The sequence below is a fragment of the Leptopilina heterotoma genome, unplaced genomic scaffold (genome assembly GCF_015476425.1).
Source record: "Leptopilina heterotoma isolate Lh14 unplaced genomic scaffold, ASM1547642v1 Lhet_161, whole genome shotgun sequence".
In the NCBI taxonomy this organism is placed as follows: Eukaryota; Metazoa; Arthropoda; class Insecta; order Hymenoptera; family Figitidae; genus Leptopilina; species Leptopilina heterotoma.
The window spans coordinates 1142534-1214622 of NW_025110876.1; the positions used below are offsets into that span (position 1 = coordinate 1142534).

The 72089-nt window shown below is 32.6% G+C and overlaps 1 protein-coding gene across 1 annotated transcript; it reads right to left on the minus strand.

The window, feature by feature from the left end:
- Positions 1-18063: 18063 nt before the first annotated feature.
- LOC122498931 (connectin-like) lies at positions 18064-29020 on the minus strand. The gene is made up of 4 exons (XM_043606932.1): positions 28991-29020; positions 28599-28853; positions 27282-27390; positions 18064-18173 (listed from the first exon to the last, which is right to left on the minus strand). Exons 1-4 carry the CDS (start codon positions 29018-29020, stop codon positions 18064-18066), a joined length of 504 nt encoding a protein of 167 aa, XP_043462867.1.
- Positions 29021-72089: the final 43069 nt, after the last annotated feature.

Sequence of the window (72089 nt, forward strand, 5' to 3'; positions counted from 1 at the left end):
AGAAAGTTTGCAGCAAAGGAGAGAGAGAGAGGGAGGCAGAGGGTGATGCCGCGGTGGTAAAGGGATAAAAGCTACCACAATTTCGTCTCACAATCAGGTTTCTAAGTTTTTTCCTCTTTCTTTTTTTCTTTCCTGGGTCGAAACTGACCACAGCACTGGACACAGCAATACAGGAGTTCCTGGTTTGGCGTTTTACAGAGCCATTCGAGCAAGATGGTGCATGATAATGGTACCTTATAGAGGAAAAGCAATTTCTACCTCAAACCCCTTGGCTCGTTCGGTTCAGTTCGTGCTTACAGTTCTATATAACATTGCTACTTCGATTCTCGCCTCTTAGCGTAACCTTTAATTTTCCGGTAATCTCCTTTCCTCCCTTCATCCACCTTCTTTACAATTTGTTGCCGCGAAATCGTTCTCATATCTTCGTACAAATCGTTACACATTACGGGTGCACATTGATGAAAGGTCGTAATTTCACTTTAAGTGATTTTCCACCTTATGTAGCAGCATATGTGCGTCTTGTGTATAAATTTCTTTTTTTAAACATGCTTTTGATTCCTTGTGAAATTGTAATGAAAGTTGATTTGACACTTAAGTTTGTAATTTCGATTCTTGACACTAGCAGATTATACAATGTCTCAATCAACATGGGCAGACAGAAATGGATTTTCGTTGTTATAGAAAAACTTCTGTCAATTTTTGCGACGCCCACACTTGACGGTGCGTCGTAAATTTCATCTTTTACTACCTGTGGATAACGTATTTGTCTTTTATCGACATTATAAATATTGCTGGGACTTTGACTACAGTGTTTGCGTCAGCTGAGCCTAAAATAAAATACATCGCACTTTGATGCAACAGCGCAAAATTTCAAAACGAACTCGTAAACATATATCATCGACTTTTATCGTTGTTGGAATGTTTCAGAACTAAAGTATTAATTTTTCTTTTGTGATTCGGATTTTATTCTAAAATTATCAACCTACATAGCAGCATAAATTTGTTGTAAGGTTTCAGAAAGATTCCCGGAAGCTTCCGCTGGAATCTCACTGATTGCCCAAGAGAGCTTTCTGATAGCTTCCTGAAAGATGAATTAAAGAGTTATTAGAAAACAAATAATTGGAATGGCGATAGATAAAATTGTGATCCAATTGGGAGGAGGGTAAAAATAGGAAGTGAGAAGATGAAAAAGGATAGAATGATGGGTATTGGTGTCATCGTTCGGGGGAAAGGTGCGTGACCACTACTTCATATCCCGATTGCATATAAAGCCTTTGCCCATAACCGGAATATATAACCTTAACGTAAATGTGAGCGTAAGGGTCTCCTCCATTTCAGATATAAATTTCCTGATATTCGACCGTTCGTGTCGTTTCAAATGGGGCAGTTTTCTCCGAACCTAATGGTTATTGCCTTTCTCGGCGGACATATTGCGTTCCATACAGTGCAATGTGTGCTGCCGATATATCAGGGCTCTTCGCTCGCCGTGTTCGAGACCCCTTACTCGCTTTTTCCGTGAAGCACTCATCCCCCTCCTCCCATTGGGGGTGGTTTCGACATGGTGTGCAGAAAACGGTAAAGACTGAAGGTAATACCGGAAATCCCTCTCCTCTCTCTCTCTCTTTCTCTCTCTTGGCAAAACGACCATGGCAGAACCTCTCTAGACGGGAAGTGGCCGAGGTGTGGCCGCGGAGAGTTTGAATTATTACAAGCTGCCCACCATTCATACAGGATGTATGTTACTACTCGTGATCATAAATCTTGAACTGAAACGTCAGCCCTCTCAACTTTTGCGCTCGCTGCCGACTGATGTTATTATTGTGGCGTGGCTTAAGTCGCGAATTGAATAACGCGATTCAACGAACTGAAGAGGGGTTAAGTGATTTTCACCCCATTAACGCCGCTTGCCCCAACATGAATACCTTTCATGCGCGCGAGTTGACCTTATGACCTCGCTGCTAACTTCAACATCTCAAATGTTCCGCTTAATCTAACTCAGCACTTAAATCAACAAGATTTATAATACCCGCGGTGATTACAAAGAACTAGCACATAAATTATATCCATTATATCAATATTATTGTTTATATTACACCATTAAGAGCATTTCTCTTTTTTCCAAAACTTTAAATTAGGAACTAAAAATATTTTTTACGGTAATTTTTAATTGGTTGAATTATAGCAAATAATCAGCGGGCAAAAAAAAGAGCGTCAATATATATATATATATATATATATATATATATATATGAATGAAACGGATCGAACACCGTATGTAATGCACTTGTTCAATGCCATATCTGTAACCGACAATTATAGTATGCAGTGCCATTTTTGTAGCCTCGAGAACAATTTTTCTGGTAATGAAAGTACCGGGAATATAACCAATAAGTAGAGTGTACCATTACGGTTTAACCAAAATGATTTTACAGAAAGTTGGCCACTAACGATTTCAATTTCTTCTGTACCTGCTTTTTTTCAAACGAAAACATGAAAACTCGATATTAATAATAACCATCATTACTTTTATTATCATCACTTCTGCTACTATTACTTCCGCAATATCATTATCATCATTATCCTGAATTTAATAATTGTTAAGTGAATTTCTATTTGGTAATTTTGAACATCATCTTTAGCAGCAGCAGCAACATCTTCATCATCATTATAAACCTAATAATTTTCAGATTAATTCGGATTTAGTAATACCGAATATCATTATCAGCATAAAACAAATATTTTATTCTTTAAATTATAATTGTTGGATGAATTTCCAAATAGGTGATATTAAACATGTTTCGATGACCAGTAAAAAAATACGGAAAAGTTTAAACGCAAATCTTTTCAATCTGATAAAAAGTGGAAAAGATCTCTGACATTTTGGGAGGAAGGGAGATGTGATATGGAGGTGTTCAAATTCAAGACACGTATTGACAACATGGTCACTGCGTCCCGTTGGACGATAAACCCCAAAAAGAATAAAGAATAAAAAGGGAAAAGACCATTTGAGTTCAGCCAACTGCCAGGACCCATGGTTTTACAATGGTCAGCGTTCTCTGATGTCGAACAAATCTCGTCGACAACCTTCTTGCATGCAGTCCAATTTAACTAAATCCTTTTCCACTCTTTCTCTGACTCTATTCTCTTCGATGCCTTTTTTCCCCTTCTCATCCTCCTTTTTCTTCTTCTTCTTTCTCTTCTCGATCGCCAAGCAACCCATATGCGAAGATAAGATTGGAAAAGTTGTATGAGAGTCAACTTTAACAACTATATAACCATTACACTGCTGATAAAGTGGAATCTAGTGTCTTAACGACCTGGAACGAAATTCTGGATATAGTGCCATATATTCTTATATGGAGTTAAACACAATTCCATGAACAGAAAAGATCTCCTTGCAACGAGCATAAAAAGAAATACAACTTATTTTATGGTGACCGTGTCCCTGTTACACATACGTATAAGTTAATAATATATGTTTCGTGTCTATAGAATATGAATACCAAATTTGAAAAATAAACATTTAAAATGTGAAGGGATTAAATTAAATGGAAAACGTCCTCTATAAGTACACATATATACAGAAATTTTTTGAAACTATAAGATTTACTACATATGCAAATCGTATACAATTTAAATTTATTTTTGTTTTAAACGGGAAAAAATTTATCACAAATTTAGACAATTATGTTTCTATTTAAAGAAGAATATACCACTTTAGTTAAATATTGAAATAATAATAAAAGAGTTTTGTGTAAATAGCAGTTGATTCGTTTTAGACAAGAATAAATATTTATCTTGTTTTATCGTCTATTTGAAGCTAGAAGAAATATTTGATTTGACTTTATTAATCGATAGCAAAACAAATTCAATATACTAAACGTAATATTTCATTGTTATTGCATCATAAAAAATTGTAAACTATGTAAATACAAAATTGTTTTCAATGTCGAATGAAATTTTTAAGAAAATAATTGTCATTTTAATCTGTAATTAAAAAAATTAGAGAACATCTAATCAATGACTGAATTATTTAAAGTTACGCTTCGGGTAGGTTGGGATCTGTTCGTACATTTAGCCTGATTCATAAAAGTGAAAAGATAACCCCTTTTCTTAAATATTAGAACGAATAGATACTGAAAATGTTTTTTTATTTCAAGAAATCAATAACGCTGCTAAGAGTGTGTAGTACACATTCGTATTTCAGATTGGAGTGTAAGGGTTATAATCGTGCTGCAGGCCATGTTAACCATAACTTACCTATGGAACTGACAGCCTGCATAATATCCGCGAAATTGGTTTTATAAGACGACGCCAAGCACTGCTTCACAACAGTGCCATAAACGTTTCGAATAAATTACGACCCACTGGCGTAAGTACACGGAGAAAGAAAAGCACTTACACCGGAAATTGAAAGCTCTTTTTATCAAAACAGCTACCCAATGTATTTTTTATGAGACATCTTTTGCAGATAATGCACATACAAAAACGAAAAAAGAAACATAAAAAATTCTCTAAAAGAATTGTTTCATAATAAAAATATATTTTCAATATAATCATCATCATCATCATCATCATTGTATATTATCTATATATAATGAAATTTTTCTCAAATAAATACCCTCGCTCAAAAGAGAAAATTTTCTAGATTTATAATATACGTTATTATTTTATTGTGGTACTCATAAACAATTCGCGAACATGAGACCAACCCATACAGCAAGTACGATGCCAGGATGATTTATAATGACTCGTAAATTTTTTATTAAACTTATCGCGGATTAGATAATGCCACCCGAGCGTAAATTTACCAGAACAAAACCGTTTCCATGTTTGAAAGCGCGCCGAAGGGGTCACGATTTCCACGAATAGGAATAACTCACGATCTGTGAGTAACTCACCCGATGGATTTAGTATTTTCAGGTTTAAAGCATTTGTTAGTGAGGCAAGAAGAGGTAGAATAAATGTCCTCCGAATGGATTTAGCCATTAACTTTCTACTTTATAGAGATCTTCTTCGTAAAATCACATTTCCCATCAAAAGGAAAATCTTCTCAATAACATATTCTCTCTAAACAAACATAAATATCAACTTTCGTGTTTATGGTGGTGAGTAACATGTTTTCGAAAATCGGTTGTAAAAGTGATTATAGAGATATAACGGTATACTGAGATTGTGAAAATCAATCAACTATCGAGAAAAGTAGCGAGTATTTTCCTGTTTGTTTGTCTGTAAAGGAGGAAATTATTCAAATCACCAGCAGGCAGTATTATCGTTTAGCGCCATCAACAAGTGCGTTGAAAAAAGTCATCAACAAACTTCCTTCTCAACACAGAGTGTGAACCAAAGTCGATAGGCGCCTATATCGACGTCAATTTCCTGGAACGTGTTTAAGTTGTATAGCATAGCCGACGGTGGCGCCTCAGGTCGATAATATACAGTTCGACCTTACCGGTCAAGCACTGATGCATTTTACGTCGCCTAGGGTATTAAAAAAACAAGAGTCTAACTTAAGAGTTACCTATCATCCACCAACCATAATTTAGTCTTCAAAAGTATTCATTTGTCCGATCGTCTACCATATTATTTAGAAATCTATTTCTGCCGCAAACATGATTCTTTGTAACAGGATGTGGACTCTCGGCAAATAATTGACGTGATGCCATTTACAGCGAGGCAATATAATTTCATAATTGAGTGTTGCCCTGAAAAAAAGAATCGCGACTTTAATCAGTTCACGGTAACGAGCTATTAATTGGGAAATAATCATATAGAGGCGAAGAGTGTTTACTTGTTAATTTGACATAAACATATCTCACTTCCTGTGCAAGACTTCAATCAAAATTATCTCGATAAAAGGATTTCAACTGTCACTATATAAAAACAACTACATTATCAAAATTAATTTAATATAAATTTTTATGTTTGTATAATGCTTCTATGTATATAGTATATTATATAGTTGATGGAAATTTCCTTTGGTTAATATACCATATCACCAATTCGAGAATTTTTCACTGCTAGCAAAATTGAAAATCAATATTTAGAATCATGTCAATAACTCAATTATTAAATTATCAAACGACTTAAATTAGTTACTAAGATTCCTTCGGCAGGAGATGATCTTTCACCTTTAAGGGTGCTTAAAGGTAATTGTCAAAGTATTTGCTTTTCAAAAGATTTTCATACTAGAAGGTGAATAATTAAATATGAGTCCAAGATTATGTAGCACTATGATCAGATAGTAATGGCGAACATTATCTTTAAAACGTATTATATACTCAAAGGACTTGAACTATATGTTCAAGGATCCTATCGGCGTTAAATGAAGTATTTGTGAAGGAAACTTCTAACTTCAAGAGGAATTAAAGATAATTGTCATAGTATTTATTTTAACCGCTTTTTTATACTAAATAAGTCAAAGATTCAGTAGTACTTTTAATCAGAATTTATTAGTGATAAATAATGTACAGAATCCTTAAGAGATTTGAGAATGATAAAACGATTTAAATTTTAGATACTAATATGATTCCTTCGGCAAGACATGATTTACTGAAGTAGATAAATTTCTCACTCAAAGAGAATTCAAGATATTCGTCACAGTATTTACTTTTAAAACGCTTTTCATACTAGAAGATGAATAATTAAATAAGTCCATGATCCAGCGCAGCACTTTTAAGCCGACTAGTTTAATGATTGTACACATAATCTTTAACCACTATCGAATACTCAAACAACTGCTATTTTAGATATTGATGGATCCTTTTCGCAGAACTTGTACTACTTGTTAGGAAACAAAGCCTTCAAAGGGAATTAAAGAAAATTGTCTCTAAAGTTTTCAAGATTTTTCATACTAAATGATTAATAACGATGAGATAACTAAGAAAAAAAGTTCTAATGTGTCAGCACTTTTGATCAATCTAGTTCAGTGATTCTGAATTACCCCAACGGGTAATTCAGATTAATGCGAAATAAATTTGACTTGATCCGGAAGTTAATGACACTCGGGTTGTATGCAAGGTTGTGTTTAAATGATGGCATATGCCTCTAGGCAATAAGCGAACATTGGCAATCTTCGTCAGCGCGGTGATTTTAATGATTCTGAGCCGCCGGTCTGCGTGATTCCTAATAATCAGTCGCTCACACGTTTTCTCCCCTCCCTTGTGACCTGGCAGTAATCCACCAAACTGTGGCATGTCGGCCTCACATCAATCTTGTTAAATTGCCCACCCAGCCAGGAGTCGTTCTCTTTCGCTCTTGTGGATTGATAAATTGCCTGATCCCGTCTCTCACAGACACGTAACGCTCGACGTCGCGTCCTCGAAACAGAAACGCGGCGAAGAAAATCAAATTAACGTTCAGCACACCGTTCACCAATACTATCATCATTGGGGGGCCTTGATATCTTGCATGCCTCAACGAACCGAAGAGAGGAAACGTCAAGAAGCAAGATTCTCTTTCAAATAAACATATTAATCTCGTTTGCGTTTGATCTTCTCTTAAAGGATAGAATTTTCTCCTATATTTCCGTCAATCTGAATTATTTATATATATAGAAGAAAGTAAATGAGATTTTACCTTTTTACGTTTTCTTAGATAAATACATTAGAGGATTACTTTTGGGTTAGCGCAAAAAGCGACGAGTTTGCGTAGAATCTCAGGTTGACTATTAGCTTCGAATAGTGTCGGCTTAAGTTGGCCTTCTTTCTATCTGGTTTCTTGATCCGACTAGGTGGCGATGCCTTCTTTTTACACGTTTGCCGCGAGGTGTAACGAGACGATGGTTATCTTCATTGCGAGACATGAGACGCGATTGCTTGGCGCGATGGCACGGGATAGGGTTTTAAGTTTAAGATGAGACTTTAGCAGTCCAAGGAAATGGAGAATTCATTGCACGCGCTCACATTCATTACAACTACTATAGCCTTCGGGGAATCATCCGTTTTTTTTAAAGTCAAGTCTGATAAATGTCCAGAATCATCAGAAACATCTTTGTATATTTTATGTTCACCACGAAAAATTTCCACACCTTCCAACGAAATAAATATTACACCATTAAATGTTTCAACTTTTTTCAAACTCTGATGAATAAATCAATCAAAAGAAAAAATGTATAACAAAAAAAACTTGAAACTTGATTGCTTGGGTAGTTTTACATAGTTTATATTGAAAAACAAGGTACGATAAACCAGTTAATAAATCAAGAACGATATATGAAATAAGTAGGGTAGATTTTCCAGGCATCAAAGGCCCCTGTATCGTGCTTACAACTTCTCATTATTCAAAACTACGAGTTTTACATCGCGAAATATGTGAGCTGCGTAACGATGGCAGAATGATCCACCGTCATGCATTATTCACTGTTTCATATTGAAAACTGCAATGGAGGGGTTTGCTTTGCCAGCTCGCGGGAAAATGGAATCGCGTTTTATCTTCCGCTTTGGGGACCCACATGTCAAATACGAAAAGAATGAAGAGGCGCGCTGGATGCTTTTCAAACTCTCAAGAACAACTTCCAAATTGGAATCTTATTCACGAGGGCTGAAAAGTAAAATACTAGATAGAAAGAGAGAGAGATTTACTCAATTCTTTTGACAAATATTATCCCTTTATTCAAGAAAATAAAAGTAATCGATAATGCTCATAAATTTTCAACTCGATGTTAGATTGCACATGGAATTGGCATTGGCACCTAAATTATCCCTTACCAAGGCAACGATTTATCATTTTCATTCAATTCCGCCAGGAGAGGAACCGCAATCGTACGCATTTCATTCCATTTTTCAAATGTGTTGGAAATTTTTTCCTGTTTACAAAAAAGGTGAATTCAATCAATTATTGAGTGCATGTTTCAAAGAAGAAACTTTCTGTGTGCAACATTTTCGGTACTTATTCATCATCCAGTTTGAAAATCTTTTAAGAAACTCGATAACTGACACTATAAAAATTTTTAGAACTAGTAGGGTTAATCTTGAGGTTTTAGGAAGGATTTTTCTTTTATCCAGACTGGGGCAATAGATATGTCTTGTAAATCGTATTGAATTATTCTTAGGAACTGGTGACATATGCCTATATTACCTATTACTGTCGCTGCGTGACTCGTGTCCCCATAGACATACCTGTATCGAATAATACATGGCCAACAATGACGTGTGGTGATGTATGTGGGTTATGGGTCGAGCAGCTGTTACCCTCGACAACTGGTTCCTCACACTCCTGTGGGCGCTCACAATGTCACAATGACGTGTGAGCACTTGTGACAGCTTCGTGTGGGTACTTCATGCAATATAGGTACAAGCGCTTGGCTGCACGCAAGGGTGGCATGGCGCGACTCTTGACGCTCATCGAACAATGTAATAACGGCTCGAGGATTTCCGAAGCGGGACACAAAGATACATATATTTTAATGTGTCCACTCTCTAAATCTGAATTAGTAGAAAATTACTAATGAAATGACGAAAAGTCTTCCACCAAATGATTTAGTAATAATTTTACTAACAAATAGTGAAATTTTACTAATTATTAGTAGATTTTACTAATTGCTTAGTAGAATTCTACTAACAATTAGTAGAACTGTTTTATTATTAGTCGATAAAACAATTTCACTAATTCATTTAGTGAAAAAGTGACTTTCAATTAGTGGAATTCTACTAAAACATTAGTAAAATGTTACTAAAAATTAGTAATATTCTACTAATTGAAAAGGGGAAAAGTCTTCCATGAAAACTACTAAAAATTACTAAAATTTTACTATTTCTTAGTAGAATTCTACTAATTAAGATTTAGAGAGCAAGAACATATTTAGTTTTATGAATTAAAATGTGATATATTGTATCATTTAATGACTAAAATTTAATATTAAAAAAAAAATTTAGTTTTTATCTTAATATTGATAATTGACATTAAATTAATGAAAGAATAAATTTCATGTATAAAAAATGCTTTGTTAGTAATATAATAATATTTTATTATTATATTTTGAATGTTTAGATAAAAATTAAGATGTTTACAGTAGATCATTAAAAATTAGATTTTAATGTTTATAATAATATTTAAAATTAATATAATAATATTAATATTATATTATGTTTATGATAATATAATATATTAAAATTATAATATAATAAGTATTATAGTAATAATATTAAATATTTATAATATTGCGATTTTTATATATATTTAAATTATAAATATATAGTAAAACTATATTCTTAGAAAAATTATTTTATGTACAGTAAAATATTTTCATTCCTATAAGCAAGAACCTTAGAAATATTTTCTCGTTCTGAAAAGTTTGACACATCTGGTTTCACTTAGGATGACCAGCCATAAAGGTCTCTCGTCTATTTTGTGCGTTTTTCTGTACAAGTTTTTTCATACATATTTATCACCAAAAAAATTTTCAAACATTCCTATGAAATTAAGAGTCGACTCAGAGTCCGTTAAGACCTGCTTCATGTAGAACCTATAAGAACCTGAAGAGGTTTTACTTACATTGTGATAGAATCGATTTAAGATCTCATAGGGTCTACATAAGACCGTTTTCGCTGTCTATTAGGCGTTAAAGAGGTCTTAATTTAAGACCTCTTTAGAGCATACTAACTACTACTGACTACAGCATTTAGAATTCGCGCATGCGCAAACAAGGAAAAAAGTACTGTTAATATTGAACAAAGCAATCCTATTTGTTTTATTAAATTCTTTGTTTTCTTGATAATTAGAATGTTTTATAAACACAAAATTTTTTGGAATATTAATTGTATAACCAAACTAACTGTCAGAATACCAAAAAAGTAATCATAACAACAAAATATAGGATTATTAATTCAATATAAACAATTCCTTTTCTTTAATTATATGATATGCGGTTAATATAGATTGCTGGTAACATTACCTGATTTTCTTATATATTTATAATTCCACATAATGATAAATTAACTGGATATAGTTGTTTTAATAAAACAATTTTTTCTTTTTTCTTGTATTTTAGCTATATTTAATAACATTTTACAAAAATAAACACAAAATTACATGAACAAATGATTTATTTATAATATAATAACATTAAACTCGGATCAAAAATATAAATTTATTTTGTTATACATATATTTACACACACACATATATATAATTATTAACATTGAACTAATAATTACACTTAAAGTTTTTACTATATATCCAGATTTTTTAAATATATTCAAACTGCACTTTGTAACATCACTTAAAGAACACAAGATAAAAAGAATAATTTTTTCTTTTTAAATAAAACAAAAACACTATTTTTTTAGCACTACAATAAACACAAAGAATATTTATAATGAAAATAGATAAATAATTGTTTATTTATTAAAATATTAAATATTATTGTACAATTGTACACAATCTTAGTAGTCTTATAGCTGTTAAAAAAGAACATGTTTCTTTGGTTATTGATATTTTTAACTCTTATAATCAAAAACTGCAATTTATCGTAGAAAAAGAAAATTCCATTAATTTTCTCGACTTAAAGCTTATTAGAGATAACAATAAAATTATTTTTCAGATCATCCAATTCTGCAAAAAAAGAATATATATTGTATACAATCTTGTTGACAGAACGATTACATTGTCCAACCAAAAATTCCATTTTGATAACTTGAAAAACATAACAATTATTTTCAAAAATAATAACTATCCTTTCCACTTTATTGAAAAACAAATAAAAATTCGTATTAACAAAATAAAATTTTCTGATGTTAATAGTAATAGTAAGAAAATTAATATTTATAGTCAAATTCCAAAAGTTTGTCTACCTTTTAACCACTTGGGCGGCAGTGCGTCAGAATTGGCGTCAGCGTGCAAGTGACAGAAGCGGCAAAAATGCGTAAAAGGCGTCAAAATTTGACTACTATTTTCTCATTCTGTAAGGAGATTTATAATATCACAACAAAGTATTTTTCTTTTTTAAAGTAAATGAGCAGATCTTTAAACAAAAAAATGCTTTTTTAAATATTTCGATTTCGTGAAGAAAAATTGGACTTTTTGTGGTAGAAATTGAAACGCCACTAATATCAAACTATTAAATATTGTTAGCTTTGATCCTTGAAAACTTATTTAAATATTTTAAAAAACATTTTTTTTGCTTACAGGTCTGTTCTTTCACTTTAAGAAAGAAAAATACTTTGTTGTGATATTATAAATCTCCTTACAGAATGAGAAAATAGTAGTCAAATTTTGACGCCTTTTTCGCATTTTTGCCGCTTCTGTCACTTGCACGCTGACGCCAATTCTGACGCCCTGCCGCTCAAGTGGTTAATGAAATAAGTTTTTTCAAGTTGTCAAATTAAAACATGTTTTCATGTTTTAATGAATTAGGTAGGATATTATTAATTGTTATTACTTTGGGGGAAAATAGTGTTTTAAACCTTTATAAATATTTAAGTTTTTTTTCTGTTTTAATAAATTTAGCCTGATGAGGTTGGCAAACTTTACCCAACGAAACGTCGCTTTACTGACGATACACATTATTTATTTAATTTCCCACCTTCCCATGATCATTTATTTAATAATATCGTCTTAAAAAACTATTCGTGGTCAATCAAAATTTAATTTTGTCTCTTGCGACAAAAATTAACATAGAGATTTTATGTTTTCTCTCTAAAAACATTTTTGATATTTATTCATCATCTATAGTTTGAAAATAGTTTAAAAATACATACTTTTAATTAACTTGTTTTTGTTTACCCTCGGTGAACCCTAGGTAAACAAATTGACATTAGTTTCTTTAATTGAAAATAAATTGAAATTGGTGCAATCCAACAAACAATCTAGTTTTGTTAATCCTCCCCTTCCTGGCAGTTTTACTATCCAGTTCGCAAGAGTAGAGAGAGACTATAGACTGTTGAAGGGATTGCATTCGCCAGCATCAACGTAAGTGTCGGATCACGTTACCGCTCTTGACACTGATCGGAGATTAGCTCCCAGATTGCATTCGTATCACGCACAAAAGATTTCAACTTGAGCTTCTCTTTTGGGAACCGCGTCTATCTGACAGCCATATCTAACGGATTTTTAACGACCTTTTGTTAGCCCGAAAAATATATACAAAACCCTCCTCTCTCTCTCTCTCTCTCTCTCTCTCTCTCTCTCTCTCTCTCTCTCTCTCTCTCTCTCTCTCTCTCGCTCTCGCTCTCGCTCTCTCTCGCTCTCTCTCTCTCTCTCTCGATTGAAGAGAAACTTGTTCGGTGAAGAAAGTCTCTCGCAATGTGAGATGGCAAATGATTTTCAATAGATTCACTATATATAAAAAACATGTATGGAGATGAGATCCTGCAACAAGGATTATTTCACCTGAAATCTTAATGTTGTAAAGAAATTTTTTTATCCATCCTGGATTTATTCGTCTATAAGAATAAAATTAACAAAAAAAAGTAAGTTTAAGTATCGAATCAAAATGGCGAATACGGGGGAAATTTTGCGCTAAGAGTCGTTAAAATTTATTTGCCAGCCACGCCTTTAACGGAAAGAGGATCGTGTCCTTTTTGAAGAAACTTTTGACGAAAAGAAGTTTTGGAAGCACTTAAAATGGAACGAGGCGTGTTCGAGAGGATCCGTCAAGAAATTAATCACTCCTTTATCGTCTTCTCCTAACGAGTCCCTTCTTGCAATATTGACTGGCATTTGTCATTGTCACAAGAAAACTCCTTTCGAATGAACCTAATTAACTTTCCAAAAGGTATACATACAAATACTGTAAAATATATTCCAAATACTTTTTCGAAAGAATGAAAAGAAATGAATTTCTGAATAATTTGTTTTAAATATCAATTGTTTTAAATATTGATTGCATTTTGAAATCGTCGTAAATCGAATTGAAGATTTGAAAATCGATTTGCCCTGTCACAATGATAAATGATGAGCGGAGCAAAACTTGACAATCTGATTTTTACGATGCATTCAAAGGCGGGCTAAATTTATGATACCAATAGATGATTTTGTCGATCGGTTCGCATTTTGACGATCGAAAAGTTGCAAAGTGAACGTGATTCGTCACGCGAGAAAAAAAGGCGAGATAAAGAAGAAATTCCATGGTATAAAAAATTGGTCTGCTGGAAAGGTGATTTTAACTATAGGAGGGTTTTAGGTGTGTATATATATATAGGAGTATAGTGCTAGGTCGTCAGAAGCATGATAAAGTGGGCCTATGCGTTCTTCTCATAAATAGTGTGATTGATCGATATTATATTCATAACAGGCAACGACTGTCATCAATCATATCCCGCCGCTCATAACTATGAGGCCTTTATAATATTATACCATACCTACTGGAATAATACATCGCACCCTCACTTCCCATGTTCTACAATGGGTGTGCTCCAGAAATATTTGCATCCCTTCGTTTCAAAATTGAACCCCCCCCTGCCATTTTTTATTTTAATTTTCACATTAATTATATCGAAAAATCTGTTACAATTTGTAAAAATAAATCATCTTGTATTGATATATAATAATTTATTTTAAACTGTGAGAAATTTTTGCCAAGTTTTCTATTATATAATTTCTGAGGTAAATTTATCAATTTTTGAAACTCCAGTAGCACGTATAATGTTCCAGAAACATAGACATCATTGAGGCAATATTGGTAATGTTAAGGCAGAGTTCTCAATATTGCTGTAATATTACGTGTGCTACTGGGGCATATGTAAAAAATAATTTTTTTCAGAATTTTGATAACTTTATGAAAACGTGAACATTATTATATCACAGTAAAGTAAGTGGTAAGAACAGTAATAGTATATTAAGCAACAAGGGTATAAATTTTTGTGACACGAGTGGAGGTCGAGGGCGCCGTATAGGCGCCCCGAGAATCTGAGGTTAGATTTCAAAAATTCAAAATGGCGGATCCAATATGGCGACTACTTTTTCAAAAATTGTTAAAAATTAATTGGATTTATTTAAAACCTGTCATCAGGGGTTTTTGAGAACGCTGACTACGAATCTGAAGTCAAAATTTAAAAGATTCAAAATGGCGGAACTTTTAAATATTAGTTTTCCATTTTGAATCATTTATTTTAAACTTTTTCTTTTATCGAAATTTGGATCCGCTCTTTTATCGTTTTATAAATCTAACATTAAATTTGGGCTTTACTGACCCTGAAAAGTTCCAAGAAACAATTTTCAAGCGAATTTGTTAAATTTTTAAAAGTTTCGATTAAAATTTTGGATCCACAATTTTCAGTTTTTTAAATTTGACATCAAATTCGGATTCAAAGACCCCCAATAACCCCCAAGACACAATTTTCTAGCAAAGCCGTTAAATTTTTTTAAATTTTTATCGCCATTTTGCGTCAGCCATTTTGAATGTTTTTAATTTGAACTTTCTGTAAAGTTCTAGACGAATTACAATTAAAAAAACTGACATCAATGGAACGGAAACATAATCTTTTATAGAAATTTTAAAATACACCTTAATAATCCAATCTAAACATATATGTTTTATATATTTTTTCTCAATTCTACTTTCAAAAATATACATCCCTACTAAATTTATACCCTTTCAGTTAATGGATACTTTACTATCAAATTAGTAATAATCTACTAAAAATTAGTAAAAGCTGATTTAGTAAAAATTAGTAAACAGTAAACTGTTTGATTAGTAAAACGAATCCGAACACTCATTAGCAGAAAACTGTTCTAATTCAGATATGGAATACTCGAAACTTTTTAGTAATTTTTACTTTTAAAAGATTTTTAAGGAAAAATTACCCAAGACATTTTTTTCAATGACATAATTCTCATGAATACAGAAAAGGGATACTTTATACACACCCAAAAGGAAGTGTAGTAAGTGATTCGCCTTCTGGCAGAGGCAGAAATCTGACATTCACAAACTATCGAAGCGAAACGAATTCTAAGCCGATTGCTTCTCATCTTTCAAGAAAAAAAAACTGTCGAAACTATACGTATTCAAAAAGAAAAAAAAATGATTGACAGTCACATAAGAACTCTCCTTAATTTACAAATTAGAAACTGATAATAGTATATTAACGTCTTAAAAAATAAATTCAAAAAAAGTGTATAGGATACAAATATTTCCCGGCGGATGGAATAAATGGTTTTTAATTGAACTTTGAAGTGCGCCTCACGGTGTGCTTTTCTGATGGTTCAGCATGACAATGGGATTCAGGGACTGACACGGAAGCCCCTCTTTCGTAACGTGATACCGGCAGCCTAAATAAACAGGAAAGAATAAATAAAAGTTATTTGAAACATCAGACCAGTGTTTGTCTAGCTGTCAGAATAGTGGATGGCAAGCGGAGAAGAGCTGTTCCGAATGGATATTGAATTGGCTGCTTTCAGCTCACCGCCCACACAGCCACGGGCATTAAAATAATAATGTTTCTATCAGTTGAACGCCAACTAATACAATCGACCTGAAAAACATTCACTATATCAATACTCCACCAGGCACATCGAAAAACATATTGTCTTGATGCCATTCCACTTCATATTTTTCGCAATACTCAATTTATTTTTACTGTATATAAAAAGTTTCAGGGGAGGAGATTTTTCTGTGGGGAAGCTGTTTGAATTTTAATCATCAAAATCAGAAAACGATTTTAGAAAATTTTTAGTACAAGCTTGCTAAAAAATTGCAGGGTGCTTGCAGTCCAAGCTTGATAAAACCTTGCAGAAAACTTGCAGGTTGTTTGCAATCCAAGCTTGGTAAAACCTTGCAGAAAACTTATAGGACGTTTGCAGTCCAAGCGTGGTAAAACATTGCAGAAAACTTACAACTTTCTAAAGGGGTTACGTACAGTTAGAGCTTCAAGAAAAGCTGTTTTTTTAGGAATTTTTTGTGGCCACACTTTAAAATAATTAATAAAAAATCTTTTTCCACATAAAATACATATATATCAAGAAAATTTTCTGAAATTATAGTCCATAAATATAAAGAAATATCCGAATGATAGAACATTTGCGTGAGCTCCTTAAATAAAAATGGTTTCGTGGTGATCACGCTATCTCTTGACTGGATCATCTAAAATCAAATCGCGAAGGAGAAATCGTTAGGTAATGATATAATGCGGTACTTGAACGAAGGGATTTGAAAAATTGTGATTTTTCGCAAAATGGCGGATGTTGAAAGTCAAAAATTGTTTTTTGACAAAAATTTTACTCACATTTTCAGCTATAAAAAAAAATTATTGTAAAAAAAATCCTTCGTTCAAGTACCACCCAATTATATAACAAATAAGTGGTAAAAATTTCAAACCGTTCGGTAAAGCCGTTCTCAAGTTACAGTGATCACCGACTCCCAAAACATGGTTTTGAGAAAAACGAGTTCAAAGTTTTGAATCCCGCCGCCTGGCCATAGTAACGGCTGAGACGGCTCCATTCAAAATTCTATATCTCCATAAATAATAGTCCGATTTGTCTCAAATTTTCAGACAATACTTTTGAAATGGTATACTTTTAGAAAATGCATTTTAAAAAAAATCGATTTTTTGAAAATCCTAAGTGTACGCGTAACCCCTTAAAGGATAAAAAGCTATTTCTGTTTGAAAATAAAAGAGGATATCCATAGTTTAATAGCTGATGGTAATGAAGTTATTATTAAAAATTGTTTAATAATTGAAGTAACGATGTTACGAGCGAATAAAATTGACAGCCGACGTCCGTTCGTCTGCCATTCTTGCAAGCTGTCTATCTATCAGCATGACGTCGAGCGACGCCCTCTTTATTATACATTCAATTATTAGGCGCTGCATATGACAAGAGGTATTGCATATTTATATCTGCGAGCGAAGTCGAGACTCGAAATGAAAGGAAGGGGAGAGAGAAAGAGAGAGAGGGGGAGAGTTTCCTCTGACAACCTGTCAGTAACATACGTGAACGGAGACGACGGTATAATTTCAGTATATGGAAGGAAGCTATCAACCTTTATAAATAACCTGTTTATTACGATAATGTCCTGAAGGAGAGTCCAGAATAGAGTCGACGTCGGTATGAACGCGCTGATACTAACGCGCTCCTCCTATGTATTCCATATGGACGAGCGCGTTACTATCAGCGCGTTCGACTCTATTCTGGACTCTCCTTGACTTTACATTGCGTGTGTTTCCATAATCGTTTAACAAGACGGAGACGTCGAAATGCGTTAACCATGCCCATATCAACAGATAATCTAACACCTGAAATTAATATCAAACAATTAACCTCAAGCATAATACAATAATTGCGGAATACAACTTTTTTCTTAACATAAGATAATTGTATTTTGATTTTCAAACTTCCAAAATGATTGTATTTAGCAAATAAACAAAACGTATTTTTAAAGGAGTTATGACTATTTCTCATTTATGAAACACTTAGCGCGGAAATAAATATTTTCTTTAAAAATATTATTTCAAAATGAAATTATTTCTGCCTTCTATATAATATATGTATAACGTTTTCACTGTGGTCTTCAATGTTGTATTAGCAGAGTAAACATCAATATTTAATTTTGCCACCGCAAATTTTCTGCGGGAATTTAATGCATGTTGCAAATTTGTAATTTTGATGACCACACAATGTATGACATTTAGTGTACAATGGACAACATTTGACCACAAAAAGGAGTTCAACAATGTTTGTGCGGACATAAATCGACCACAGTTATATTCGAGTTGAGAGAGGCGGAGAATATAAATAGTGCCATTTTTATTTCAATACTTTGAGAATATATCTGAAAAAGAGGATTTTATTAAATCCTATCTTGATTTAAAATTCTGTTGCAAATGACTAGTAAACTTACCAGAGGCGTAGCCAAAAATAAGTTTCGGGAGGGGAGGTTTATGTAATTTGATAAGAGGTGTACTCAGAATAAAATTAGAAATTTAGGCTTTAACATATAAATTTTTCCAAAATTTGGGGGGGTTTGAATCCCCAACCCCCCCCCCCTGGCTACGCCCTTGAAACTTACGTCATGCTTGCTGCAAGATTGCAGTAACCTTTCTGCTGTCAATTTTACGTTATGATATTAATACATTTTATTTAATTATAATAAAATTTTTTACTGCAATTTTGCTGCAAGCATGGCGTAAGTTTGCTGCATAAGCTTGCATCAAGCTTTATTTTTGCACATTTTGAGAACATTTTGATACTTACAGCAAACTTCCTGCAAGTTTACAGATTGCTTATAGACTATCTATATATAACAATAAATTGAATCTTAAAAGGAATTAAACTGTACTTTTCGTAAGATTCCTGCGCAAGCGGTAAGGTTGCCGTAAGCTTACAGATGACATGCTACCTTAACTATCGTATAAATCTTCTTACACAAAAATTGACAGACTTTATATTTATAGCTTTTTACATTTGCTTAAAATCAAGATTACATTATACTTATAATTCTCCGCAAATTGTAAAGAAAAAAATACCGTCTTGACCTAAAAAGATAGCAAAATTTGTATTTTTTCTCCAAGAAACGTTTTTTTGATATCTTTTTAGGTTAAATAAATCACCGCCAGCAGAATTTATACAAGATTGCATTTTCTTTAATTTGGTTTCTTGGGGTAATAAAAATTTTTCTTTCAATGGACGTAATTTTCTAGTCATTTCAAGATATTATCATAAGTCGTCTAATCAAACCGTGATTCTGCGGTATATATAGAAAATAAATGTTAGCTAAATGCGACGTAAATGTCAAAAAAGAAATTGAAGGCGTTTACATATATAAATTCAATAGATATAAAATTATCAATCCACAACAATCTTTAAATTAAATCCTATATTTTTAATCAGAACTATACTTTCCACTATAAAGATTATAGTTTTAATTTTCTGGGATGGAAAATTGTATAGGATTGAATTTTGTGTTTGATAATATATTTCTGACAAAAATCTACCTGGAGGGATCGGATTTCGTTTTCTCAAGTTATTTTTCTGAGGTTACCTCTCTCAGACGATGAACACTATCAAGAAGGATTCACCTATATATATATATATATATATATATATATAATAAGTGTTGTATATATGTGTATGTATCTAAACAGTCTCATCGTGATTCTGGCTTCTGGCATCGTTATGGGTAAGGTAAGACGTTGACGGACGGCTCTCTTGCGAACGCTTGACGGGAAACACAAATTGTGGGCGCAGCTGTGTGTGCCGATGGTAATCAAGAAACATGGTAGGTAGCAACCTGAAGTGCTCGGATAATCATTCTCCACGCAATCATGGACAGAAAGACGCGGAAAGTGACAGGATTGCTACTTCATGGGAAAGCCGATACTGATCCGATATGCTTTTCATCCCATCAAGCTGAAGTTCAAGAGGTCTTCTATAAAGCTTTGTATATATGCGATACAGAATAACACTATAATTTCTTTTTGTCAAAACTTCATTTTTAATAAGATGCCAAGTAATGCAAAAAAAAATGAGATTTAAAAATTTTTTTCTTTAATAAAGAAAAAAGTACCTTGAATGGAAGAGAAAAATTTCTTACTTTCATGAATTTGTTAAGGGGACATTCCAGTTCAAAATGTAAAAAAAATCGATTTTTTTTTGTTTTTATTTTCGGATTTCTTATAGTGTCAAGAATACTCTCCTAAAATATTATTGCAAAATTCGAAGTTAAACAAAAGTTATACATCCTTATTCTTCGCCATATGTCAAAGATGTTTTTGTATGCGGATAAGCAATCGAATGATTTAAATGTTTTCTCATTTGCATTTTTTAAAAAAGAAAAACAAAAATGTATTTGGTGTTGCTGATCACAAATTAGATATCAAATTTTCAAAATTCAAAATGGCGGATCCAATATGGCGGAAAAGACAATTTTTTAATTTTAATTTTTTTTTCGTCCACTATATTGCATCCGCCATATTCAATTTTGAAAAAATGATGTCATATTCGTAATCAGCGACCCCAAAAACCCCCCCGTAACGATTTTCAAGCAAATCCAATGATTTTGAAAAAAATGTCCGCCATATTGGATCCGCCATTTTGAATTTTAAAAATCTGCTTCCATATTCGTAATTAGCGACCTCAAAAACCCCCGAGTAAAGATTTTCAAGCAAATCCGATGATTTTTTAAAAAAAATTTATTTCGAAACTTATGAACAAAAACTTTAAATGCGTTTTTCTCAAAATGTCTTTTTTTGATCTGGTAAGAATGATATCTCGAGTTCTTCTGAAGCGATTTTGAAAAATCAAACGGCTTTTGATTCAGCGTCATCATGCCTATAAGAGGAACCTCAAAAACTGGAAAATTTCCAACTCCCCTTCTTTTTATAAGAGAAATTCTGAATAAAAACACCTTTTTTTTGCTTATTTTTGGGAAAAAGTACTCTAAAAAAAGGGGGGGAAGAAAATTCCACTTTTTTGAGGTTCCACACCTAAAGAATTATCTAACGAAGAGAATGTCACTTCCTTTTTGGTTTTATCTGTTTTAGAAAGTTTGGAATTGATCTTACCACCGAAAATGGGCATTTTCGAAAATGGCGTATATCGCCGCCATTTTGAAATAAAAATGAAAAAAAATTTTGTTTACAAATTCTTAAATAAATTAATTAAGGAAGATTTCGACTATATCAGCAATTAGTGACATCTATTAGACGTCAATTGAACTCTTTGGTTTAGAGTCAGGTGTTATTCTTAAGATAATTATTCCGATATGGTTGTCGGTAAATAATTATATTTTTGAATTTTAATTTTTGATCTGAAAAAATAAGCTGCGTGAACGACTACACTGTGCATCTGTGAGGACTCGAACCCCAGTTAATAGCTGCCTTTCGCGGGACTAACGCCTACCAATGCACCATGCCAACACAGCCTGGACGTTCACGTTTCTTATAATCTCAGATCAAGCCCATACACTAGTCGAAGAGCTGTATAGTTAATGTAGGAAATTATTTGCTGATTAAGAATTTTAATTAAGGAAGATTTCGACTATATTACGCAGCTTATTTTTTCAGATCAAAAATTCAAATTCAAAAATATAATTATTTACCGACAACCATATCGGAATAATTATCTTAAGAATAACACCTGACTCTAAACCAAAGAGTTCAATTGACGTCTAATAGATGTCACTAATTGCTGATATAGTCGAAATCTTCCTTAATTAAAATTCTTAATCAGCAAATAATTTCCTACATTAACTATACAGCTCTTCGACTAGTGTATGGGCTTGATCTGAGATTATAAGAAACGTGAACGTCCAGGCTGTGTTGGCATGGTGCATTGGTAGGCGTTAGTCCCGCGAAAGGCAGCTATTAACTGGGGTTCGAGTCCTCACAGATGCACAGTGCAGTCGTTCACGCAGCTTATTTTTTCAGATCAAAAATTAAAATTCAAAAATATAATTATTTACCGACAACCATATCGGAATAATTATCTTAAGAATAACACCTGACTCTAAACCAAAGAGTTCAATTGACGTCTAATAGATGTCACTAATTGCTGATATAGTCGAAATCTTCCTTAATTAAAATTCTTAATCAGCAAATAATTTCCTACATTAATTCTTAAATAAATTATTTATTACATGTAAAAGAAATTTTTTAAATAAATGTCATAGTTATTTTTAAAATATATACTAAAAAAGTCTTCTTTTTGCCTGTTTTGAACTGGGACTGAACAAACAGAGGAAGTAGAATGTGAAGAAATTTGTATTCTACGACAGTTGATTGTTTAGCTTGTTAGTTGAGGCCTTTGCTTAGTGTGCGTTGTAACGATGTTGACGTTTCCTTGCGGATCTTACCCGCGAATCGTTACAAAAATGACAATTTACTGATTTCAATTGCTGAATTATAAATTCCACACTTCTAACTTATAATGCACCATCGATGACCAGTTTTAGGGAACTTCCCCGGCGCCAGGTAGGTAAACTACCCGGGTGTATGGATTATTTCCCATACTCAGTATGGGAATATGCATTTCCATACAATAGTATGGAAAAATTTCAAGACATTATGGAAATATAGTAAAAGTCCAATTTTGAGTATGGAAAAATTACAATTTAAGAAAAATTATGTATGGAAATATTTTTTTCCATACATAAGTATAAAAAAATTACAAAACATTATATAATATTTCCCGTCATGTAACAAAATTATGTTATTGAAAAAGGAATACAAAAGTAAGTATTTTTAAAATTTACATGTAAGAAAATTATGAATAATTCAATTTTTTGCTCTCCATCTTTTAATATGATTGTTATATATTTTTTCAGATTTAAAAATATGAACTGAAGGCATATGAAGAAATCAACGGTTATGAAGTTACTTTTTTATAAGATACACAATATGTTTATTATTAAATTTAACAACATTATATGTTATACCGGAGCCTAAAATTTTCAAATTAATAAAAATATTATTAAGGATTAATTGTTGTTTTAATAAAAAATTAATGTTGAATGTTCCATAATCGGAAAAAGAATATATTAAAATTTGTAAAAGTATTTTTTAAATTGAGGAAAAAGTTTAGTATTTTTTATATCAAAATTTCGCTTTGTGGCACTTTTTTCTCAATTTGTAAAATACTTTTACAAAATATAATATATATTTTCTCTCCGTGCAGTATGAGAGAATTACTATTGAATATAGTGATATTACCATTTTGTATATACAATTTTTTCCATACTAATGAAATGGAAAAATTGTAGTTTATTATACTAAAAATACTATAGGATATACAAATTTTTCCATACAATTGTAAGAAAAAATTACCTATAATAATAACAATGTTTGGTCCTTTTCCCATACAAATGTATGGAAAAATTTCATATAACGATATTAATATTATCATACAGTGTTTGCTTTTTTTCCCATACAAATGTATGGAAAAAATTCAAAACTGGTATAGGTTAATTACGTCCAAAACAAGTATGGGAAATTTACTATAAAAATTTTTTACAGTGAACTTTCCCGGACTAGCTCTTACCGAGTTCAATATTTTATTTACACGAAGTTACGTTTTATATTGAAATAATAGGGCGTGAGTACCGCACACAGAGGAGAGAGACAAGATGAATTTAACACACAAATAAAACAATTGAATAAAGAGAATTATAAGAACACACAAGTATATTATTTTCTTTTAAATCACCCTTCTTTTTATTTTAAACATTAAACTTTGTGAACAGAACTGAGAACTTCCACACGCCGGTAATTTGCGTCGGTCGACAGAAAATGGCGGAATCCTATCGGCTTTCCATGCGGTCTTCCGTCTCGATATTATTTCTCGGTCACACCGTACACCTCGGTGTTATTTCCAAGACAACGAGGAAGGTGGATCCTGGACACTAACCTTTGATTCGGCCCAACAAAGCTTGGTAATCCATTATCACTATCAATTTAATTGGAATGATCAACCGCGGTGATTTTGGACGGTACAATCGGCAGCCAGGCACGAACTGACGAAATTAGGTTAATTGACATCCTGCTTCGGCTCTGTATATATATGTCATGCGCACCTTGGGTTCGCCATAGCAGCATGATAACAGGCCCAACATCTATGACAGGTGGTTGCCAGTTGACAGTAGATTTGTGCCGATTAATATTAATTGTTGACACATTTTCGGTCGGTTGATAATTAAATAACAATAAATAACATTGTGTTTTCTAATCAACCAAAACGTGTGGAATTCTCTTGAGATAAACAATATGATTTTTATACAACTCAACATTTCTGTATTATATTGATTCTATACAATTCAACAGCATAATATTAAAGTAAAATGTTGAGTTCGATTCTGGCTATCGCATTTAATTTATAATAATTAATCAAGAATTAACTGAATAAGTTTCGGCGAAAACTCAATTCGGTTTTTATAACGTGATTATTTAAAATCAACGTTGCAGCGTCCAACCTGGGTTCAAATCCCAGTCCCCTCAGTTTTCAAAATATTTTCCGTAATGTTAGTTTTTCAAGTAAGGAAAAAAGCAGGTAGCAAAAATAAATATAATAGTATAAAATTCAAAAAATAAATCATTTTTTTCCTAAAACTGGAAAATATTTCAGTATGATTGCAAAAAGCTTGTTGCAAAAATCTTACAAATTTTTTGTAAATTTTATTATTAAGTTGGTAGCAATAATTTATTCGAAAAATTCCATGAAAAAACCCCCCAGAAGTTCCATGGAACTTTTCTTTTCTCCAAATTTTTTATTTTAATAATATCTGAACTATTCTATTATGAGTTGAGTCTAATAATATAAGCCGAAGCACTAATGAACTAAGAACTTTTTTAAAATTTATTTCCGATTCAGAAAAAATTTGTATCTTGAAAAATGACGCTCTTGTAAATTTATTATTACAATTTTTGGAGTCTAATATCAAATTTGGACTTTTTTAGAATTTATTTCCGATTCAGAAAATATTTGTGTCTCGAAAAACGACGCTGGTCTTGACAATTTTTTTTTAAAATAATTTTTGGAGTCGATTTTCAAATTTGGGCTTCTTTTATCAGTTTGAAGCTTTTTTTTATTAAAGAAGAGGTTTTTCTGCAACATGAAGGTACACAGAACTTTTCTAAAATTTATTTCCGATTTAGAAAAAATTTGTGTCTTGAAAAACTTCGCGCTGGTTCCCAGTTCGAAAAATTCAATGGAATTTTTCGACGTGGAACTGTAATTAAAAAGAGTGAAATTTATAAATAATTTATAAATAAAAATAATATTAAAAAATTAATAAAAATAATAGGGAATAAATAACTAATTTGAGTAAAAAATAACTGAAAAATTAGTTAAACTTGACTACCCAGGTGCGAATTTGAATTGGCCGCCAAAGTTTGAAGGTTGGTCCAAGGTTGGCCTAACTTTGGCAAGCGAAGTTTTGGTTGCCAGAGATTGCCCAACTTTGGCAAGTACTAGTGCCCACAGTTGGCCCGACTTTGCAAGCCAACCATTACATGCAGAGTTTAACCAACCGTCGGGCCAACTTTGGCGACAAAGGTTGGCACAACTCATCCAAACGTAGTTTAAAAGACTTTCAGTTTCGGTTGGCCCAACGGTTGGCAAAACTCTAGAAACGCAGTTTCATTGACTTAAACTTTCTTGGTCGGTCGAACTCTGGGCCACGGTTGGCCCGACGGTTGGCAAAACTTTGTGAAACGCAGTTTAATTGACTAACATTATTTTGGTCGGCCGAACTCTGGGCCACGGTTGGCCCAACGGTTGGCAAAACTTTGTCAAATGCAGTTTAAATGATTTAAACTTTCTTGGTTGGCCGAACTCTGGGCCACGGTTGGCCCGACGGTTGCCAAAACTTTGTGAAACGCAGTTTAATTGACTTACATTATTTTGGTCGGCCGAACTCTGAGCCACGTTTGGTCCATCGGTTGGCAAAACTTTGTCAAATGCAGTTTAAATGACTTAAACTTTCTTGGTTGGCCGAACTCTGGGCCAAGGTTGGCCCGACGGTTGCCAAAACTCTGTGAAATGCAGTTTAATTGACTTAAATTATTTTGGTTGGCCGAACTCTGGGCCACAGTTGGCCCGACGGTTGGCAAAACTTTGAGGAACGCAGTTTAATGGACTTACATTATTTTGGTCGGCGGAACTCTGGGCCACGTTTGGCCCAACGGTTGGCAAAACTTTGTCAAATGCAGTTTAAATGACTTAAACTTTCTTGGTTGGCCGAACTCTGGGCCACGGTTGGCCCGACTGTTGCAGCTTTAATATACATTTTACGTTATGCACTCCCATTTAAGCGTAGCGTAGTGGTCAGTGTATAAGTCTTCGGTGCGTTAGGTTAGGGGTTCGATCCCAGCGAGCGTTAGATATTTTCGAAAATGTATGTATGAGATTGTTTTTAATAATAATAGGTAAAGGTTATATCTGATGTTCCCGCTAATAATAACGTGTTAATTGTTTAAATAATTTAGTTTTTTAATAATTTTTTACCTTTGGCTGTTGAAGTTGGCCAAACTTTGAAAATTGTGGTTGGCCCAACTTACGCATCTAAAGTTCGGCCAACTTTGGCGTCAGTCTTTGGACCAACCATAGAAAGTGTACAGTTGGCACAACATATGCATTTTAAGTTGGGCCAACTTCTTTATGAGTTGTCGGGCCAACCATCGTCGTCATTAGACGACGAACCGTTATCATCTGTATGGTTAGCCCAACCTTTCTTAGTTTTTCTACGGATATCAAATTGAGACAAAAAACGAATCAAAACGTTGCTTCGCAACACTTTTGATTCGTTTTTTGTCTCAATTTGATATCCGTAGAAAAACTGTGTTGGCACGAGAAGTTGGACCGACTTTGTAAAAGTTGTTTTAAACTTGTTAAATTCTGAAATAAAGTTTTACAGTTTTCTTCTATCTGATTGTAATTTAGATGCAAGTGTTTGAGAAAACATACATTTTGAAAAAGTCTCTCATCCAAAGTTGTCAATTTATTGTGACTGAGATCTCCCAGGTGCGATTTTTTGGTCGGCCCATAGTTGGGCCAACTTTTACAAAGTCGGTCCAACTTCTCGTGCCAGAGGTTGGGCCAACCATACAGATGATAACGGCGACCGTCTAATGGCGACGATAGTTGGCCCGACAACTCATAAGGAAGTTGGCCCAACTTACAATGCATATGTTGTGCCAACTATACATTTCAATGGTTGGTCCAAAGACTGACGCCAAAGTTGGCACAACTTTAGATGCGTAAGTTGGGCCAACCACAATTTTCAAAGTTTGGCCAACTTCAACAGCCAAGGGTAAAAAATTATTAAAAAACTACATTATTTAAACAATTAACACGTTATTATTAGCGGGAACATCAGATATAACCTTTACCTATTATTATTAAACACAATCTCATACATACATTTTCGAAAATATCTATCGCTCGCTGGGATCGAACCCCTAACCTAACGCACCGAAGACTTATACACTGACCACTACGCTACGCTCACATGGGAGTGCATAACGCAAAATGTATATTTAAGCTGCAACAGTCGGGCCAACCGTGGCCCAGAGTTCGGCCAACCAAGAAAGTTTAAGTCATTTAAACCGCATTTGACAAAGTTTTGCCAACCGTTGGGCCAACCGTGGCCCAGAGTTCGGCCAACCAAGAAAAATCAAGTCAATTAAACTGCGTTTCACAAAGTTTTGCCCACCGTCGGGCCAACCGTCGCCCAAAGTTCGGCCGACTAAGAAAGTTTAAGTCAATGAAACTGCGTTTCTAGAGTTTTGCCAACCGTTGGGCCAACCGTGGCCCTGAGTTCGGCCAACCAAGAAAGTTTAAGTCAATTAAACTGCGTTTCACATAGTTTTGCCAACCGTCGGGCCAACCGTGGCCCAGAGTTCGGCCAACCAAAATAATGTAAGTCAATTAAACTGTGTTTCACATAGTTTTGCCAACCGTTGGGCCAACCGTGGCCCAGAGTTCGGCCAACCAAGAAAGTTTAAGTCATTTAAACTACGTTTGGATAAGTTGTGCCAACCTTTGTCGCCAAAGTTGGCCCGACGGTTGGTTAAACTCTGCATTTAATGGTTGGCTTGCAAAGTCGGGCCAACTGTGGGCACAAGTACTTGCCAAAGTTGGGCAAACTCTGGCAACCAAAACTTTGCTTGCCAAAGTTAGGCCAACCTTGGGCCAACCTTCAAACTCTGGCGGCCAACCTAAATTCGCACCTGGGCTAATGTCTCTAAATATTGTGAATTTCGAAGTAAATTTATCTGAATAATTTCTAATCGATTATAGGCCAAGTACAAACGTTTTAGGTTCCCTAGATTTTTAAATATTGTCTCGTCCAAAAACTTCAAATTATTATGATTAAGATCAAGTACCTCGAGATTTGTTACATCTTCAAATAGATCATGTGGAATTTTATTAATTTGATTATAACTCAGATAAAGATTTTGAAGGAATGGTAAATTTTGGAAAAGCTTTAAATCCAATTATGTCAAATTATTATGATTGAGTCTAAGTTCTTCTAAATATGATAAATCGTTTAGTAAATTTTTTGGTAATTCCTGTAGGTAATTGTTATTTATATTCAAACTCTTTAAATGTGGGATATAACCTTGATTATTTCGATAATTGAAAATTCCATATCTAATTTTTTCTTCGAATTTTGTCAGTCTGTTGAAACTGAAATCGAGGATTTTTAAATAAGTAAAAACCATGAAGGAATCATTATAAATCTCCTGTATCTGATTGTTCCTTAAATTCAGTTGTTCCAAATAGAGAAGACTGGAAAAAGTGGTATTTTCCACTAAGGTCAAATTATTATCACTGTAATCAAGTATTTCGATATATTTAGTTCCTTAAATAAATCCTTAAGAACAACGTTTGTTTGTTTTAGTTTCAAATGAGAACGTATATTAATGATATTCGATAATTCATAAATATTTCTGGTGTCCTGAATATTACAATTAATTATAGTTGTAAGCTGTTGATAAAATAACTTATGCTCAAGAGGAAGATGATAACTAAAATTTGACAAGTCTGCTCCATTTGTACATCTTACTTCACAATAATCGAAATCAGGTTTAATAACATGTTTTATAGTAATAAATTCTCCACAATGTAAAATTTCTTCCTGATAATAAGAATTGTGAATACACTCATCAGTCGCTATAGAGTCAAAACGCGTCAACCGCGAATACAATTTTTTTACAGTTTTGGAAAAGTTAAAACATTTATGAAAATCTGTAGTTCACATCAAACCAAAAAAACACTTTAAACCATTTTTCGAAATTTTAAATATTTATACCTTTTTTTATAATAAAATGTTTTTGCTTTATTTAAGAAAAAAATTAATAACTCATTACTGTTTTTCTAGAAGTTAATGGAAATTTTTTTGGTAGTCATTGAATATCCACTCTTTTAAATAAACTTAATTGCGAAAAAAAATTTTGAAAAAATTTTAATTTTTAATAACAATTTTATAAACAATTAGTGTTTTTTATGCTTTCTAGAGCAAGGATTTTAATGAAATTTATATGTAAGATACATTGAACCTACATCTTTATATTCCCGAAAAAAAAATTTTTATTTCCAATTACAACCGGAGATTTTGAATTTTTTGTTGCGACGTGCGCCGTCTGCTCGTTTACCGCGGCATTTATCACAGCGATGGATGCCGCACGGCGCAACAAAAAATTCAAAATCTCCGGTTGTAATTGGAAATACAAATTATTTTTTCGGGAATATAAAGATGTACGTTCAATGTATCTTACATATAAATTTCATTAAAATCCTTGCTCTAGAAAGCATAAAAAACACTAATTGTTTATAAAATTGTTATTAAAAATTAAAACTTTTTCAATTTTTTTTCTCGCAATTTACTTTATTTAAAAGAGATTATTCAATAACTACCAAAAAAATTGCCATTAATTTCTAGCAAAACAGTAATGAGTTATTAATTTTTTTCTTAAATAATGCAAAAAATTTTTATTTTAAAAAAAGGTATAAATATTTAAAATCTCGAAAAACAGTTAAAAGTGTTTTTTTTTTGGTTGCTGTGAGCTACAGATTTTCATAAATGTTTTAAAAAAACATTTTTTTATTACTTTTCCAAAACTGTAAAAAAATTCTATTCACGGTTGACGCGTTTTGACTCTATAGTTTCAATAATAAAAATAAGTGCCACAAAATAATGCAACATAATTAAAATTTTTGGGATAAATTCAGTTTTATCCTGAAATTTAAACAAAAATGTATTTTTCAAATACAGATGAAAAGCGCAAGAATTTAAAAATTTCCAAATTAGAAAAAATTTATCTTACCTCTTTAACTTTTGTAAACTTCAATAACAGTTTTTTAAGACAAGCGTTTGAACTAAAATTTTACTTTACGAAACTAATATATATATACACTATTTGTAATAATTATAATAAAATAATCGACACAAAAAGAGAAAATAATTTAGGTCGTATAATCTTATTTGAACAAATAAAATTAATTTATTTGATGAATAATATAAAATATAAAAATTTTAATTCGTAAACAGTATTGTAGATAATCAGAAAAAATTTCGTAAAAAAATAATAGCTTTTTGCCATTGTTTTAAAATTTTAATAGAAAAATAAAAGAAATGAAAATATTCATAAAATGAAAATTTAGTACGTTCCTGATAATGTACATATTGAATTAAGTGCCAATTATACAATTTAAACACTAGTTTATGTAAAATGAACACTTTTTCGCATTATATCATTCCACGTGTGTCACATATCTAAAATTAGATTAAAAAATTCCATGCCAATCTGACGTAATTTTTTTATTTTAAAAAGAATTGCGATTAAATAATTTACATCTAAATTTTTATCCGAATGATTATATAACTTTATGCAAAATTTGGTTCTATTTTTGGTTCCAAGTATAGGCCAACGCAGAATAGATCTGTAACCGGAACCGCAATCGTAAGCGTAACCGTAAGAATGAGTTAGAGAAGGATAGGTATATTGTTTATCCTTCTCTAACTCATTCTTACGCTTACGGTTACGATTGCGGTTCCGGTTACAGATCTATTCTGCGTTGGCCTTATATTTCTTATTTTGGCTTTGGTTATATTTTTAGTTAGTTCTTGTTCTGGTTCTATTTTAATTTTTGGTTTAATTTCTGGTTCAGTTACTCCTCTGGATTTGCTTTTGCGATTATAGTTTGATGGATTATGGTTTAGGTTGTGTTTCTGGCTTTCGTTATTGTGCTAATGCTAGTTTCTAGTTATATTTTTAGTCATGGTCTTAGTTTTGGTTACAGTTTCAGTTTAGAAGTTGGTTACTCTGGTTCCAATTTTTGTTTTTGTAGTTTTAGGGTCGGGGCTGGCAGTAGGTCGCTAGCTTATTGAAAAAATATTTATCGTTTTATTTTACTTTATATTTTATTTTTACTTTCTTTTATTATAACAACCTCACATAACCTTGGAGTGCGGAATCCAACGTATATCTGTAGACAGATTCCCCAAAATTCTTTAAGCAATAAAAAAATAAATAAATTGTAGTTCTGGTTCTTGTTCTACTTTTGGTCCAGGTTTTGTTTCTGGTCCTAGTTCTTGTTTTGATTCTTTTTTGTTTCTGATCACAATTTTTGTTCTGATTTTATTTTTCATAGTTCTACTTTTGATAATAGTTTGTAACGTGGCGTTACATAATAGTTTCCCGCGTCTGCCGAGAATTGGGCGATTGACCCCAGAAATGATCGAAGATTTCCGAGGGTGTCATTCGCCAAAATCCTCAAGGCAGATGCGGCACTTGTTTGCTTGTTCTTGGTTCGCGAGATTCGTTCGCGAATTGCAAAGTGTTCTCCCTCGTTGTTTGTAACTTAAATTTATGGTGGATAATTGAGGCTCCGCATCTTAAAAGGGCACTTTTACCATTTAAAATTAATGCTGAAAGTGCCATTTTAAAATCCGGAGCATCAATTGTGACCCGAAGTCTACGACGTTTGGGAATAGTTTGATGTTTTTATGTTATAATCCAACGTAAGTTTAAGTAAACAAGTTATTTTATTTAATTGGTTTCCTACATTATTCCACTTTCCACTACTTTTTCCCTTCATTATAATTGGAATCCGGGCATGCAGTTATAAGTTGTAGTTTTTATTCAGGTTTTATTTATGGTTAACTACGTTTTCTGGTTCTAATTTTTGTTCACAAAAAACAGAAAATTGAAGAACTCAAGAAAAGGACAAAGTGCGCTTACTGTAAAGAAAAAGGTCACTGGGTAAAAGAATGTCCAAAAAAATTAAACAGTGATAAAAGTGGACAATCTAAAAATAGTGAGAGTGTTACAGAAGGTTTCTCTTATTTTAATGATGTTAGTGCATGTTTTTCAGAATCGACAGATACTGATAAAGATGTTTGGCTCGCGGATTCAGGTGCTAGTATATGCACATGACATTTAGAAAGGATTTTTTCGATTCACTTCAACCACTTGTGGAAGATCATTTTGTCAGAATAGCTGATGACAAAGTGTTGCCTGCATTGGAACGGTCAACGATAAAAACTTTTCATATCATTCATATGGCGAAAGATGTGAAATTAGAGACCAAAGTGAAAAAGTGACGTCATGTGGTGTGCGTTATGGTAAACTGTTTCGAATGTTGTTCAAAGTTAAAATTCCGATAGAGTGTAATGTTGCAAAAGTGGACAAAAAGACTAACAAAAATTCAGTGAAATTGTGGCATGAACGATTTGGACATATAAATTTTCGTGCTTTGAAAAACACAAGCAAAGTGATTAATGACAAAAATTTTGTGATTGATCAAGATACTGTGTTTTGTGAACCGTGTGTGTAGGGAAAGCAAACCCGAAAGCATCATGCATCGGTAAAACAAGAAAGTGTTTTAAACCAGGATATTATTTTCAAGGACGATTACACAAAGTATCGGAAAGTGTATTTCTTGAGACACAAATCTGAAGTGTTCGAGAAATTTAAGGAATTCGAAAATTTAATTAAAAATCAGACAGGAAATAATTTGAAAGTCCTGCGTACTGATAATGGAAGAGAATATATGTCCGACGCATTCCTAAAATATACAAAGGATAAGGGCATTGTTCATGAATTTTCTGCTCCTTATATTCACGAACAAAATGGAAAAGCCGAGCGAGAAATTCGAACGATTGTGGAGAGTGCACGATCAATGCTGCTGTGCAAAAATATTAATCGAGAGTTGTGGATAGAAGCCGTCAACACAGCATGTTATCTGTTAAATCGCTCAATTCTGCAAGACGGTGAAACAAAATCACCATTTGAAAAATGGTTTAATAGGAAGCCTGAAATCAAACATCTACGCGTATTTGGATCAACAGCCTACATCAACATTCCTAAGGAAAAACGCAAGAAGTTCGACCCGAAAAGCAAAGGAACAATTTTCGTAGGATACGAAAATGAATCTTCGAACTATCGCCTTTGGGATAATGAAACCAGGAAAATTTACATTAGTAATGACGTAGTTGTGAATGAAGAAGAAACTCAATTCAAGAACATGCAACAGAAATCAATTTTAACATTAACCTTGAGGATGACAACGACAACGAAGATGACCATAATGTTCCTGAGCAAGAGGTGCCACGTCAAATTGTTGAACAAGATGCTGTTCAAGAAAGAAATTTACGTGATAGAAGGACAATTAAAAACCCTGACCGTTATGGAATCCCTGTGGCGATAATAAAATGGCGATAATATAATTGATTATAGTGAAGCAGTGTCATGTTCAAACGCCGATAACTGGAAGAAAGCAATAAAAGATGAAATGCAAGCTCTTGATGAAAATGAAACTTGGAGTTTATCAGAATTACCCCCAGGAAAACGAGCTATTGGTTGCAAATGGATTTTTACAATAAAGACCGATTCGAGTGGAAATAACAGCAGATACAAAGCAAGATTAGTAGCGAAAGGTTTCACTCAACGTTTTAGTATAGATTTTTTCGATACATTTGCACCTGTTGTTCGTTATGAATCTATAAGAATCCTGTTAGCAGGAGCAGTTAAAGAAGATTATGAAATTGCTAAATTTGATGTAAAAACTGCATTCTTGTATGGACAACTTGAAGAAGATATATATCTACAACTACCAGAAGGATACATCAACGACGACAACAAACATTTAGTGTGCAAGCTGCATAAAAGTCTCTATGGCTTAAAGCAATCTCCAAGATGCTGGAATAAAAAATTTGTGAATTTTTTGAAAAGCTTTAATTTTGAAGCCATAGAAAGTGACAAGTGCGTGTTCGTCGGTGAAGTGAAAAATTTTACTGTGTATCTCGGATTGTATGTGGATGATGGTCTGTTGATTTGCGAAAGTCAAGAAGCTATAGATCAAGTGCTAAATTTTTTCAAAAGAAATTTTCAAATAGCAATAGGAAGTGCAAGTGATTTTTTAGGCATGGACATTCAGCGTGATAGTGCAAAGAAAACTGGGTTGTACTTGCGTAAAAGTGAGAAAAATGAAACGAGTGATTCCTTCCCTTATCGCGAAGGTGTAGGGTCCCTTTTGTTCTCTGCTAGAGTTTGTCGTCCGGATATAGAATACGCAGTCAATTATGCGAGTCAATTTCTAGATTCATACAACCATGAGCACTGGCAAGCCGTCAAGAAAATATTTAGATATTTAATAAATACTCGTGATTTTGGCGTTCTTTTTGGAAACAGTGGGAGTTTGAAAAATTTAACAGGTTTCACTGATTCTGATTATGCTGGGTGTTTAGAAACGCGAAAATCTTGAAGCGGATTTGTTTTTATGTTTAATAATAGTCCAATTTCATGGTCCAGTCAGCGACAAAATGTTGTGTCTTTGTCAACTGCAGAAGCAGAGTATATCGCCTTGACTCATGGTACAAAAGAGGCTGTTTGATTGAAACGAATTTTAAATGAATTAAAAATTAATTGTACTTGTGTTCCAATTCACGTCGATAACCAATCAGCTATTAGGCTAGCTAATAATGCAGAATTTCACAAACGCTCAAAACATATTGATGTGAAATTTCATTTTATTAGAGACGTTCTTAATCGGAATGAAATTGAAATAAACTATATTCAATTGGAAAATCAGTTAGCAGACATTTTCACGAAACCCTTGTCTAAACAACAATTTTGTATTTTGCGTCAAAGATTAAACATAGCAAACACTTCAAATTAAGTGGGAGTGTTGAATATTTTTGGTTCTCTAGTAATAAAGTAATTTGAAATGTTATTTTAAGTTTTGGAAAAACCAATTGTAAAAGAAAAAGTTTACTACCCAAAACGTGCCAGTCTGTCGCCACCTCGGATAATGATTTTATTGCGGTAAACTGTAATGTTCACTTTTAGGTAAATCGAACCCCCTTAAAGTGTATGGATGCTGTATGGGCAATGAGTACTGACATTGTTATTTGAGTTAGTTGTCTACGAACTTTTGAGAAGAGCACTTCGTGCTTCTGTCAATTTTATAAATACTTGTACTAATTTTGCTATTAAATAAATAAATAATTCACTGGTAATTTCTGTTGTTTTAATAATAGTTTCAACAAATTGGTTTCCTACATTATTCCATTTTCCACTCCTTTTTCCCTTCATTATAATTGGAATCTAGGCATCCAGTTATAAGTTGTAGTTTTTATTCAGGTTTTATTTATGGTTAATTACGTTTTCTGGTTCTAATTTTTGTCCTGGTTCTCTAATGCGTTTTGTTTTAGTTTTTGGTATACTTTCATCAGTAGTAGAAGTGTGAAGCATTATAGTATTACAATAAATAAAATCAGAAAGAAAAGAGAAACCAAAACATAAGTGGCAATATGTTTTCTGGGTTATGGTTACACTTCATATTAATAGTTGTGGTTTATAGGTTCAGTTTTTATTTCTGGTTCTATAATTATATTCTTCTGGTTCTAATTCTGGTTTTGATTCCGCTTTTAATTCTGGTTCTGACTTTTGTTCTACACCTTCAGTTTCGATTTCATTTTTTCTTCTGGCTCCAATTCTATTTATAATTCCAATTCTGATTTTGGTTCAGGTTTATATCTGTTTCTAATAGTTCTTATTTATTGTTGATTCTAATAATTCCATAGTTGACAAATTGAGTGAAACAAAGGAGAAGTAAAAGATGGAAGAAAAAATGATTAGAAATCCGATATCGGTAAATGGTGAGGTGGTCGATCAAGTATCAAGATTCAAGAAGTTTGAAAAAAAGCCTCCATCGATTTTGATGTTAACATCAATATTCTAAAGTTCCACTATGCTGACCAATACAATTCACTCTGATACAGCTATACATACATATATGCATGTATAAGAACGTGATGTCTGAAGACCCAAACTCCATAGATGCCCATCGAGATTATATAACAAGGCACAAGGACAAATGCTACCGTGCCGATCATCATTCGGCTCTGAGCTGGTGGCATGTCAACTCCACTGGGGCGTGCCTAATTCTCTCTGACGTGCTCTTTCGAATGCGCTCGCTCGTGTCTATATTATTATGTGTCTCAGTGGTAAAGTATCACGGGACACGTCTCGTTGAGAGAGTTACTTGTCACTAAAATACGCACTGAACAACTGATGTTCAAAATTTGCCGCAATCCCCAACTGAAGTTGGATGCACACGAATTTACTTTATTTGACCTCTTTTTATAAATACCCTCTTATAAAAAAACTTTCCTATCTTATTTTCTTTAATTATCTTTTCCATTTTGTATATTATTTACTATACTAATCCTAAAATAATAATCACTAAAATACTCTACTATATAATACCTGAAAAGTTTAAGAAAACTGCAGTGGTTTACAAAAATTACGTTTCTGATTGGTTGTAAAACTACCAACCAATCAGAAGCGAAGATCTGCTATCTGGATTACTACCCAACTCTGCCTGTAATAACTCGGTGCGTCTTTAACTCTAACCTATAAATTAATATCTAACTCAAACAGCGAATATTTTGTATAGTATTTTTAAAACAAAAATGTAACATTTAACATTAAAAGAAAAACCCTGTAGGAATGAAATTTAAAAAAAAAAGAATTTTGTAATGAGAAACTGTTTGTTAGAGCAAATAATATCGATGGAACAATTGCGTATAAAAACTAGATCAACAGCATCTTGACGGGTTACACTTGTAGAAGTAGTTTTCTTGCTCGAGATTTATATTACGTGTCCTATAGCCGCGCACCTGTCCCCAATGAACTTCTCCTTTATAAACACTCACACAACTCTGGAAAGAGTACCTCTGCCCCGGGGGTAATATGTACTCGTTAATGCCCGCACGTCCATTGTGCGGCTTCTGTACAAACATGTCAACTTGTCACTCCATCCAACAGGCAGAACAGTTGGCCTCCCGGTCACTGTTCTCTGTGTCACGACACTGTCCTTCTTATATCTCTCAGGTGACACGTGTATACAACATTTTCCTCGCTTAACTCCTAATGACTATGATTCATTTTTACCCCTGGACTTGATATATAATCTATTTCTGATACTTGTAGGGTATACATATAAGTACGTTCTTGTTATGGAGATGGACATGGTCCCCCATTGCCCCTAGAATCCTAGGGGCCAGTATACGCTTTAGACGCTGGTCCTCTCGAATGAGTTAACTTCCATCAGGCCAATAAATGTTCTTGATGAGTTTCTTGTAAAAAGAAATATTTTGTTAATGACGTTCTTCAACTACACTGAAAGAAACTTTGTTACATTATATGATAAACCCGAAAGGAAATTTTAGTATTTTATTTTTCAAAAGTAGGACATTCAGGGTTGATATCAAAGATTGATATAATTTTACAAATAGCTTTTAAAGTAACTATATTCAAGAAATTAGAAGTATTATTTCTTATTTTAAATTTAGAATGGATAATCAACAATGGATTTTCTAAATTTTCTTCTTAACATACACACACACACACTACCACATATAAAGCATTGAGAATTCACATCGGCAAACACATACTAACGACGAAACGCATACACGGAAAAAAAAAGTTCCCAGATATTTCAGGAATTATTTCCTAACTCTTGGATACGTGGTAACAGCTCTGAACTAGCGACGAACATTCAATGGTAATCAATGAATGTTTGAAAGAAATTCGGGAACTGTATTAGAAAAAGCTATAAATAGTCCATTAGTCTCTTTTTCATTACTTTCTCATGTAAAGTTCATGACACTGGCCGCAACTGTTTCTGAAATTTTCGGGAACTCGTCAAGGAATCTTGGTGCGCAGAAACTGTGCGCACCAGTCTCAACAAGTCTCCCCGTCAGTAAGACTTGCGTGCCTTATATATTTATTTTATGCTGAGGTATTTAACTCGCCTGTTTAGCTCAGCTGGATAAGACGCCGGACTTCTATTCTCGGGTACGCGAGTTTTGTTCCAGCCGCCGTCGATTTTTCTCTAATATGGTTTTTTCTATTTCAGAAACTTAATAAAAAATAAAAATTGTATGTGACCTTCAAGGATAAATGTGTGTGTGTGTGCGCACGTGCCAAGGAGGGGAAGTGGGAGGGGGGAAGCAGAATCCATTTTTTCTTGCATTCGCCTAACTTTTCGATTTTCTTGAACAGTTCCCGACTTTTTCAAGAACAGTTTGCCGAGAAGTGGTGAAATAGTTATAATTTGTAGAGAAATAGTAAATTACATATTTAAACGAGGCAACCTTTAGTTACCTGTGTACTACCCGCCGTATCCAAGAGTTAAGAACGAAGTTCCCGAATAATCCTCGAACTTTTTTTTTCCGTGTACATAAACGCAGTGTATAAGACTTCGCATACAAATACATAATTCACGATACTGTGGAAATGTGTGAGCTGTCTTATATATACTAAACAGACTGATTTTTCTGCGCTTGTGAGATAGGTGAAAATATATTGATAGGCATATGCCTATCAATCGATTTATTTTGATTAGATGGATAGGATGATTTGTAACGACGAACCAAATGACACCTTTCCTGGATAAAAACTATAGTTATAAGGGTGGTCGTTAAAAACGACATTTTAGAATTTTGTCCATTTCCGGGTCTCATTTTGTCAGAAATTAAAAAAAATTAGATACGTATTTTTTATTTTTTTTTAAATTAATATTTAGTGGTGCCTGTAGGCTATTGAAATTTTGCATGTATTTTGCATGGGAAAAAAACTTTTTTTCGGAGATTTCCTGTAAAATCGTTGAAAATTAATATTTTTTGACTGGACTACTCTGTTTCTCTTCATAAATGTTTATAGAATAATATACAATTTTTAACATATAAAATTTTGTTAAGTTAACTATTTTTTACAGGACCCAAAAGTTGACCATAAAAACCAAAATAGGTTATTGTTACGTCCGTAACTTATTAATATTCTTGATTCAACTATGTAGTTTCTTAATTATATTCTTTATTTACCTATGTATATTCTTATTAATATTCTTGAATTACTTACGTATATTCTTATTAATATTCTTGATATACTTATATAATTCTTATAATATTTACATGTGTATATGTATGTGTGTGTATGTGTATGCTTTATATCATTGCATTATATTCAGTACATTTTCTATTAATATGGTATATCTTATTATATTTATGTAATTACAACAAATTTATAAGTTATAACAAATCCAAGAAAGAGAAGTTATATTTCAAATAATGTAAAAGGAATAACGATTACGCATCAATTTGACAACCTTCTGCAAACTAGATCACACATAAGGAAAGAAGAATGCACTCCGAAAGAGAGAGAAACGACACATACCAGAATCAAGTCCGGTGAGACCTATCCAAATACATGGCGAATGAAGAAAACCCTATTGATATTAGTCCGGTGAGGTATCGCTGCACCTACCTGCACGTGTAGCATTTCGGCACGTGTAATATTCGTGAACCACCTTGCATTAGAAATTTGATATAAAAAGAGGTAGCATCTTCGATAGAGCAGAGACTATTTTTTTGGAAATCAACCTAATAACATCTTTGAAAGAGAGTATTTTTTGGAAATCAACCTAATAACATCTTTGAAAGAGAGTATTTTTCTGAACATCAACCATAACACATCGAAGTCAACTTAAGTGCAATCCCAGTATACAGTTTAGAAGTTAACTAAACTACATCCCCAAGTATATTTATGAGACCAAGTTCGGTACAACAATTAATAAATTCACTTGTTTAACTACGAGCAATAAGTGATAACCCAAGAAGAACTAAATTGTTTTCACGTTTCAAAATCAAATATTGAAACAGTATTTCTAATTTCTAAACATCGAGATTTGCTTTGGAGGCGACAGTCTGGAAGAAGAGAAAAATCCCCAAGAATACAATACACTAAATCCCATTAGTGTAAACAACAAGGCTAATATACAACCATTAAGGACACCAACCACAGGCTCCTTTGTGTCTACTTCTCATAACCACTTCAGATCGGAAATCGAGATAACAATCACCAGTTTTCAACACCTGCAATAATCGTTATTCCAAAAGTAAGATTTTTATACTCATTGTATTTTTGTACTATTGTCAATTCTTTTCTTTCTTGGTTGGTTTTTAATAAATATTCTCTCACAACATTTAGTAGGCTCATTGACTTATCCTCATCCCAAATTAGATTCAATTTCTGAAACTAATTTAAAACGAGGAATGTTAGGTATATTTAAAAAGGTTTCAGTTTTGACGTAACATTATTATTGGCAAAAAATATTAATTCTAAAAAAACGAGAAATTTAAACTGTTAATCATGATTTCTATTGTTTTTGAGGTCGCTGATTACAAAACTGAAGTCATATTTCAAAAATTCAAAATGGCGGATCCAATATGGCGGCCATGAAAATTTTTAAATTAATCAATTTCTAGGAAACTTCGTATCAAGGAGTTTTGGGGGTCTCTGATTACAAATCTGAAGTCAGATTTCAAAAATTCAATGTGCCGGATCCAATATGGCAGGCATAATGTTTAAAAAATGAATAATTTTTACACGGAGAAAAATTTTCTGTTAATGATTACAATAGTCGAACAGTACTGCTCAGATATGTGACCACTTTTCGTAATGCCTAAAGTAGCTTTGTTGTAACAATTCTGTAAGTCGAACGTACTCATTAAAAATTTATTTGAAATAAATACGAACTAAATATAAGTGAGGACAAAGTCTATGTGACTGATTACAATAGTCTACATTAAAAGGAAATCTTGGATTCTATCCACATTTGCAGCAATCTAAGGGAATCAGTGATACAGTCTGTAGTAGCCTTTACAACAGGACTATTGTAAAATAAGGTGACCGCGGCTGCCTTGCCTTCTTATTTTACTATAGTTCTTCGTAAAGACTACTATTGCTATATTTATGATTACAAATGACTGTTGTTAAGTAAAAAAAAGAAAATTTTCAACTAAAATATTTTTTTTTGTAATTTATGACTTCTAATCATATATTGCACATTAATTTCACTCTTCCAAGACTCCCAACTTCAAGAATAATTATACTATTAACCTAGACAATTTTACTAAACCCTAAGTACATAAATCTAACTTAAATACTAAACGCATAACATAATAACGATCGGTATTTACACATATTTATATATGTGACTTAAACTTCCTTATATACTAACTGCTATAAAAGTTCACCGCTTGCGAGAAAGACTAATACACTTTAAATGTAAAAAAATCACTTCGTTCTCAATAATTAATACAATTATTGTTCATTTGTTAGTCTTGAATATTGTAAGGTATATTTTTTATTACATTTCTGTAGTGAAAATTTTTTTTTCTAACACACGCACTGAAGGTGCAAGATGTCTTGCCTGTATAAATTGTTATGTAATTTACACAATTTACGTAACTTACGTAAATAAAAAGTGAGTTACATAAACAGATAAGTTAACTTACGTAACTAACGTAAGTTACGTAAATAATATAAGTTACGTATATAAAGTAAGTTGTACTTACATAAATAGCTTAAGTTACGTAATGAACGAATTATTGTAAATTGCACTTATTAGGTAACTTACGTACTTTACGCAAGTCATGAATTACAAAAAAAATTTTATTTTAGTTGAAATTTTTCTTTTTTACTTTACAACAGTTATTTGTAATCAGAAATATAGTAATAGTAGCTTTACGAAGAACTATAGTAAAATAAGAAGACAAGGCAGCCGCGGTCACCTTATTTTACAATAGTCCTGTTGTAAAGGCTACGACAGTCTGTATTACTGATTCCCTTAGACCGCTGCAAATGTGAGCAGAATCCAAGATTTCCTTTTAACGTAGACTATTGTAATTATAACAAGTCTCTGCGTGAATAAGTACAGTTCCCTTTCTGAACCTGTACGTCTAAGTTTATTAATGATTCCAAAAAATAAATTTCAACACGATTAATACAGTGTTTGGATTCATTAAAGTAACTATAGTAATCGCTCCTACTATAAATTACATAGTTTTCGTAATCATTACAAAAAGTGGTCACATATCCGAGCTGTAATATAGACTATTGTAATCATTACGAAAGAAATTTTCTCCGTGTATGAACTTAATTATGGAATATCTTATCCCATTAGCCAACAAAATTTTTGTGAAAGTTCTATCTAAATTTAAGTTAATTAGAAATAACTATTTTGATAACAAAAAGTCGATCTCTGATTCAAATAGTAATATTTCTAATAAATCGATTAGTTAAAGTGAACTAATAAAGCATACTTTTTCTAATTTTTACTATGTAGAAAGTGTAACAAAGGAGGATGGAATGAACCTTATCTAGCTAATAAATACTAACCTTCTAATTTCTGATTAGCAGCGAGGTCCTGTTTAAATTTTTAACTTTAGATTTGGAACTAGGGACTCCAAAAACACATTGATACGAAGTTTCATAAAAATTAATTAATTTTAAAATTTGAATGGCCGCCTTATTAGATCCGCCATTTTGAATTTTTGAAATCTGACTTTAAAGAGCCTCGGCAAGCCCCATGCAAAAAATGCCCCTTTTTCGTACCTTGAATTTTGAAACTTTTTTTATGCCAAATAGTTACATATGATGACCCAATAATCCCTGCAAAATTTCAAGATGAGCATGTGCCCCATTTCCGAAATACAGGGGGTCAAAGGGGGCCATGTCCAAAAATAGAATATGCAATATAATCGAATAATAATGTTAAAAAAATCAGACCAAATGGTTTCCTTAAGATTTTCGTCTGCTGATTACGAATCTAAAGTCCGTTTTTAAAAATTCAAAATGGCGGACCCAATATGGCGGACGACATTTTTAAAAATCGATCAAATTTACTTAAAAATCGTTAGTCGGGGGTTTTTGGGGTCGCTGATTACGAATATGACGTCCGTTTTCAAAAATTCGAAATGGCGGATCCAATATGGCGGACGACATTTTTGAAAATCGATCCAATTGACTTGAAACTTGTTACTCGGGGTTTTTTGGGGTCTCTGATTACGAATATGATGTCCGTTTTTAAAAATTCAAAATAGCGAATCCAATATGGCGGACGACATTTTTGAAAATCGATCTAATTGATTTGAAACTTGTTACTCGGGGGTTTTTGGGGTCGCTGATTACGAATGTGATGTCCGTTTTCAAAAATTTAAAATGTCGGATCTAATATAACGAATAAAGGCAAGGTTTAAGGCTAAATTCAGCTTGCAAAGGCCAGATGTAATAATTTTGAAACCATCTAAAGTAAGATGTAATATTCCAATCAACAAAGATAAGGGATTAGAATCCAACCAATGAAGGCAAGATGTAATCAACAACCCTTATCTTTGTTGATTGGAATATTACATCTTACTTTAGATGGTTTCAAAATTATTACATCTGGCCTTTGCAAGCTGAATTTAGCCTTAAACCTTGCCTTTATTCGTTATATTAGATCCGACATTTTGAATTTTTGAAAACGGACATCACATTCGTAATCAGCGACCCCAAAAACCCCCGAGTAACAAGTTTCAAATCAATTGGATCGATTTTCGAAAATGTCGTCCGCCATATTGGATCCGCTATTTTGAATTTTTAAAAACGGACATCATATTCGTAATCAGAGACCCCAAAAAACCCCGAGTAACAAGTTTCAAGTCAATTGGATCGATTTTCAAAAATGTCGTCCGCCATATTGGATCCGCCATTTCGAATTTTTGAAAACGGATGTCATATTCGTAATCAGCGACCCCAAAAACCCCCGAATAACGATTTTTAAGTAAATTGGATCGATTTTTAAAAATGTCGTCTGCCATATTGGGTCCGCCATTTTGAATTTTTAAAAACGGACTTTAGATTCGTAATCAGCAGACGAAAATCTTAATGGAACCATTTGGTCTGATTTTTTTAACATTATTATTCGATTATATTGCATATTCTATTTTTGGACATGGCCCCCTTTGACCCCCTGTATTTCGGAAAGGGGGCACATGCTTATCTTGAAATTTTGCAGGGATTATTGGGTCATCAAATGTAACTATTTGGCATAAAAAAAGTTTCAAAATTCGAGGTACGAAAAAGGGGCATTTTTTGCCGAGGCTCTTTGTAATCAGAGACCCCTAGAACCCCCTGATACGAAGTTTCCTAGAAATTGATTAATTTAAAAATTTTCATGGCCGCCATATTGGATCCGCCATTTTGAATTTTTGAAATATGACTTCATTTTTGTAATCAGCGACCTCAAAAACAATAGAAATCATGATTAACAGTTTAAATTTCTTGTTTTTTTAGAATTAATATTTTTTGCCAATAATAACCTATTTTGGTTATTTTGGTCCACACCGTGCAGGAAGATGAATATTATCAACTTTCATTGTGGCAACTTTTTGTTACGATTTTATTATTCTACAAAGCTTTCTGATAAAAATGCTGCTTTGACGAAAATTGTAACAGCTAATTCTTCAAAGATATTAGAATATTTTTATAAATTGCGAAATATAAGTAAGCGTTGAAAATAAAATCTCACATATTTGTATACTGCCGTACAAAATAAAAAAGTCTATAACTGTAATTTGTTTTTAGGTTGTTGTTAGCTTGTTTGTCTACGTGAAAAACAACCTAAAAGCAAATGTCAGTTATAGACTTTTTTATTTTGTACGGCAGCATATGTACGTTTTTTCTTGGAATGTCTTGTAAACTAACAAATATCTCGAATATCGATCGTACTGTTTTTTGATTTGTACAGTAAAAAGTAAATCTTTTGTAAAAATCTATCTGGAATTAATCAAGTCTTGAAAGTAATGACAGTCTTAATTTAAACTCATCGATTTGTGTGAAAATAAAGATAGGCAATCTGAATTTACAGTTCTACTTTTTTATATTAGGCATACATCTGCTGATTTTGAACATAATTGCCTTAAATTCAGCACATTCTTTAATGATAATCAGTATGCTTTGCTATTTAAATTCAGTAAAAAAAATATGATTTGAAATTAAACAAAGGCTGTCTTAAAAATGTTGCATCAAAAATTAAGGTACCTTTCATGATTAAAAATAAGACTTTCTTTTTACTGTGTGTGTTCGTTTAATTGTATTAACTAGCTATTCTTAAAATAGTTGTCAACAATGTCTAAGTCTTTTGGCAAAACTCATGAAGTAAATCAAGAAAAAGTGTACTGTCCTGGCGGTAAAAAATCAAATACGAGGGAAAAGAGCAAATTGTTTTTTACATCATAGTATATTAATCAACTAAAATCCGCTGTTATTTCATTATCATCTTTAAATTTGTTAAATTTAGTGATTGTTTTTTAATTAAAATGAAGAAAAACTTTTGTAAAAGACAAATAGAAAATAATATAATTAAAGTACATTTTTAAGCAATCTTATTAAAATAAGTCATTCATGTTTATTTATTTTCGAAAAATTTAGCTATTAGTAATTTTTTTAGTATTAGTCATTCACGTTTACTATTTATTAATTAAAAAATTAGTCAGTCATGTTTATTTATTTTATTAAGATTATTTAAAAATGTATTTCAATTATATTTTCTATTTGTCTTTTGCAAAATAGGTTTTCCTCATTTTAATTAGAAAACAATCACCAAATTTTACAAATTTGAAGATAAAAACGAAATAACAGCGAATTTTAGTTGATTATTATAGTATGGTATAGAAAACGATTATAGTAACTAAGAGTAGCTAGTTCATACAATATATGAACTATCTAACGAACACAATTCATAAAACTTTACACAGATTGATTTAAGAAACTGCTGCAATTTATATAAATATTCGAATATCTTTGAAGAATTAGCTGTTACGATTTTCGTCAAAGCTGCATTTTCATCAGGAAGGTTCGTAGAATCATAAAATCGTAACAAAAAGTTGCCACAATGAAAGTTGATAATATTCATCTTCCTGCACGGTGTGGGTCAACCAGTCAAAAAATATTAATTTTCAACGATTTTACAGGAAATCTACGAAAAAAAGTTTTTTTCCCATGCAAAATACATACAAAATTTCAATAGCCTACAGGCACCACTAAATATTAATTAAAAAAAAAATAAAAAAATACGTATCTAATTTTTTTTAATTTGTGACAAAATGAGACCCGGAAATGGCCAAAATTCTAAATCGTCGTTTTTAACGGCCATCCTAATAGTTATACACTATGGTGGGTATTTTTTTGGGCTAATTTTTGTGTCACACTTTCGTTGAGGAACATAATTATACAAGACACTTGCATCTACGACATTTGTTGTCATTGCTTAAGCAAATTTTTTCTCTGCATTTTTACGTTCGAATTTCATGAAATTAAATAATTCCTTCCATGTATCTTCGTCACTTAAATTCTCCAATTTTAGTCTTTCTTTTTTTTCTATTTCAGAATTTGTTTTAATTCCGCTTTTTTATATTTCATTGATACACTCTTAACTTTATCTTTCTTTTGTTTGAATTCTGCATTCATTAAATATAAATGCAAATTATTAAGTGCAGTATTGGTGTACATTATATGTCATGTACACCAATGTTTGCTTGAGGTATTAATACAACATTTTATACCTTTATCATGAAAATATTGTTGAACTCAAATCATGAATGGCATAAACTTGTGCCAATGATGTCAAACTTAATATTATTATACTTCGCCATCATTTACCCATACTTTCATTTCTGCGCGGGAACTTATTGCATAAATTTCAATTAACCTTAAGGTTTTCAGCAAGCTTGCGGGAAGTTTGCAAAACTTACAGTACAAGCTTTCTGCAAGTACCAAATACAAAAATGTCTTGCAACAAGTTATGCTATCTGGGAGGTAACAATTTCTGATCTACTTTTTTAGCACATATTAGTCAAAAAGATAAGAAGAACAGTTTTTGAGCATAAATAATGATGTCTACTCTTCTCATCAGCTACCAGTGTTACTAAGGGGAGATTCTGTATATCCGAGTGAGTGACAAACCCCTCTGTCCATGTCATATTTCATAAAGCATAACGAGATTATGTCCATATTGAGACGCGACTTAAATCTCGTTTACATACTAATATCCATACACGCAGTTTGAGATTCATCTCCTTCAATGGTCGAGGATCCTTTCAAAAAGATGACTATGTCAAAAGAAATGTGTCACACACCAAATGGATAAAAGTCTCTCTCTCTCACATACATTCTTTTGAGAAGAAAACATTTCGTATATCACTGTAATCAAAAACCTTCTTCCAAAGAAATTGAATAGAGATGGTAATTTTAGCTGAGGTTTTAAGACGAGATTTATGGGAAATTTCTATTCTTGAAAGTCCGTTTCAAGGAGAGTGAAGCGATCTTGTTCCTCTTGGTCCTCATGTATCTGGGCGGTTGCCGGCTGTCGGGGATGTGTGGAGTGAAGTCTGGTGTCGAGATTATAAAATATTCTGAATTTGGGACCTATCAGAGTTCTCGGTTTGGCATGCATCACCACGTGTGAATGAAAAGCGGGGAAAATAGCGGGAAATCGGCGTCGGTTCACAGAAGCGTTGATCAAAATGTTAATTGATCGTCGCCCTTAGAACCGAACGATAGTATCCGCGCCACGCTATCAAGTGCCTGCCGAGGACGCTGATGGTAAGCCTATAAGCAAAAGTTCATTCGCGTAGTTTTGATTTTCACTATTCTTTGCATAGTGAATATTTTTTTATGGTTCTTTTATTTAGTGTGGCGAACAATAAGTGGGCGGATTTTCATATATTAATATATAAGCGAGACGAATTCCATCACCACACTCGACCCTGACTGCATCTCTACATATATCTGTGATTCGAGCATTGGAGGAAAATTGCTGGAGAACATTGCTCCAGAATCTCCATTTGCCAAAATTGGAATCCAAGGACGATACAGGTGCATGAGTTAGCTGAGAGGAGCGAAAAGTGTCGCTAAAGGATAACAAATTCGCTAAGTATCCATATTTAATTGTGTGTGTGTGATTGAGTTGTCTCTATTATCCGTCGGTTCAAGGGCGATTATACTTTATTATAGATCAATTGACAAAAATAATTAATAAATAATTTTAATATTGTTTGAAATCATTGCTGTGATTTATTTATACATGTCTATATTTTTGTAATGGTATTTTTTGTGTAAATTCTTGACTTGATTTTTATGTGAGATCATTTTGTGTTGACTATAATTGAAATTCATTTGACATTTAGATTATTTGTTATGTATACATATAATTATAAAATTTGAATATTTATTTGATGATATTTTAGTAGAATTTTAAATATGAATTATTATTTTTTGTAAAATTTAAAGAAAGATAAAAGTTTGTTACAAGAGAGGAGAAGAATATACTTTTTTCGGTAAGTTTCCCAATTTGTCGTTGAACTCGATTATCGCCGACAGTATGGGAAACCCTTATTCGATTTCGAATAGCCGGAGGGCTTATATCGAACTATGGATTCACATGAACGAGCAGAAACTGAAGGGTGTGTAGGAAAGGGGGGTTGTGTCCAATATTTCTGGGCAAGTATCCAGATCGAGATCGGCCCCCCGATCATATTCCCAAGTGAGTCTTCTTTTCGGCGACCTAAAAATCCAATCCAAGTTTCAACCTAAACGATCTCGCGGGACCTCCTTGGAGAAAGAGAGCGCGCCACATTGTTCTAAATTGTCCGACGACCCAACTTTTGTTTACAGCCACGACTTTATGCCAGCGTGAAGCAGCCAACTATAAGACACAAACTTCATACGTTACGAGCAAACTGCCGCATCGAGGGTGGCAAGAGTTGAAGGTGGATGGGAACAAAAGACTTTTGCAGAGACATTAAGAAACAAGAAAATACGCGAGGCTCTCTCTCTCTTTCTCTCTCAACTCTCTACAGACGATCGTAAAGAAAAACCCATGAAGCTTACACAGTCTCCAGGATGAGCTTTCTAAAGGAAGTTATTTGGCAAATTTCGACGACGTAAACTTTTTTCTCATATATACAATATTCCGTGAGAAAAAAATATCCAAACTTTTCTGATACATTTATCAGTTATTATTATCTTCTTGAAAAAAAATCATCTTCATAAATTGATGTTTCTTTTGAAACTTTTCTTTATAAGTATATTTTTTTTGACGTGAAAAGTGAAAAAATATGTACGAAAGGGAAGGGGAAAAACTGAGGACAAAAGAAGACTTCTTCAGTATTGAAGCGCTATATTTGCCATCGTGAGATGCTCCTTTTGCCAACTCCTTTATAGAGACATTTATTTCCGCCGATATCAGTTACGGCTAGTGTGGCAGAGTGTCTCGTTTTGTGAGCTCTACCCGGAGAAATAACATTACCGTATGAGCCGTTGCAAAATGATCCCCTTGCGGTGTGACGCAACGATGTTCTTTTCAATATAAAAGAAGAAGAAAAAGCTTACAAGCAAGCTTTTTGACCCCTCAACTTTTTTTTATCGCCCTTTTTAAGAAGCTTATATTCTGACAAAATAGAAAAGAATTTCAGTCTATAACAGAATATATAAACGATATAGAGAGATAGTTGACTTGCCCTCATTTCTTCTGTCAAGGGAAAAAATGTTTTCTTTTCGCAACAAAACACATGGAAATTTATGTCTTTTTTCTTTTGTTTTCATTGAAAAATTAAAATGCAAACAATTATCTTAAAATACATTGTAGTAACTTTTAAAACGTTTTAAACAACTTATTTTTCCATCTTCCGTCTTAGAAACTAATGCATTTTAAGATACTTTTGGTAACTTTTTGGAAATAACTTAAAAGTGACATACCAAAGAATATTAAAATGAGATGCCTTCATTTTACAGTGTCATAGATGCCAAAAATTTTCTGAATATATCCAAAAATTTTGTCAATTATACCATTAAAAATGCAATTTAAAAAATATTAGACGCTAACTTGGCGAAGCACTAGCATTTTTATAAAAAGTAGTTCTAACATTCTATTTTGATAATAAATCAAAGAATTCTCTCATCAAAAAAATAATAATTCCCCAAAATTAAAAAGAATATTAAATAACTTTATAAAAAATTGTAAAGATTGTCTATAAATTATGGAAATAATATTCGCGACGAAAAATATAGAAAGTAAATTTACGCGAGAAACACTGATTTCGAAACGTGCGCAAAGAAAACGAATCGAGTATAGGCGCCGCGCAACAGTCAACTTCTCTCCCACCGCGTCGAGTCTCCGAGCGCCCCACCGCCTCGCGACCGACCAATCACGCGATACTGGCTCTCGGACGAGAGTATAAAAGAAGCGCTCGCGGAGCGAGCATTCGCATTTCGCCGCAGGGTTTGACCCAGCTAAGGAGTTTGACTCCGGAAGGCGAAATAGCTTATCGAGACATCGCTTGAGAAGAGTGGTTTGACCCTCGCAAGAGTATGACTCTTGTTCATCACGTCAACGGCAGAAGAGTGGTTTGACCCTCGCTAGAGTATGACTCTAGTTTCGACGCATTCACCGACGAGGAAGCAACGAGATGAAGAAGACGTCCACGGCATTAGTTATGTCCTTTTTAGGACTAACTAATTACTATTACGTAAAGGAATACCACCATCAAAGGAGCAACAAAGAAGAGAGAAATGATTCTTCTCTCAAAACAGTACAGAACCGTATCCGTAGACCCGTCCGTGTCCGTAATCGTATTTTCCCGTCATTTTCCGTAAAATATCCGTTTTTCGTAATTCGTCGCGTTTTCGTATTATTTCGTCGTTTTAATCGTTTTATTCGGTATTTTCGTACATTGTTTAACGTCGTCGCTTTTATTATATCTCGCTCGTATTTTATTTAATTTATATCATTTATATTTCACTTATGTTAATTAATTAATTCGTTTTGATATTAATAAACCGTTGTTTTGTTATCGTAAATTTGTAGTGTTTGTAAAACTTTTTCTTATTTACCACGAACCCTGATCCGGCGAGCTAATTCGCACTTAAATTTCTTTACATTCATTACAAAATATAAAAATAATTTTTTAATATTTCAAAGCGTAGGATTATTATTTGGCTAAAAACAAAATATTATCTGATTTTTTGGGCAAATTACTTCAAAAACTACCAATTTTTAGAACTTATTTTCTTACTATATACGTCATTCCCGCATATGTGGGTGATTAAATTTAAAATGTCATTTTTGATCCTACTAACTTTGATTTTTCGATGTTGGATTTTGAACTTAACGATACTCTATTTTGGTTGACTAGAATAAATGATGGATAAAAATAATAATGGTCGAGCAGGTGGAAGCAAATTTTAATTTTCACTAGGTAAAAAACGATAGGCAGAAATGATAAGAAATTTTCTGTTTTCGTTTATTCTTTTCTCAAATAAATTCTTACAACTTTAAAAAGTTAAAATATTCAAATTACAATAATGAATGTTTTAACATGACTTAAAAAATATTTGTAATGAGTTCTGCCATAAATTAATATACTTTTGAAGACCAAAAAGACATATGAACATTGAGGGACACCACTGACATTTTTGAACGATTTCACTGATAATTTTTTTTGAATAGTGAGAATAAAATCAGCTTATAAATTACAATCAAGTATCAAATCTTCATTAACTGCATATAAGGAGTAAATTTAACACAAATTTATTAAAAATAAAATAATAAGCTGCAAGAAACAGAATTTTGAGGGGACACCACTGACATTTTGCTTCATTTCTCATTTTCGAAAAAGAAAGACTTTATTTTTAAGTTAAAGTCGTTGCGGTTTTTAAAGTACGTGTAATAACTGAAAATGAGATACAATAATATTTAAAAAATATTAATATTATGAACAATTTTTTTATGGGGACACTACTGACATGCACGGAGAAAAAGGAATAGTTGACACATCCAGATACATGGATATCACAGCCATATTATATTGAAAAATACGGGATATCCATAGTTAAGGTTGCTGCATCCATATTCTATGGCTGGCTGTATATTTTTGGAGCAGCAAAAGATCTATGGTTGGGTGATCCATAGTAATGGAAATGGGAAAAAAAATTGGAATCACTCAATTAATTAAATTCCATGTTACTTGAGATATTTTATACACATTTTTGTTAATTAATACACACCACTTATTGAATAACCGCATATTAACGAAATAAATTATTAACCGATAAGGGGAGACACGAACCCTAGACCTAACGCATACTAAACACTAACGCTATCCACTACACTATTCACGCAACTACAATATTTGAGCATATAATATTCCTTATATACTCTACACATATTTTATGAAAATGAATTTACATAAACACTAATAGACAATAACGATAATAAATAATAAACAATTATAACACTATTTATACACAATAAACTCACAACGTGATTATATAGACGTGACAGGAAACCGACGCGACGGACAAATTGAGACGACCATTTTTAAATGGATGCCATGATAATGAATTGCGCGCAACATGTATCGAAATTTTGAACTAATGTCCGCACAGAAAGTCTTTTTTTTTAAATTATAGGTATAAAAAAGTAATTTAAAAAATTCGAATATTCATTATTGCACGGGTAAATAGCTAAGTAACACGTAATATATGTTACTGCAATATTAGTAATAATTCATTGTATAATTACTATGATATTACATGTAATATTACAATGTATTATTACAGTAATATTAAAATATCCACAAAGAGGTAATAATACAGGTAATATTACAGTTATATTTTACGGTAACTATATTCTCGCTATTTGAATAAGTGAAATTTCACTGAAGATCAGTTTAAAATTATTGAAATTTCAGTCCTTTTTCACTGATTGGTCAATTAAAAAATAACTGAAATTTTCAGTAGTTTTTAATTGTCGAATCAGTGGAAAATGACTGAAATTTCAGTTATTTTTAACTGATTTTCAATGAAATTCCACTGATTCAAATCGCGAGAATAGAGTCACTGATTCTCAGTCAAATTTCACTGATTCTATGTCAAATTTCACTGATTTTCAGTGGAATTTCACTGATTCAGATTTAGAGAGTAAAATCATTTTATTGCGAAACGTAAAACAAGTGTTTGCACAATTTTATATGCAATGGTTAGCCTGTAAGAAATATTTAATGATTATATGATGGTTGAAACTTTTAGGCCTAAGTGTATACTTCCTAATTAGATTTTAAGTAATTTCTAAGTAAAAAGTAATGGTTCAGTAACGGCAGGGTTTTACTTTTGGTATCAAAGCAAGTCTAAATTTTCCAATTTAGTCTCTCTTTGCATACTCTGCTGTTATGACAAGGTGAATAGTTTTTGAGTGCATTTATTTTTCGTGTGCTCAAAATAGTTGAATCAATAATTGTGAATAATAAAGAGTTTGAAGTACGAGAAACCAATCGCAATGGGAACTGTTTTTTTCACGCTCTTTCTATTGCTTTAAATATTCGCAGTGCATATGAAATTCGCCAAAAATAGTGTTGCATGTTATTAACAATTGGCCTGTTTACAAAGATGAAATAAAAAATGTTCTTGATTGCAGTACCTCTGCAAAGTATAGAGATCTTATGAACAAAAGTAGTGTCTATGCTTCGTTATTAGAATGTCGGCGGCTTCTGAATGTTATAACGTTAATGTGACTGTTATTCGGTTATTACAAAATAAGGATTTCTTTACTTTACCATTTGAAATAAATACAAACTCCCCAACAATATTCCTGCTTCTGACAGGAATCCATACTGCCAACAGTAATACTGGACATTTTCAACTTTTAATTCCGAAAGTTGTAAATGAAATTATGGAAACATGTGAAGTTTCTGATGACAATTGCAACGTTATTGGAATAGAAGAAAGTGAAGTTATTGAAGTTCCTGTTGACTTATCAATGCCTGTGTTACAAAGTGAAATTTGTGATAGTACTATTGACTTGTCAGTATCTACAGAAGAAAGTGACATAAGCGATATTGAAAATATAGATCCAGCCGAATTAAGTTATTGTAAAAAAAATTTTCAACCCAGAGAAAAGCAAATAATAATCAATGTAAGGAAATACTTTCAAGCAGAAAAAGATGCTGGAAATTCAAATGATATAAATCAAGTAGTGTTACGGACTTCTCAGTGTACAAAAATTTCTGAAAGAACAGTGAAAATGATTAGTAAATAGTGGAAAAGTAGGCAGCTGTTTGAGCAAAAAGAAAAAAGTGGAAGACCTCCTATTGAATGTGATGAATTTTTACAGAATGCAATAAGAAGGAAAATTTATGACTTTTATGTTCAAAAGCAATATCCAACAGTGACAGACCTCCACACAAAATTAAGGGAAGATATTTTTGACCTACCAGAATTTAGCGACAGCATACTACGCAATTGGATGAAAAACTTAAAATTTTCGTTTACCAAACTTAGACATAAGCCAATTTGGATGGAGAGTAATAAAATACGTGCACAAAGGGCAGATTATCTTATGGAAATTAAAAAATATAGGGAGAATGATTTTAAAATTTATTATACCGATGAGACTTGGTGCGGAAAAAACCATACACGTCAATTTGGTTGGATAGAAAAAATCTCAGAGAAAGATTTTTCAAATTTTGATCAATATCGAGGATCAGTTCAAGAAATTGACGGATTTCGTGGTGGATTTGTGAAACCGTCAGGAGCAGGAAAAAGAATTATAATTCTTCATATTGGAAGTTCTGATGGCTTTTTACCGAACGGTATGAATTGTTTCATTGCAAAAAAAGACTCAGCAGACTATCATAATGAAATGAATTCACAACATTATGAAGAATGGTTTCGTACAATTTTAAATTTAATCCCTTCAAAGTCAGTGATAGTTTTGGACCAAGCAACCTATCACACAACAATCGATCCTGAATTTCGGAACCCAACAACAGCATGGAGAAAAGATGATATAATAGAATGGGCTGAGAATCGCAAAGTTCCTCTGCCAGAAGGAAGATTAACGTATTATTCCCTTACAAAACCACAATTAATTGAGCGATGTCGTCCGTACCATTTTCCGAAAATATATAAATTAGACACTATTACAAAAGAAATTCGTGGTGATGAAGTTAAGCTACTTTGGTTACCAGTTGCACACTGCGAATTCAATCCGATAGAGCTAATTTGGGCATTAGTTAAGAATTATGTAGCGAAGCACAATACAACTTTTAAATTGCAAGATGTCTATAACTTGTGTGTGCATGCAATGGAGAATGTTCCTGAAGATTTGTGGTCAAAGTGTTGTAATCATTCTTTAAAAGAAGAAAATAAATACAGAGAATCAGAATCAATAGTACAGCACAATGTTGATAATATCATAATTCAAGTAAGAGCAAACGATAGTGACACAGATAGCTACAATAGTAGCGAAAATGAGGATTTACAAGAATATTAAAATGTTTCTACATAATCTTGAGGCAAAATTTCTGCAATGTTTATGCGAGCTAAATATGTCTTACCTCGCAACCTTGAAATGCAACGTTGCCACAAAATTGTACAGTAATCATGCCGTGTAAAGTTGCAGCAAAGTTATTGTGCAATGTAGTCACAAAGTACCTTACTGCAACATTGCTTACACTACGTGGGAACATTGCGACAATGTTGCCGCAAGGTTATGTGCTGTCTAGGTTATTATATTTATTAATATTATCTTTACTATTATTATTTCTGCGCAGGTAATGGTACAGCAGCATTGGAAACCTATAATGCACGAGCACATTTTATTTAACACAATACGTTCAATGGCTGTTCAGTAATTTTATTTTAAAGTAAAAACATTTACAAAAATTTGAAAAATAAAATATGTACAAATAGTAAAAAAAATTAATTATAATAATTTCATGACGCCTATTTATTATCCTAAGTAGCAAGTAATATTATAGGTAATGATACAACAATGTTACACGATAATAATAGAGTATAAAAAATTCTTCTTATACAAAATTTTGCGTTCTTTCTTTTACTGTAACATCACAGTAATATTACCATGCAATATTCACATGTAATATTACCATGTAATATTACCATTTAATATTACCATGTAATATTACCATTTTAAAATTACCATTTAATATTACCATGTAATATTAGCATGTAATATTACCATGTAATATTACCATTTAAGGCTATGTCCAAGTTGTGAAATGTAAACAAACCATAAGGTTACTAAACCAGCACTAAAATCGACATTTTGCGACAGCCAATTCTCCCACAAAAAATAACATTTTTACACTTTCTTTACGAAAATGGAAAATTAGAGTATCAAAGTTTCCAAAAAAATCATTTTTGACTATGAGCAATAAAAAGCAATTAGTAAAATAACTGTTAGAATTACTGTTAGAATTGTTATGTAAGTTTAGAGTAAAAATAATAGAAGGGTTAAATAAATGATAAGATGTATCTTTAGTTTAAAACACTCGTATATAACTGTTTATTAATAAAAGCAAATGAGCAATCAAATTGAGATACAAAGTCTGAGGTTATTAAGCAATGACAAAAAATAAGTTTGAGATGGTTCTGTCAACGAGTCTGGCGAGTTACTGAATTGACAGTGTACATCAAGCAATGTCCTAGGTTCGGGTCTAAATCTACCTAGGACGACCGTCATAAAACTTTCCTGATGTTGTCTCCTTTTTCAGCTAGTTGGTTATATCGTTGCAATACCAACACTTCCCCTCAACGATATCCTATGGACCCATTGTGTAGTCTACCAGTCCGCATACCTGTAACATAGTTTTTAATTTTACCTCTTTAAGTGGTTTGGTCATCATATCTGCCAGCATGTTTTCAGTTTCGCAGTAGTGGAACTCCATGACTTCGTCTTCATACAATTTGCTTATGAAGTGATAGCGAGTATCAATATGCTTCGTCCTGTTGCTAAATTTTTTGTTTGTTATCATCTTGAGACAACTTTGATTATCCTCGAAGATTGTAATTGGTAATTTGTTCTGGTGCTGGAAATCTTTGAGTAAGCGTAGAATCCATATTCCCTCCTGGCATGCTTGAGCTAACGCCACGTATTCAGCTTCCGTTGATGAAAGAGAGATACAATTTTGTTTTCTGCATCCCCAAGAGATTGGTCCTCCGTAAAGTTGAAAAATGTAACCGCTATTTGATTTACGGTCAAGTGTATTTTCAGCCCAACTTGCATCTGCGTAGCCCACAAGTTGATCCATGTTATTGTCGCCATTAAGTTTCAACCTTTTTCCTTTTGTTCCCTTCAGGTACCGCAATACCCTTTTTGCCTCTGTCCAGTCGGTCGCAGATGGTTGATTGTTAAATTGACTGAGTATTGCTATACTTGCTGAAATATCAGGTCTTGTGTTGACTGCAATGTATAGCAAAGCACCGATTAATTTTTGGTATCTTCCGCTGTCAGTCATTGTGTCTTCCTTCGTTCTTGATTTTAAATATCCAGTATCTAAAGGTATTTTGGATATTTTTGCATCTTCAAGTCCAAGTTCTTTTAAGATTTTTTCAATGTATTTTTCTTGACGTAGAAAGAAACTATTATTTTTTCTTTCTATTTGTATCCCTAAGTAACATTTCAAAAAACCTAAATCTGTTAACTGAAAATGTTCGTTTAGACTATTTGCAATTAACTGGATTTTATTCTCTGTTTCTCCAGCTATAAGCAAATCATCTACATAAACAACAATGTAAATTGTTTTGTTGTTTTCTTTCTTGAAATATAAACATGGGTCGGCATCACTACGAATAAAACCATGTTCCTTTAATGTTTTGTCGAGCCGTTCATTCCAAACATTCGCAGCTTGTTTTAATCCATAAATAGATTTTGTCAATCGACAAACCAAATCTTCCTTCTCTGTGATTTCATATCCTTCTGGTTGTTTCATAAAAATTGTTTCCTTGAGTGTTCCGTTTAAGAAAGCAGTTTTTGCATCATAATGTTTTACAATCATTTTGTGTTGACCTGCGATTGTCAACAGTGTCCTAAACGTTGTTTGTTTTACTACAGGTGCAAATACCTGATCGTAATCCGTCCCAAATTTTTGTGAAAAACCTCTTGCCACAAGTCTCGCCTTAAATCTTTTTCCTTCCGGATTGACCTTGATTTTAAATACCCATTTGTTGCTTACAAGATCTCTATTTTCAGGTAATTGTACTAATTCCCAAGTCTTGTTATTTAAAAGTGAGGTTATTTCTTCATCCATTGCCCTTCTCCAATCCTCTTTATTCGGCCCTGATAACGCTTCTTCTCGAGTTGTAGGTTCTTCCGTTGCCATCTTAGCCCTTGCGATATACATATCTGGAGGTACACCTTTGTTTGACCTTTCAGACCGCCTGACATTTGGTTCACTTGCTGTTGGCTTGTCTTCGGTTACGGTAATAACTCCTAATTCATTAATATCACTTTCGTTGGATTGATTTTTGTTTTCTTGCATTGGATTAAAAATAACTTCCACACATGTTGAATCCTTCCTGTTGTTTTCTTGATGATTTGTTTTTCTTTTAACTTCGAATCCTGAATCTGTAGTTTTCTTCTCCATTCCTTGTTGAGAATCTTCATCTTGAATTGTTAAATCTTCAAAGTTCTGGTCCAGAAATGTGACATCACGACTTATTGTAATTTTATTGGTTTCCTTGTCGAGTAAACGAAAGGCTTTTGATTCTTCAGAATAACCAATAAATATTAATTTCCTTGCTTTTTGATCCAATTTTCTTCTTTGTTCCTTGGGTATGTGTGCGTAGGCCTCACACCCAAATAACTTTAAATTTGATACATCCGGTTTTCTTGAGTACCACAATTCAAATGGTGTCCTTGTTGTCCCTTTTGTTGGCAATCTGTTTTGTAAATAGTTGGCTGTACAAATTGCTTCACCCCAGTATTTTCTTTCTAAATTTCCATTGATCAGCATGCATCTTGTCATCTCTATTAAAGATCTATTCTTCCTTTCTGCAACTCCGTTCTGCTGTGGAGAATAAGTAGCCGTAAACTGTGATTTTATTCCTTCTCTTCTTAAATAATCTTGAAGTTGATTGTTGACATATTCTTTTCCTCTATCAGAACGAATTATTTTTGGTTTTTTAGAAAACTGAGTCTTTACCATTTCAATAAAATCTTTAATGTACTCATATACTTGATCTTTTCTTTCCAAGAGGTAAATTTTTGTGAATCTACTATAATCATCTATAATGGTTAAAATGTACCTCTTTTTACCTGGAGTAATTGTTTGCATGGGCCCGCAAACATCCGTGTGAATTAAGTCCAAAGGTTCCTTAGTGTTGGTGTTGGATTCTTTTGGAAACGGTTTTCTTGTCATTTTCCCTTTAACACAACACTCACAAACCTCAATTGTCCTTTTACAATCTTTTACGTTAATTCCTTGTGCCAATTTTTCTGTTTGTAAACTTTTTATTGCACCAAAATCCCGATGTCCAAAAAGTCTGTGCCACACATGTATACAGTTTTTGCTGCAGTCGTTGCTTGAGTCCCCTTTTGTTATGAAAACTTTTTCGTCGGTCCTTACCTCGTATAAATCACCATAGGGTTCCACCGTAGCCTTTAGTACCCCATCTTTAAAGATGTTACAATCTTCCTTTTCGAGTACAATTTTATAACCCTCTTTGGTTAATTTCTTTAGTGACACAAGGTTCGAAGTAAGCCGAGGAACAAACAAAACGTTGTCAAGCACAATTTCTTTAATATCTTGAGGACCTAAGAAACACTTTAAAACACATTTTCCAATTCCTTTGACTTCCAAGGTTACTTCCTCATCTGCTAAACTCACGTTTTCTCTTCTTGTTGTATCCAGTGTTATAAAATCTTCTTTTCTGCACGACATATGGCTCGTTGCTCCGGAATCTAAATACCATATCGAATTTTTCTTCACTTTTTTGGTCTTTAAACACATATCCGTAATTGACATTCCTGTATGTTCTGTAGTCATTAGACAACTATCTTCTTTATTTTCGGTTGCTTTGTTTGCTTTAGGTTTATCCTGTTTTTCTTTCCATGCCTTGTAACCATAGCAATCCTTTTTTAAGTGTCCCTTCTTCTTACAAAAATAACACTCGCTTGCTGTTTTTCCTTTTTTAAATTGTGTCTTCATTGCCGCTTCATTATTTTCTTGATTTCTATCTCCATTACTCTTACGCCTCTTGTACTCATCGATTACTTTACTTTTTACAAGGTCTAGCGTAAGATCACTTTCGGATCTACTTTCTAATCCAGTAATTAATGCACCATATGAATCTGGCAAACTGCTTAGTAACATTGCTGCTACTAAATTATCTTTCAAGACTTCTCCAAGTCCAGTTAATTTATTTACTAAGTCCAACATTTGCGTTACATGATCCTCAGCATCACCACCTTCCGCTAATGTCATTCGACAAATTCTTTTTAAAATAAAAACCTTACTTGATAATGTTGCTTTCTGGTGGTAACTTTTGAGCGCATCCCAAGCTTCCCTAGCAGTTGCTGCATTCCGAATGTGTATTAATTGGTTATCTTCAACTAAGAGTCCAATTGTAGCACGAGCTTGATCATCACTCCTCTTCCACGTCGCATCTGGTTCCTGTGGTTTATCTTCGTCGATGACATTCCATAATCCATCTTTAATCATCAGTAACTCGATTTTATATTTCCAAGTCTCATAATTATCACTGTTAAGTCTATCCACTGAGAAACGCATTCTAGAACTGTCTGCCATTTCACTTCACTTATAAAACGATCTTCGTTTAAGAACACTGAACTGTTTATGCACTATAAAAGGTCTATCGTTCGTTTCTTAGTTTTTTCACTTGCATTCCGAGTATCCGCACTTATCACTTATTAAAAAACTTTACACTCTCTATTATTTAAATCTCTATAAGTCTGGGCCCATAACCTGTTAGAATTACTGTTAGAATTGTTATGGAAGTTTAGAGTAAAAATAATAGAAGGGTTAAATAAATGATAAGATGTATCTTTAGTTTAAAACACTCGTATATAACTGTTTATTAATAAAAGCAAATGAGCAATCAAATTGAGATACAAAGTCTGAGGTTATTAAGCAATGACAAAAAATAAGTTTGAGATGGTTCTGTCAACGAGTCTGGCGAGTTACTGAATTGACAGTGTACATCAAGCAATGTCCTAGGTTCGGGTCTAAATCTACCTAGGACGACCGTCATAAAACTTTCCTGATGTTGTCTCCTTTTTCAGCTAGTTGGTTATATCGTTGCAATACCAACAATAACTAATTAAAATGACCTGTAAAACAGCATTTTTGACGCGTCGCGAAAAATAAACTGTTTGAGTATATCAACCGCACAGATGATGAAGAAGTCTTATGTCAGCGATTGGACCTTCAACATGTGGAAGGGTAAAGTTTTCCCTTTCCTCCTTGAAATTACAAGAGAAAGGGTAAAGCTTTTTCATCGTCCGTGCGGTTGATATAGTCAAACACTTTATTTTTTCGCGATCTGAGACTCTGTTGCTCTCTGCGCGTGCGCAGACCGTACCAAGGTCGCAATGACATCACCATGCAAAAAGGCACATTTTGTTTTTGACTGAAACTCAGTGGTTTTCTCATTTTTTCAGTTATTCAAAGTTTAGTAACCAAATTCGATACTTTAGTTCGCCATTTCCATAAGGAAAATGTGAATTTATATTTATTTACGCAAATGGGAACGGCGAAAAAATGCTTCATTATAGACCGAATAGTTAAACATTTTTTCGCGGTTCCCATATGCGTAAATAAATATAAATTCACATTTTCTTTATGGAAATGGTGAACTAAAGTATCGAATTTGGTTACTAAACTTTCCATAACTAAAAAAAATGAGAAATCCACTGAGTTTCAGTCAAAAACAAAATGTGCCCTTTTTCATGGTGATGTCATTGCGACCTTGGTACGGTCTGCGCACGCGCAGCGAGCAACAGAGTTCACGTCGCGAAAAATTAAACTGTTTGACTATATCAACCGCACGGACGATGAAGAAGTTTTTACCCTTTCTCTTGTAATTTCAAGGAGGAAAGGGAAAAATTTACCCTTCCACATGTTGAAGGTCCAATCGCTGACATAAGACTTCTTCATCATCCGTGCGGTTGATATACTCAAACAGTTTATTTTTCGCGACGCGTCAAAAATGCTGTTTGACAGGTCATTTTAATTAGTTATTTTACTAATAGCTTTTTATTGCTCATAGTCAAAAATGATTTTTTTGGAAACTTTGATACTCTAATTTTCCATTTTCGTAAAGAAAGTGTAAAAATGTTATTTTTTGTGGGAGAATTGGCTGTCGCAAAATGTCGATTTTAGTGCTGGTATAGAAACCTTTTGGTTTGTTTACATTTCACAACTTGGACATAGCCTTAATATTACCATGTAATATTACCATTTAATATTACCATTTTAAAATTACCATTTAATATTACCATGTAATATTACCATTTAATATTACCATGTAATATTATCATGTAATATTAACAGGTAATATTACCATGTTAATATTACCATGTAAATATTACCATGTTAATATTACCATGTAAATATTACCATGTTAATATTACCATGTTAATATTACATGGTAATATTACATGATAATATTACATGGTAATATTACATGATAATATTAACATTTGGCACAGCATTGAAGGGTCTTCAGCTATTCTGATTTCGTCGGTTCAGTGCAGAAAGGTGTCAATTCAGACTAGTCGTGAAAAACGTGCCGTTTCAAAAAACACGTGAGAAACTTGCCATTTCAACTGAGATTTGAAAAACATGCCAACTCAGAATTGACGTTCATTTTTTTATTTTAGGTTGACACTTGTCAGTACAGAAAAAATTTGAAGAAAAGGTTATAAAGTTATACAAAAATGATTTTTCTAGTTGCATTTTGCATAATTGTTATTTTTTTTAAAGGAATATTTTGGACTAATTTATTAAATTAATTTGTTGATTATTTATTATTTGATGAACAACCTCTTTCTTGTACTTCAAATTAAAAAAATGAACGTCAATTCTGAGTTAGCAATTTAGCATGTTTTCCAAATCTCAGCTCAAATGGTAGATTTCTCACGTGTTTTTCACGACTAGTCTGAATTGGCACCTTTCTGTACCCAGCCGACGATTTTCCATGACACATCCCTGACTTTAAAGGCCTACAAGGGATTGGCCTTGAAATTGACCGTAAGAAACTCTCCGGTCGGCAAGTTGCACTTGTCTATGCGACCCTTTTTTTCTACGTTTTTTTTTGCTAAAAGTGAAATCGACACCTCATTAAAATTTGAAAACTTTCTAAAGGGATAGAGAGCAAAATTTAAATTGCATTCAGATACAAGTCTTCAAATTTTGTTTAATTTTCCAAAATATAGGGTAATGTCACATTGAGTGGACCGCCACTTTGAGCGGACCACCTGAGCTTTTAAGTTATCTGACAGCGGAAACATAAAATAAATAAAACGAATAGCAGCACCGCACCTAGAAACCGTAAGAAATTAAGTTCCGCGATAAACATGTACGTTATTGTTTGATGTAACGCATTTTTAAGAATACAAACCAAAAAAGAAGTCGCTCTTACAATGAGTAAAGTGATTCAGAAGTGTAAAAGTAGTGTAAAATTTAAGTTTTAAAAGGTAACTTATTTTTTTCCTACTACTTTGGACATTGAAATTGATTGTCTTAGTTTAATTAAGTGATAATTTTGACTCAAAAAAAAATTGTGGTGGCTGCTATAAAAAGTTGTATTTGACTATGAGTGGACCACTGTTTATAACCATGAGAGGACTTCCTGTTTTTTAAATTTTTAATGTCAGTTTACCATTTTTAAGGAAATAAATTGACAATAAATTGGTTTGAAACTATGTTTTATGTTCTTTATTAATTTTTTTGTGATATTGATGTGATATGTGCCAAAATTATTAAAAGTGGTTTCACTTGTAAACATTGCGTCACAATCATGGTCTGAAGCTGCATAAGCATAAATTTTGTTTTAATATATCAAAAATATTAAATTAATTAAAGAAAATATAATAACTTTTACAATTTTTTAGGAGTGGTCCACACAAGGTTACATTTTTTTCATTCCTTAAAAATTAGCTATTTTTTGAAAGTCAATTGTTTTTTCCAAATAAAAATAAAACAAAGCTATTATAGTGTAAACACTTACCTAGGGATCTAAACTAAAGCATGGAATAGAAACCTCCGATTAATTTGCTTTCATAAAGAATTTTTTCGAAAAAAAGCTTAGGCGGTCCACTCAAGGTGACATTACCCTACATTTTACAATTTATCGCGAAGCTGTATCTTTATTCTAAAGCCAGATAGCACATTAGCATAAAATTGCTCATTACAACGTTAATTAACATAATTTTAGGATTTTTTAAACTTCTTTATAAAGGTTAGATATTAACAAATCTGCTATACATTTTGTAAATTTTTTCCATTGTTAATAACATCACAGGGACTAGTGAAAGTGCATATATTTTATAAAGTGTCATTTTTAAGGGACATTTTTATACATATTTGATTACAAATAAGAAAGAAAATTTTTTCTGTTTATGAATAGCATATCTTTATTTGCGCAGATAAACTAGGCTTTATTTACTGTTTATTACAAAATTGAAAAATTTTTTTTAATAGAATTATAAGCTTTCAAAGTCAACAAATTTTGAGGGGCAAAGACTTTCTGTGCGGACATTAACTATGGATCTCCCAACCAAACTTTATATGGAAGAGGCAGCCATATGTGAAAATCCATAGCATGAATTGTAAGCCCAACCATGCCTATGGATGTCACATCCATATTTGATTTAACAATATAATATGGCTCCCTCATCCATTGAATATGGAATGTGCTTCCATTCTGAAAGTTGTCTCTTCCATTGAATTGGATAACACAACAATATTCTGCTCAACAATATTTTTATGGATATCTCTTCCAGACCTTTTCTTTCCGTGTAGAATGTTGTAATGTTTTATCTTTAAGAAGCTATACATATCACCAATACTATTAACGCGCAATTATCTGCACTAAGTTATTTAAATATCAGACATGATATTCAAAATTTGCGATAATTATACTTAAAAATATGAAACTTACGGACAGGCGATTTTGATTTTTTTTCTAGCACTGGATCAAAATTCTTCTGCTATCACAATTACTATATAAAAATATAGACGCTTAGCTGTACAAAATAATTTTTCTGGTACTAAAAATGTGAGAATCCAAATTTTTATTATTAGGTAAAGTTCTGATTTCTTAAGTGCGGACAAGGGACACCACTGACATTTTGCTTCTAATTCTTCTGCCAAATTTTTTCAGGGAATTTCTAGCGACTAAGAATTATTAATTTAAGTAGAAGGAGTGATTAAGAAAATTAATTGACTTCAAAAACTTTTATATATGAACTAGTATTCCAGATTTTTGGGCAGGACATGAAAAAGACATTTTAAATTTAATCACCCATGTACTTAATATATTAATTATTATAAGAATATACCTACTTTCGTTTTTAAATAGTGGTAAGATTTTTATCTACGGATATCTTAATATTGACTTAAAGACTTTTATTGAGCCTTAAAATTTAATTCTATAATGATAAGCCGCGTAGGAACGAATTATTTTCCGGGGTGGGGCAAACTACATATATATATATAGATATATTTAACTATGTAATATGTATATAACTGGGGGGGCAACTGCCCCCTTGCCCCTCCGGTTCCTACGCCACTGATAATGATATTAGACCTCGGATCGACTTTAAGACGCAAAAGAAGTCATTTTAGTAGATTAAAAATACAAAAAATGTTAAAAAAGTATAATTCATTTTATTCAGTGTTATCTCTATAATATTAGTTTGTATTTTCCTGACCTAGGTCACTTTGACTAATTTCTAAATTTACACGGAAAGAAAAGGTCTGGAAGAGATATCCATAAAAATATTGTTGAGCAGAATATTGTTGTGTTATCCAATTCAATGGAAGAGACAACTTTCAGAATGGAAGCACATTCCATATTCAATGGATGAGGGAGCCATATTATATTGTTGAATCAAATATGGATGTGACATCCATAAGCATGGTTGGGCTAACAATTCATGCTATGGATTTTCACATATGGCTGCCTCATCCATATAAACTTTGGTTGGGAGATCCATAGTTAGTACAAAATTTCGATACATGTTGCGCGCAATTCATTATCATGGCATCCATTTAAAAATGGTCGTCTCAATTTGTCCGTCGCGTCGGTTTCCTGTCACATCTATATAATCACGTTGTGAGTTTATTGTGTATAAATAGCGTTATAATTGTTTATTATTTATTATCGTTATTGTCTATTAGTGTTTATGTAAATTCATTTTCATGAAATATGTGTAGAGTATATAAGGAATATTATATGCTTAAATATTAGAGTTGAGTGTATAGTGTAGTGGATAGCGTTAGTGTTTAGTATGCGTTAGGTCTAGGGTTCGTGTCTCCCCCATCGGTTAATAATTTATTTCGTAAATATGCGGTTATTCAATAAGTGGTGTGTATTAATTAACAACAATGTGTATAAAAGATCTCAAGTGATATAAAATTTAATTAATTGAGTGATTCTAATTTTTTTGTTTCCCATTTCCATTACTATGGATCACCCAACCATAGATCTTTTGTTGCTCCAACAATATACAGCCAGCCATAGAATATGGATGCAGCAACCTTAACTATGGATATCCCGTATTTTTCAATATAATATGGCTGTGATATCCATGTATCTGGATGTGTCAACTATTCCTTTTTCTCCGTGAAAAAAAAAAAAAAGTAATTATAATTACTTAAAACTTTAATAATTTTGTTAAATTAATACCTATTTGAGTCGAAAAAATAAATTTTCAAAAATTTTAATTTACTTTGTTCAAAGATAATTAAATGTTAAAAAAGTATTATAAAACAATTCTAAGAATTATGTAGTTTTTTAAAAATCGTGTAATTTATTTTGTGAAAATAATTGATTTTATTAAAAGAACTTTTTCTATAATTTAAAGAAACTAATTAATTTTTTGAAAAATTTTAATTAAACATTTCCAAAATATGATTGTTTTCTCTAAAACATTAAAAATAATTCTAAAAAAATTTTAATGTTATAATTTTTTGGATGTATTTGAATTTTCGGAAATATATTATTGAAAATATTGAAAATAATTGAATTAAAACAAAAATAAAATATGAGAAATTCTTAAGAATTACTTATTTTCAAGAAAATTTTAATATAATTTTCAGAAGCCAATTTTCATTAATTTTCGTTTTCAAATTTACACTCTATAAGATTTTTCATTTAAATTTTTAAAATTTAATTATTATCAGAATTTGCAATTAAAATTCTTCAAAAGTGGATTTTAAAAAATTATAGGTAATAAAATATAGGGGAAGTGCGCCGGTTGTGGGCACGCTCCGGTTGTGGACACCCCTATACATAAACTTCGACGGCAAGCAGACTTTACTGATCTAAGTATTGCAAGTCGTGTTCGCTGACAATACGGACTTTTCGTATTGATAACAAAACAAATATATGCATTTATGTAATAGCTATGTGAGCATAATAAAGAAAATTTGCATTAAATAAATAAAAAAGTAATTTTGTATTGTTTTCGAAGAGCAAAATATGCGGGTGTAGATTTGTTCAGAAAAAAAGAGTTTTTTTTGCAGTGTTGTCATTATATTTTGTGATTTACCTTCGTGTTTAAACAAAATCCTGCATCACAAAATGTGTTGGTCTTTTTAAAAAATGACTGTCATTCCCGGTTGTGGGCACCTTTATGTTATTAAGGAGGCTCTACCATCTGACAATGATGTGGACTACTGTCTCATCTATCTAAACTTTCTGCCAAGGAAATAGACAGCCGCAAACTCCATTAAATGCGATAAATATAGTCGTTCAGTGCATTAGAAGTACGTTATGGTTTGGGTACTAGCTACTTCACATGCAAGCATTATGCTTTTGTTAGCGATGAGCATATAGTGTGAAAACGTGTCATCATTTTTGTTCTTTATCCCGGCAAATTCTCTTAAAATAAAGAAACTTTCATTTCTTCTTTATTTGTGTTAATTTCTTTTAATATTTTTTTATTTTTAGCGGATTTTTCAAGGGTGCCCACAACCGGGTACAAAAATTTTTTTGTCAAAAAATTTCCATTTCACTAAATTTCTAATAAAACTTTTTTATTTACAGGAATCAATTTAATTCCTTCGCTGACAGTCACCTTAGACCTCTAGCTTTAAATTCGTACACATATATTTATATAATATGCACATGGACAAATGTTATGAGGGAAAAACAAAAAGGTGCTCACAACCGGAACACCTCCATTACTTGAAAAAAATCAATTATTTACTTTTTAATAAATTTTCCAAAATTTCAATTTTTAGAAAATTTTTGGGACAAGGTTCGGTTCCTTTTTTAACTGTATCAAGAAAATAATTTAAATCTTTCATAAAATTATTTTTTATCCCACATGCACAAAAATGGCGCTTTTAGATAGCTGACGACAGGGAGTAAAGTCACTCATTTGTTCGACCATATGAAAATGGCGTCCATTTTCTCCCATGTGCAAACATAACCGCTGATCCCATGCGTTATTTTTGCCCATGGGAGAAAACGGCCGCCATTTTCATATAAGTCGTACAAGTGACTGACTTTTATTCCCTGTCGTCTGCTATCTGAAATCGCCACTTTTGTGCATTAGGAATAAAAAATATCGTAAGTAACATGGGAATAAAGGCAGCCAATTTGTTTACGATGATTTTTGTGACCGTTAACAAATTTTAAAATTTTATATTTTTTATTTTAAAATATGATTTGAAATTATAACTTAAAAAATAAACAAACGAATTTTCGTATAAAAAAATTGAATGAAGATGATATTTTTTAGCATTTTTAACCTAAAAACAATGTTTTTTTTCAAAATAATGCTTCAAAAATAGTAAAAATCAATTTTTTCTTGCAACAATTTCTTTGTGAGCATAAAACATATTTTAAATTAAAATTACGGATGAATTTTTAAATCTATCAATTTTCTAAGAAAAGTATAAATTAAAACCGCTGCCAAGTTAAAAGAAGAAATTATTGTGTTCATTTTATGATGATCACTATGCTTCCTCATGAAAATTTTATTTGATTATCACTGTGTGACAAAATAAAAAAAGTTGCCTGCAGTTTTATAGAGACCTAGTACAAATTGTAGGTCTAGTAAAACTATGAACAATTTAAAAATTGTTTTTCTAAATTTACAAATATTTCAATTTTGTTGTGGAATTTACATCAGGGCACTTTAAATTTTGTATTCACAAAATTTAATTGATTAACTAAAACGGCATGCATGTCAAACTTGTTTTTGATAGACTTAAATAAAGACAGATTCTGTATTTAGAGGGGGGGGGTCCGGTTAAATTTTAACTTTTGTATATTTATATTGTTTAGGTGTGTCAATGTTTTTCAAACATTATTTAGGATTAAAATGTATTCTATAATCTTCAAATAAAGAATAACAGATAATTATTTGACAATTTATATAAGAATGCCTTAAAATTTCGTAAAATATGAATTTGAACTTCTACCACATTTTTTAATTATTTTTTATTGTCGAACTTTTCATATGCTTTTTTTGTTATTAAGCGTTGTTTTTAAATTTTTTAGACGAAAAATGACCAAATTCTCATTTTCCTGGCACTTTCTGACAGAATACACATGTGCTTAAGATGTAAAATTTACAATTTGTATTTTTTGACTGGGCACTTTTAAGTATAACTTTGATAACACTTTTAACTTGAATTTAACCTACTTTTAAAACCTGAACGTAAAAAAAATTATGCCAAAATTTTCTTCATTTTCTTCCTTCGTTTGTAAAACTACCCATATATTCAACTCTGCAACGTTACAAATTTATAATAGGGTATATACAACGCTCTTCAATATGATTCACAGTTCTGCGTACAAATTTTGAGTGGGCGTTATTTCTTAAAACTAACTTTACCAACAAATCTAACCACAATCCTTGAAAAGGATTATTTAGGGTCATTATTACCTTTTATAATAATCCTTTGTGAGGGAAAATGATTTTACAACCGTCTCGTCATTTAGCGACAAGTCAGGAAGTGACAAAAACCCATCCTTATGCAAAAGTTAATGATGCCTCTCCAGGGAAGTGAAATTTACAAGAAATTAGTGGCATATTTTTCTGCTTTTTTCTTGTAAAGCGGGAACGGTTTTTACGAAAAATTCATTGTACTTGCACTACAGTGATCATTAGTCATGACCTTTATGCCAGTGAATGAAAAGATTAGCTGGTAGGCGTTTGTGTGGGCGGACAACTGGACTCAATTGATGCACCTGGTGGCATTATTCAGCATGTTGACGACGAGGAAGAGAGAGAGAGAGAGAGAGAGAGAGAGAGAGAGAGAGAGAGAGAGAGAGAGAGAGAGAGAGAGAGAGAGAGAGAGAGAGAGAGAGAGAGAGAGAGAGAGAGAGAGAGAGAGAGAGAGAGAGAGAGAGAGGATAAGAAAACCAGAGACGGCGAAATAAGAGACACCCTGGTGAAGTTTGCTAATGAGATCCACTGCGGGACATTCGTATCACTGGGTGCATTTACACGTATTCCTCCATGAAGAATGACATTGAAGAAATGAGCATCTGCTTTATTCGACTTGTGGGTGCGTTTTCGATTCATGAAATTCCGAATATACAAACTGTCGTCACAAGCCACACAATGGATATTCATGTTTTCCTCTAATGCTCCTTTTTTGTCCAACAAAAGAAATGCTACGTGTGCGTCTACCAATTAATTTAATACCCGATGAAGAAACTGTTCCCTGAAATAAAATTATAAATTGCAAAAGAATAACAATTTTTAAAAATTGCATTATGATGATAAAAGTTCTTTCTCCCCCTGATGACTATGAGTAATTTTTTTCACAGTGAGTTTACAATATTATTGAACGTATATTGACTGCAAAATTTTTGCACTTAAGCCAGACGAGCCATTTTAGGCGCATCGTATCGTTCATTCGTGCGTGAAGAATCTTTTCTCAACTCCCTCTCTCTCTCTCTCACTCTAACAACACAACAATAAAACTTTTCAAGTTCTGTGAAATCAATTTCAAGCTTGAAAATTATTATGACCGAAATATCATTTACCCCCTACTAGACAAATAGTTTTTGATACAAATTTTACATAAAGACTTGTATTTTTTTGGGTATTATTTTTCTCATCTAATGGCGCCGAATGATAGCTTACGGATATCATGTTACGTTGTGAAAAAGGAAAAATACGATAATGGCCCTTAAGAGGATTTTCTTTTCAAACTGTCTTTTAATAATTATCAGGCTAGTAATCTCGTGTCGGTCTTCACGCAAATTCGCTTGGAAGTAAGCCGATATACCAGCTGCTACTAAACAACGACG

Coding starts and splice junctions, on each gene's coding strand:
- LOC122498931 (XM_043606932.1), bottom strand. CDS start 29,020: ATGGAATTTTCAATTATCGAAATAATCAAG. Junction 28,854..28,990: donor CAATTATCGAAATAATCAAG/GTTATATCCCAC, acceptor TTGGATTTAAAG/CTTTTCCAAAATTTACCATT. Junction 18,174..27,281: donor CAATCAGATAGAAGAAAACT/GTAAAACTTTAT, acceptor TATTAATTTCAG/GTGTTAGATTATCTGTTGAT.